Below are 60948 nucleotides of genomic sequence, written 5' to 3'. Positions count from 1 at the left end.
ACAAAGAGCATGAATGTTTTAATGACCTACAATGGACTCCAATACTTCACTTATAATTATCTAGAAAGTCAGAAAGAAGTATAATTTAAGTAGCATCCCTGCCTAAACCTTTTAATATACTGATCTTTATTTTTTAATTCATTAGGCTGCCTCTGGTCTCGGCTGGGACTCGCGGGCTCTAGCGTACTTTGGGCTCAGTAGTTGTGGAGCAGGCTTAGTTGCCTTGAGGCATGAGGGTCCTTAGTCCCCCAACCAGGGATCAAACCTGCGTCCCCTGCATTGGAAGGTGGATTCTTAACCAGGACAACCAGAGAAGTTCCTATTGACTTTTGAATACAATTCCAGAGAAAACCTGAATTATTAAAGTATATCAGAATCCCTATTATTAAAGCAAAACTTCTACCAATGATGTGATAGGTGTTTTTATTTACATATACCAACACACAAAAGATGAAATAGCCTTGCATCCTGCTTGCCACTTGCTTCCCGTTGTATATCTCAAGGTCCTCTCAGGAGTTAATGTTCAAACCATGAGAGGAATCCTGGGAGGAAAGCAGGCCCACTGCAGAAGCGGCTGTACATTCCTCCCAACACAGGAAGGGTACCTGAGGCTGCGCCTCCACAGTGGGGCTGGTTGAGGTGAGAAGTGGAATACTGTGAGGGTTTCTCCATGGAATCTATGACTGCGGTTGTCTAAGTTGAGTCTCAGAGGTATTAAACTGTCAGGTCTGAAGGCAGAAGTCCTCAGGATCGTTTACAGAAAGTTTCTTCTTCTACCAATAGGTGACCCAGAGGCAAAGTCTTAACTGAGATTTTGTTTTAAAAGCCTTCTCTTTCCACTCTGGCCTGATGCCATCAACAGCTTTCTTTTTCTGAATTCCTTTAAAAAAAAAAAAAAGTGCACATCTTTGTTGCTGCATCATATTCTGAATAGTGCCATTTCTTTTATTATTGTTCTCAACTATTACTTAACCTTATGATATACTTTTAACTTCTCATCTATTTATGAATTCTCTTAACTAGACTGTGAACTCAAGGGTACTTAACTTGATCTCTTCCTCCATAGAACTTTCTCAATTGCCTCAATTCTCAGTAACCATCCCTTTTGTTGTTTGCAATATAAATTTGACCCTAACTCGCATTGCCCTGTCTATGGAGGTAATTGTATACTATTTTATGTGTAAGTGTTCTCTTCCCAAATGGAGCAAAAAAAAAAACACAAAAAACAAAAACCCTTCAGGATGGAGGCTATGTATTTTGCTTCTTTGTAAAAGTGGTAACAAACCTGATGTCCAACAGACATTTGTAAAATTCTTATCAGATTATCCATGCTAAAAATTGGCACAACTGACTTCTTGAGTCCTGAGGGAAAGTTTTCATACTCTTGCTGCCAAGATTATGTAAAGCCTATAGCCTGCCAAGTATACGTAGAGGATGGAAATGATTTTCTTTAAGCCAGAAAACTAGTCTTGGTTCAGCTCTCATGAGTGCTTTAAAATCAACCTTCAATACCATAAGAACAGGAGGGTTCCCACCTCATTAGTGCCCTTGATATTCCCTAATATCCATTCATCCATAAGTTTTCCTCACAAAACATAAACCAAACTTTCAGAGCCCCTAAAACAAACAAAACTTTCTTCCTCTTCCTTGCAAAATAGTTCATTCATTAAAAGCCATAACCAGTGCTTAGAAACTTTCAAAAAAAGAAAAATCAGCAATCCAAACCGTTTCAACTTAACTGAATTGAAGGAGAGCTGATTTCATGGCCGTCCCGCTGGGGAGCAGTCCCTCTCTCTGAGTTTGCCTGTTAACAGAAACAGGAAAGACTGGTAGATGGCCTGAGTTTTTGCACTGGGTTGGTTTGGCCTCATAGCTCTGACTACAGTCATTCCAGCTGATCCTTTAACAGGATATAAGGTACCAAAAGAGTCACTACAGTAGTCCAGAGACTAGTAAGATTTACGTTTACATCTCCCAAGGTTTTTAAAGACTTGTTTGCACAAAGCTGGATTATGGCATTTTACCTCGGCTTTCACCACAGGTATTATGAAGAAGAAATAGTGTTCTAAGATTTTTAATTAGTTGCTTTAGTTTTCATTTTTTTAAATGACTCAGATTGCTATCCTCTTTTAAGTCTCACTCTATTACTCTTGCTACATACTGAATTCTTCTATTGAAGACTATCACTTAATCCTTACAGCAGAAACCTAGAAACTGGAGTTGCTTTCCACTTCTTTAATTCTCCATAAGGCATCACTATTATCATATCATACATGAATATGTATGTATATATATATGTGTGTGTCTGTGTGTCTGTATATATAATATTTGTTTTAAAAAGTAGAAATGTTCTTCTCATTCATCTTTGTTTGATACAAAGTAGGTGCCCAAGTAGGTATTAATAGTTAGAAATTAAATAAAAGGCCACAAAAACTTCCCAAGGAAGATCATTAAAGAGAAAAATCCTTTTTTCTTCTTATTACAGCTGGCCTTTGATGCATGCCAGGTAAGAAAAAAAGGAATACTGCAGGGTGATGGGAAGACTGGACCTTTCCCATTTTTTGGGTTGTAGCTGAACTTCTATTGGCGGTTCTAGTAAAATATATAACTCTCTGTTTGTTCTAGGCAAGTCCTTCTTTCGGGTTTCCTTCAGACACTGCCTTTACTCTCCCATGAGAAAATGAGGATTCAGAGATTTCGAATAGCAAGATTCTGGTTGGGTTGCAGTCTCTTGAAATCATGAGCTGGCTATGTAGAGGGAAAGTTATGGGAGACTGGCAGGAGAGGGTGAGAGAAAAAGAGAAATGTATCTTCTTCTTTGGGAGCACAGGAAGAAAGCAAGCTTTTCAAAGTCGTTGCCGGTATCTCATGAAGGCCCAGGCTGCTACCATGGTGAGGGCAAACACTGGCACCAGCACCATAGTTATGGGAATACCACTTGGCTCCCCTTCACCTTGAGGTCCTATGGGCCCATTCTGCACCTGTAACTGGAAGGGAAAGAAAAATGTTAACTCTAGTGACAATGTGTGTTTACCACAACTGCAGTGTCCAAGCTGACACATGACCTGGGTCAGCAGTCCCTGTATCACTCAGAGCTGTAAGCCCTAAGCACTACCAAACAGAAGGTGTCCTCTCTCTATCCTGAGTTGATACATCAATGCCACTGATTCTTTGGAAACAAAGTAAGTCTGATGGAAAGGCATTTAACCTTGCTGTGCTACTGACCTAAAGGGACCCAAGGGTAAGTCAGATAACCTCTTTCTATTTCTGCACTGTCTCCACTAAACTATATGTATACCATACCAGGAAAATGAAGATATGAAATGAAGCCTACTGATCCTATAGGAAGCCTGGAAATTACTGGGCAAGGGCAGAGGTGTCCATCTTTCTAGAAATGTTTATCGAGAAAGATTTATCAGTAGTCAGCGTGTAATAAGAGCAGATCCGAGTTAATGGGACAGGCGCAATGCCATTACTTAGAAATACTTTTCAATTCCTGAAAGGTACCTACTCCTTCTGAAGTTGGGGTCCTGTCCTTCATCCCCAATTCTGTAATACTAGGCAAAGATAAAGGTGAAACATATGGAATGGAGGTAAAAGATTCAAAGGTAAATAAGTTAAAAAATTTCAGATCCTAACAGTTATAATTTTCCATTGCCGAAACATTCCCTTTTGAGGCTGGTAATTTTTCTTCATTTCAGTCAATTTTGAAAAAGGTAGCCTTTCTTAACATCAAATTTTTTTAAAAACCATTAAAAAAAATTGAAGTATAGTTAATTTATAATGCTGTGTTAGTTTCAGCAAAGTGATTCAGTATATACATAAATATATTCTTTTTCAGATTCTTTTCCATCATAGGTTACCACAAGATACTGAATAGAGCTCCCTGGGTTATACAGAAGGTTCTTATTATTTATTTTATATATAATAGTGTATATATGTTAATCTGAAACTCCTAATTTATCTCTTCCCCTGCCTCCACTATCCCTTTTGGTAACCCTAAATTTTTTTCTATGTTTGTGAGTCTATTTCTGTTTCACAAATAAGTTCATTTGCATCATTTTTTTTAAACTTCACATATGAGTGATATGATACAGTATTTGTTTTTCTCTGATTTATTTCACTTAATATGATAATCTCTAGGTCTATTCATGTTGCTGCAAATGGCAATATTTTATTTTTTATGGCTAAGTAATATTCCACTACCACATTCAAACACACCCCATATCTTCTTTATCTAGTCATCTGTCACTGGACACTTAGGTTGCTTCTATGTCTTAGCTATCATCAACAGCACTGCTATGAATGTTGGGGGCGTGTATCTTTTCGAATTAGATTAACATTAACTGGTAATAGATAACTTAGTAACTGTGAAGCCGTCTTGTTTTAGTTAATCTCATTAGTCCATGAAACTCTGACCCCTCAATCTGAAAGACAAGACTGAAAAAACTACCTTTTCTATCTTCTATCCCCCCTATAGCTTTCATCCATTTCCTGATGAGATGTCCTGAGAGAACATGCTCAATAGAAAGACATGGCTTTTATAGGCCAGTCCTTGACCAGAACAATCTGTTTTGTTTGGAGTTATTTATGGATGTTTCCTTAAAAAATGAACTCACATGCCTTCAAAATTAACTCTAATCATATTAGAGTGTATGCCTACATTTGCTTGCCTTTATCTGTTGCAGATCAATACTTTCTCCCATGCTTTAGAAACACAGAAGGGACAAGGCAGAAGCAGCTGAATACTAGTATGTCTCCTACTGACCTGGTTTTCTAATCCATCACGCCCAGATTCTGCTTGCAACCCTGGCTGTTTTCTCAGGTATCTTTCACGCCTTAGGCCCTTTCCACTTCTTTCACTATCTCCTGTTGAATTCTTCAGTCTCTGAAGCCTCACTCAGGAGTTGGGTGAGGCAAAGACAGCATCAATTTAAGAACGAGCAACTTTAAAGACACAATGACCCTGTGTTATAAGTGCATTCCAAAGTCCTTCATGCTACAGGATTATGTCCACTCAGGGTTTTCTTCTTATCATGCAAATGATAAAATACTAGGAACTTAGAGGAGGATATAGGGATAGTTAGCTGTCTTGATCAAATTCTGAATCTCATTTCTTTTCTCCTGGAGCTCCCCTTTGAGCACTAGGGCTTTGGGCTTTGGTCAAGAGGATCCCCAAGTTGATAAGAAAAGCATTTATGATGATGGTAGGGAAAAGCTCATAGTGTATATCAAAAAACCCACCACGTCTGTCACTTAAGAGTGTCATAAATAAAAATGTTCAAGGAAAGACATATGTTTCCTCTCCTACTAAGAAATAAAATTGGCCCAGTTATATTTTCCCTGATTTATTTTAATTTGCTTGTCAAGCTTTATCTTTAGGGCACATTACCTTGAAGCTACCGGGTTGCAAATGTAGTTAAGAATTTCCTTTAGTGATTACAAGTCTCAGAAGACCCTTGCCTATGTACAGATAATCTCTTCAACAGAATGAGAGGGAAAGGAAAAAAGCCAAACACACTACTGAAGATTACACCACATAATTAATTCACAACAATGTCACAAAAACCTGGTGACGGCAAATGACACCTACCCTGTGCTGCACTCTCAGGGACACAGCATAGCCCGCGTTACGGAAGAGGTCCACAGCGTCCTGGTGCAGCAGGTTCTTTAGGTCTTGGCCGTTGACCTGCCAAAAACAGCAAGGAAAAGTAGTGAAAGATACAGGATGTGAACTCTCATAAGTCAAAAGATTTACTTACATGCGACCACAGATTTAAAAACAGAGACAATTCCAAGGGCTAGGAGAAGGGGTAAAGTTACTTAGAACTCAGAATAACTTTTTCATCTTCAAAGCTACCGGTCTTCCAGGTTACCACTCTATACCCTTTATATTTTTAATCCCTGGCATGGCCGGGCCAGCTTCAGCTCTAGAAATGTAACTCTAGGAAGCTCTCCCACAATTTAGTTTGATGTGGTATAAATCAACTAGCCTCTTCTATTGTTTTTGTTCTATTCTGAACAATTTCCACTGATTCCTTGGATATTCCTATCCTCCTCAAATTTACTAAAAACCATGTTTCTGTGATGATACAAACTTCTAAAAATGTTTTGGTGAAGCTGAGTCCTACCACCTAAAGGTAAGAGATGCAAAGGACTCTGCTATCAACACTTCTCAGTGTCAGGAGTGACACTGGCCACGAGCGATATCTAGTCTATGCTGTACTCAAGGGATACAGCATAGCCCACTTTATGTAAAATCTCCATAGCTTTTATACCTGGCAATGGCAGCAATCTATTTGGTAGGTTCTGTTCTACATGCTTTCATACATTATCTCATTGAGTAATCACAATCCTATGAGGTAGACGTTATTTTTATCTTGTTTTCATCGATTAAAAAAAAAAACTGAAGCTTAGCAAGGTTAGGTAATTTACCCAAAGTCATAGTAACTGTAGAAGCTAGGGCTAAGGGGTTTTATATCCTGGAAGGAACACTAAGGTGCTCTTGCCTCTTCCTGCTCGTTCTGCTCTGTTACTCCTCTGCCCTGACCCACCAACTCTTCTTTCCTCTGCTGAAGCTCAAGTCATTTACTTATTCAACCTTCTCATCTTCCTTGTCACCGTTTCTCTTCTCCAAGAGGTTCATAACTATCCCTCCAGTCTTTTCCCTGTCAATATTCTTACTGAATAACTCCATCATCACTCTGGCCTTATTAACTGTCTACCTTTCCAAACTGAAGGATTCCAGCTCTATTCCATTCTAGTCACCAACTGGCATAAGCCTTCCACTTCAACATTAGGCATGCTTCTGCTCCAATATCTCAAACTTAAAAAAAAAAAAAAGATAAAAAATCTATTTTCTCCGTATTTCCTATACCTCTGAAAATCTCCTCTGCATTCTCATCAATGCCTTTTACACATCTAGGAGTTCCTACTATTTCAAAAAGGCATTTGGAAAACTACTGGAATCCCTTATCACCATGATCTTCTACCATCTTTCCAGTCCTGGGCAACACACCGCATTTCCTTTCCTTGTCATCAGTGAGCTCAATATTCTGAGAGAAAGATACACAGTCACATTTTCCACCACAGACCCATGCGAGCTGGCTTCTGCTGTACCTTTACAACCCTTCTCATCGGGTGAACTCCCGAATACACATGCAGTGGGTAGCTGTTCCCAAGACCTTTCCTACCATCAAACTCCAATTCCATCTCTTTTCTTAGCAGATCCCTGTCTTATCTTTCTTGAGAATACTGAGAACTTACGACAAACATTCTCTCCATTTTCCTTCCTTTCCCCTTAAGGTTTCTTAATATCCTCTTAGTGCTGCTTTCTCCTTTTTTTTTTTTTTTTTAAAGAATTTATTTATTTTTGGCTGTGCTGGGTCTTCACTGCTGCGTGGGCTCTCTCTAGTTGCAGTGTGAGGGCTTCTCATGGCAGTGGCTTCTCTTGTTGTGGAGCACAGGCTCTAGGGTGTGAGGGCTTCAGAGGTTGTGGTGCATGGGCTTCCCCATTGGCTCAGCAGTAAAGAATCCGCCTGCAGTACAGGAGACGCACAAGATGCAGATTCAATTCCTGGGTCAGGAAGATCCCCCAGAGGAGGAAATGGCAACCCACTCCAGTATTTTTGCCTGAAAAAGCCCATGTACAGAAGAGGCTGGCTGGCTACAATGCCTGGGGTTGCAGAGAGTTGGACACAACTGGAGCTACTGAGCAGCAGAGCACGGGCTCAGTAGTTTTGGCTCCTGGGCTCCAGAGCACAGGGTCAATAGTTGTGATGCGTGGGCTTAGTTGTTTCAACACATGTGGGATCTTCCTGGACCAGGGATCAAAGCCGTGTCTCCTGCACTGGCAGGTGGATTAAATACCACTGGGACACAAAAGGAGGCCCTGTTCTCGGTTTGTTTTTCTAGGTCTTTCTTCTTACATTCCTCTCTTGTTCTCTCCTCCTGTGGTTTGATGACCATCTTTAGTGTTGTGCTTGGATTGCTTTTTCTTTTTTTCTCTTGTGTGTGAGAAAGAGTGTGTGTGTGTCTGTATTTATTGTAGTTTTAGAGTTTGCTGTTCCCATGAAGTTTTGATACAGTTCTGTATCAAAACTATATATGTAAAAGGTTGTTTTAAGTTTCTGGTATCTTCCCTGCTTTGAGAAGTTCCTTTAGCATTTGTTGCTGGGAAGGCAAGTGTAATCTTGGTCCTCACGTGAGTTTCCTTTTGCCAACAGGGAAGAAAGACATTGGGTGACATCAGACAAAAGAAGAGCACAGGCCAATGATACCTTTCAACCCTCTTAGTTTTCTAAAGGTATTCTAAGAGGTCAATTATTCTAATTGCTTAAAAAAAAAAAAAAAAAAGCCTTTTAGAAATGCAAAGGGAATTTCATTTTTAAAGAATCATTTCTCATCCTTTGCCTAAGTATGTGAGAGGTAAAACAGCTCCATAAAACTGATTCTTTCTCTCTTGAAAAGTATACATCTCTCTACTCTAAAGCTGAATTTGCTTTCTAATATTTACCTCCTCTAAGTGTTTTTACAGATTCCAGCTCATACAGACTAACTTCCAAGTGCTGTAGATTTTAATCCTAAATATATGTGGAATCCACTCTATTGTCATCCTATTAGGTTGGTGCAAAAGTAACTGTGATTCTATACAGTGGAAATTTGCCATTTGATATTGGGATATATTCTTAAAGAAATGTGGCTATGCTCTACATCATTTAAAGTGCATTTCCTGCTTTATGTTTTTTTAATAGTGACTTATTACTTACTGTTTATTTTATATTTATTTTAGACTACAGAAATGATTGATGTTAGACAAACAGAAAATTCAAAAAAATTTTTTATTTGAGTTCAAAATGGGTCATAAAGCAGTGGATACAACTTGCAACATCAGCAACACATTTGGCCCAGGAACTGCTGATGAACGTACAGCGCAGTGGTGGTTCGAGAAGTTTTGCAAAGGAGACGAGAGCTTGAAGATGAGGAGTGCAGTGGCTGGCCATCGGAAGTTGAGAACCAACTGAAAGCAATCATAGAAGCTGATCCTCTTACGACGACACAAGAAGTTGTCCTAGAACTCAACATCGACCATTCAAGGTCATTCAGCATTTGAAGCATGTTGGAAAGATGAAAAAGCTTGATAAGTGGGTGCCTCATGAGCTGACCAAAAAACAACAAAAAAAATGTCATTTTTGAAGTGTTGTCTTCTCTTGTGTACGCAACAAAACAAACCATTTCTCGGACTGTGACATGTGACGAAAAGTGGATTTTATATGACAACTGGCGATGACCAGCTCAGTGGTTGAACTGAGAAGCTCCAAAGTACTTCCCAAAGCCAAACTTGCATGAAAAAAAGGTCATGGTCACTGTTTGGTGGTCTGAGGCCGGTCTGATCCTGGTGAAACCATTACATCTGAGAAGTATGTTCAGCAAACTGATGCGATGCACTGAAAACTGCAATGCCTGCCTCTGGCATCGGTCAACAGAATAGGCCCAATTCTTCTCCATGACAATGTCCAACTGCTCATCGCATAACCAATGCTGGAAAAGTTGAACGAACTGGACTACGAAGTTTTGCCTCATGGGCCATATTCATCTAACCTCTTGCCAACTGACTACACTTCAAGTAGTCAGGTGCCTGCAATTTTTTGCAGGCAAAACGCCTCCACAACCAGCAGAGGCAGAAAATGCTTTCCAAGAGTTCATCGAATCCCAAAGTATAGATCTTTACCCTACAGGAATAAAAAAACTTATTTCTCATTGGCAAAAATGTGTTGACTGTAATAGTTCCTATTTTGATTAATAAAGGCGTGTTTGACCCTACTTATAATGATTTAAAATTCATGGTTTGAAACTGCAGTTACTTTTGTACCAACCTAATAATATAAACCAAAGGTTCGCAAGGTATGGTCTCAGGACCAGCAGCATTAACTTGGGAATTTGTTAAAAGTGCAATTTATTAGGCCCTATTCTAGTAATCGGGTGATTCTGAAGTTTAAGTTAGCTTTAACCTAAATTGCTTGAAGCTTTCTTCACACCCAGTCTACTTACCCTACTTAATCCAGTCTATGCATCCAGACTCCATCAATGATTTTCCATTTACTGGAGTAGTGATTTTCCAAAGACATGTTTGTTGACCCATTACAAAAGATAGTGAAGTCAACCCAGTGGGTCAAGATTAGAATTTAATTTTAAATACGAGAAATAATTTTAAATAAGTGAAATTAGAAAACACAACATATCAAAATGCATCACATACAGAAGAGATAGGTATTATTTTGTTTAACTTTGCTTATGTGTGTGTGCATGCATTTCCCATTACAGGTCATAATCTGAAATGTTTGAAAAACACTTGCCTATAGCTGTGCTTCTCAAAATTTATCCACAGGCTGTTTCCTGAGACTCTGCATTTGTAATAAACTCCCAGGTGATGGGCAGATGGTCCTTGGACCTCAATTTTACTACCAAGAGCTATTTAACTGAGAAATCTTAGAATACTGCTAAACTTGTTACTTCAGTTTCCTTAACTCATGGTATTGTAAGTTGTATTAAACTTGAGATATGATAGATTTGCAACATGCTAGAAAATTTTGTTAACTGAATGATCAGTGTTAAGATTGTGGTATTCCAGTTAACTGATGGGGAGTCATATGATTTTTTGCTTTGACTATGGCTGACTGCAAGGAGATCCAAGCAGTCCATTCTGAAGGAGATCAGCCCTGGGATTTCTTTGGAAGGAATGATGCTAAAGCTGAAACTCCAGTACTTTGGCCACCTCATGCGAAGAGTTGACTCATTGGAAAAGACTCTGATGCTGGGAGGGATTGGGGGCAGGAGGAGAAGTGGACGACAGAGGATGAGATGGCTGGATGGTATCACTGACTCGATGGACGTGAGTCTGAGTGAACTCCGGGAGTTGGTGATGGACAGGGAGGCCTGGCGTGCTGCGATTCATGGGGTTGCAAAGAGTCGGACACGACTGAGTGACTGATCTGATCTGATCTGATCATCAGTATTTAAAAATGAGTTTGCCATTTCCTGCCTTAGAAAAGGAGTAAACTGAGTTAAAATAAGTCTTCTTGGATGATTAATAATTTTGGACGGCATTAAGATAATCTAACATTTAGGATAATGTAAGAGTTACTGGAGTGCTAACTATAGGATAATATAAATGCAGATGTGTAAGATACAGAGAAAGAATGGATTCAATTTAGTAAGCACTGATCTCAGATTATACTCTGGATAATTTAATTCTTCCCCCAAATCTTGAAATGAATTACAATTTGGGGGGAGGGATCCCCTTTTTTCATTAAAGGAAAAAAAAAATCTAGTTCGAATTAATAAAGTCAAACAAAAAAAGTCAGTTATGTTATAATTCATTCCTAATATTCTGCATTTGCAATAAGCTCCTAGGTGACAGAGCTTCATTCACAGAGCAGCTAGCTTACTAGATGCTTCCTCTGTGCCAGCTACAGGTGTACATGGTGCTAACAGAGATGAGAAAACAAGGACTTTTCCTTAGAGGTACTCTGTCTAAAGGATCCTGCATATTTCAATGTCTCTGTAACTGACTGGATGAGAGTTTCTAGTTTCCAACTGATCTCCTAAGTGAAAAGTGAAAGTGTTAGTTGCCCATTCATGTCTGACTCTTTGTGACCACATGGCAGTAGCCTGCCAGGCTCCTCTGTCCATGGGATTTCCCAGGCAAGAATACTGGAGTGGGTAGCCATTCCCTTCTCCAGGGGATCTTCCTGACTCAGGGATCAAACTCGTCTCCTGCATTGCAGGCAGATTCTTTTACCATCTGAGCCACCAGGGAAGCTTTAAACTAATAGTCAATAATTACTCACATGAAATCTAGGTCACTTAACGATACTTCTATTAGTTACCAAAAATGAATATATACTAAAGAAAGGACATATTCTTAGTCTGATTACCTAGCACCAGATATAGTCGGAGCAAATTTTACAACATGGAAAAATAACCATGTGAGGAAAATATGGAAGTCCTTAAAGAACAAATGGGAATACAGGCCAATAAATAATTTAGCATCATTTTATAGAGACTCCAAAGTTAATTATAAATGAGCACTTAAGTACATCAAAGAGATAAAGCAAGCTCAAGAACAGGTGGAACCATTTAATGGTTAACGCTTAACAAGTACACTTAAGGATACAGAGGGAACAGGATGGTGAGGCAATGTTTCTTAAGAAACGGGATCTAGAATTTAAATTTTGCAGCACACTCTTAGAAGGGGAACTGGAGACAAAGAATGTAGCCCTAGATAGAACAGAGAACATGCTGGCCTTTTCTTCTTGTATGAGCTCCGTCTTTTCTTTGGTCTTCTCTATTTCTCTCAGTATCTGTCTTATGATGAAGGCAAAGAATAAGAGGGGCCCTGTGGTGAGGGTGACTGCATTCCCTGAGGTATGGTGCAGTACGGAAGAGGGTTGTTGCTGTGGTTAGTCGCTGAGTCGTGTCTGACTCTTTGTGACCCCATGGACTGTAGCCCACCAGGCTCCTCTGTCCATGGGATTTCCCAGGCAAGAATACTGGAGTGGGTTGACATTTTCTTCTCCAGGGGACCTTCTCGACTCAGGGACTGAACCCATATCTCCTGCATTGGCAGGAAGATTCTTTACCACTGAGCCACCAGGGAAGCCCAAACAATAGTGAGATACCATGGGTGCTCAGTTGCTAAGTCATGTCCCAATTCTTTGTGACCCCATGCACTATAGCCCACCAGGCTCCTCTATCCATGGAATTTTCCAGGTAAGAATATTGTCTTATATTTTTGCCTTTTGTTTGCCTGGCATTTTCTCTTCCCTTCTTTTACATACCTCTTCCTTATCTGGCCAGAACATAAACTTGAATCATTCTTTGGAATATGTCTTATATATAGTTGCAATGTTTTATATCTTACAAGAGATCTTTATAATAAATTTTTTATATTTTGATAAAGTCAAGTTCTCTGCTATAAATTTTAAAGACAATTGAGCTGAGGTTTTTAGACATCTACTTTTCTCTTCATTGACATTTATCTCCTACCATATCTTTTAAAAACACTTGAGTGGCCTTCCAGTAATTTCTTTTCTCTCTGAGGTGATGGTTCACGTACGAAAGGCTCCTTTATCTTGGCTTAGGTCTAATAAATTCTCTCACATTGAGGTGTATGTCCTTTTGTTCTGTCATTTTACCCTTAATAGAAAAGACTAATTTCAGTTTTTATGTAAAACCATACATAAACCCTACTAATTCACCATGCAACTTTCTCTTTAGGATGAAGAACCCCAGCTCCCCATTTATCTTTTAGGAGACAATATAGTATATGGGTTAAGAGTAGAGGTTCCAAATTTGCAGACCAAGTCCTCTGCCATCTACTAGTTATATGACCTTGGGCAAGCTGTTTGACCTCACTAAGCTTCCTTAGCTGCAAAATACACATAACAATTATATCCACCTCGTAGGGTTGCTATAATATTAAATAAGTTTAAAGTTCTCAGTATACTGCTTGGCATAGAATGCTCAAAACCTTTAAACTATTCTCATTTTTCAATGATTTATCTTTAACCAAAGCCTTTTGAATAATGACTCTCTTCTTAACCCTACTTTTTTCAAGTCCCTCTTCACCATGAAGCCTAGTTCCCAGTATTTTGAAGAGAATGCAGTTATGTGTCAAAACATTACACTGCATAGTCTCCAACCACATGCTACACTTGAATCTTAACAACCAATTCTCAAGTTTTCCTAAACACATCACTCAAGTTGACGTCATGTTTTTAGAATGTCTTTTTCCTAGGAGCAATAAGAAATAAACTGCTCCTAAACTTAGGTAGATTATTATCTTTACCTCACAGATTAATAAACAGGGCCTAGGAGACAGTAAAGAGGCAAAACCATCAGTGAGAAGGATTAAAATGGGGTATTACCATCCATGATGCTATTATTTATATTCTAGATCAGCCAACCTTTCCGGGTGTTCTTAAATTTCTTAACTTGTTAATTTGTTAAATATATATGTTAAACACTGAGCTAGAATATAAATGGTTAAAAAAAGATGTCGTCTGAGCCCCTGACGAACTTCCAGAAAATAATAAAATCAATGGTTACCATGTAGTCAATGCCCTCTTAGAGACATTAGCAGGGTGAAGTGGGAGCACAGTGGACAGATAACCAAATTAGACTGCATTCCAAATTTCCTCTAAATAATGAGTTTAAAAAGGGTCTTTGAGTCTAAAAGGACACAATTTCTACCTTCCTCTTTTATCTCCAATTTTGGAGTAAAAGAAGACTCACTTTAGTGTGTTTAATCAACAAAAGGAAGTAAAGAACAACAAAAAATGTGAGTTTTAAGTCCCTTTCCCACACACCAATCCCTCACATTCTGGATTTAATTTGCCTTCTCCATTGCGTGAGGTACTATCCTCCATGCTCTATGGCAGGGCTGTTAAAGATAACTGATCGAGGTCCCTCTTACCAAACTCTGCAATCTGGATACAGTAAGTCCCCTACATACGAACGTTTAAAGATGCAAGCATGTGTTCGAATGTCCAGTCACGAAAGGCCTGATGAAACTGCAGCTTGCCCTCCATCTCCGATAGCTGAGCATCCTTCAGCTCTATCATCTCCCACCTCTTCTCCTCCTCCAATAACTCTGCTTGCCTGTTCACTCACTGTCAGCCCCTGTATGCCAGCTGCTGTACTCCTCTACTTTTCAAGGTACTGGACTACAAGATTTAAAATGTTTCATTTTCTGTTTTTAATGCATTACTTGTGTGAAAAGTATTATAAACCTATTATAGTACAGTACTATGTAGCCAATTGTGTTAGCTGGGTACCGAGGCTCACTTTGTTGGACTTACGAACAAATCAGCCTTATGAACTTGCTCTCAGACTGGAACACGTTCGTCTGTGAGGAAATTACTGTATTTCCAGATCCAAAAAGGCAGGCAGGAATCTTCCCAAGGAAGGGGTTGGGGTTAGGCACTAGTGTCTAAGGAGCCAGGGACAGTGAAGGAGGCGGAAGCCAGTTCTCACCGAAAGGATCTTATCACCCTCCTGGAGCCGCCCATCCAGGGCCGCAGCCCCATTCTCTTTGATGCGGCTGACGAAGATGCCACTGTCGTTGGAGACATACTGCTGATCTGTCCCACCGACGATGTTGAAGCCCAGCCCTAAGAAAATCATGGAGGAGTTGTAAAGGAGATAGGGGTGAAGAAGGCGGAAGGAGGTTAAAGAAGATAAGGAGAAAGAGAAAGGAAAGGCCTTGTGGCAGGGGTAGGGGTTAGGGAGTGGTGGTGGTGGGTAAGCAGGGTGGGGAAGTCCAGACTGTGATGTAGCTGGTGGCTAGTAATGGGCAAGGTCAGTGATCAGTATCACTAACAGAGGTCAAGAGTACCCAGAGTTACTCAATCAGACCAGGCAGGGCTAAAAATACAAACACAGTGATCAACATGGTTAGTTGAATACAAAAAGAATAAAAAAAATTTTTTCCAAGTCATTAGCACTGTGACGGCTCACAGTAAGTGGTTAATAAATATCACCTGTCATTATAATGACATGAAAGGCTCCGAGAAGCCCTGCAGGAAAGCACCCTGCTCAACTTTAGCTCAGCCTCTCCCCAGCCTAGCTGCCTGCAGAGCCACTGTGGAGCTCGCAAGATGCATCGTTGCACAGAATGTATTTGTCTTCATCAGTTTACACTGCTTCCTGAAAGCCAGACAGCCTCAGCCCCCTGACCCCACCCCTGAGAGCAGAATCAGGGCAGGAACCCAGGCCTCTTGGCTCTGAGCTCTAAGCTCTTTCTTGCCTTTATGATACCTCTCTACCCCCAAAGCACTTCTCCCAACCAATAAACAAAAGAATTAGGAGCCATTCTCCCAGGCTCCCAAGACTAAGTATTTCACATTTGGATTCTTCAGCACTTAGTGGTCAGCTTTTCGGACCACAGGCAACTAAGGCAATTCTAAGATGTGCTGCTCATATTTGATTTAGATTCTGCTCGTAGCATTTGGAGGATCCAAAATACTGACTTTCCTGCTTAGTAGAAGCAATGCTTTTAACTAGTTGGCAAATGAACTGTTCCTTATTGAGAGGGAGATTCTTAAACAAACCTTCCCCTGTATATTTCTCCCAGCCTTCAGAAGAGTTTGTGTATGGTGGTGCTTTGGAAGAAATGGCCTTGGGAGTTCATTTATTTTGTTTTATTTTGAATTGAGGTGGTGGCAGGGAAAGGTAACTGATAACAGTTCATGACAGGACTAAACCACCAAATTCATTCTTCTTTCCTTTTATGCCTCAAGTGCAAACAACTACATTCTTGGGTATAGTGACTATCACTGTGTGTTAGTCTTTATTCACTGTGTGTGTGTGTGTGTGTGTTAAGTTGCTTCAGTCGTGTCTGACTCTTCACGACCTTATGGACTGTAGCCCACCAGGCTCCTCTGTCCATGGGATTCTCCAGGCAAGAACACTGGAGTGGGTTGCCGTGCCCTCCTCCAGAGGATCGTCCCAGAACCTGGGTCTTATTTACTATAGATAACTAATAACCTATTGATTAGCAACTACCCATTTCCTGTTCTTCTTAGCCCCTGGCAACCACCATTCTACTCTTCACGTCAGTGCGTGATTATTTTAAACAGGTATAAGGTTTCAGTTTTGCAAGATGGAAGTTCTGGAAATCTGATGTACAACACTGTGCCTACAGATAACAACAGCCGTATTAGATATTTAAGAAACTGTGGAGAGTAGACCTCATTTAAGTGTTCTTACCACAATAAAATAAAATTGAATTTAAAAAAATTAAAAAAAAATGGCTACCAAGGTACTATTTCCAAGGACCAATAAATACGTTGTGGAAAGGGCTTCATTTACAAAACTACTGTTATATGGTTTCTATCTATGCAATAGAGAAAAGCCACTTTTTATCTATGCAATGAAAAGAAAAGAAAGAAAATAGGGCCTTCTTTACATCTGGTGCTGTAGAATTCAAAGACACAGTGCAAAGAGAAAAGAGACAGGAAACACATATATCAGGAAACACATAAAACAGATATGAAAAACATTATCTGGCAGCACAACTGGAAAAATACAGCCATAATCACTAGTCTACTACTGGTTTCAACAGAACACAGACACTTGAAGGGATGAGATGAAAGCCTAAGTGAACCTCATCGTATTAACATACGCACTAGCAAATCAATCTATGATTTAAGGAAACACATGGCCAAAGAAAGCAGCAGCAGGAGATGTCTAATTGAAATAGCCTACCTCCTGTACAGAGTATCTGCAGCTAGAGAATGAAAAGGATACATAATACAAAGAACTTCTGCTGGAAGATGACTACTTCAACTTCTTTAAAGGGTAGATTATAAAAATTTTAAGTTACTAAATGGTTTCTCTCAGAAAACTCTTAATTTTTATCATAGTGGGTAGATGGTACTGGAAACGGGATGGGAGGTAGTTCAGATCAGATGGAAAGGTAGGTGGAGCTTGATTACAAAAGGCTTTGAAATACCCTTAAGACCGTGACAGGTTTCAGCAAGGTGCGCTGAGGCCAATCAGCCTCTCTCAGTACTGGGAGAAACAATTTGGAGAAAAATTTTCAATGAAATCCAATATCCTCACCAAACAATAGAGTTGCCTCTGGGAATCTTGGGAATAGGAATTATATGTTATGTAGCTGAATGCAACATAGTAATTAGAAAGAAAAAGGACACTGCTGCTGGGTATTTAAAACTACAGAATAGTGATTAAAAAAGAAGAGTGGAAAAAAAAATCTTCCCAAAATTTTCTATATACAAACAAGTATAGTCTACTCCTTCCCCCACCACAATATATAAGCATATTTATAATGCTACACTTATTGCTACATCAATTGTAAATGAACCACACCACTTAATATGACAACTTTTAGACTAACAAGAAGTCTCCTTCTTCAGCTACAACATTTACAAACTGAAGTGAAGTGAAGTGAAGTCACTCAGTTGTGTCCCACTCTTTGCGACCCCATGGACTGTAGCCTACTACGCTCCTCTGTCCATGGGATTTTCCAGGCAAGAGTACTGGAGTGGGTTGCCATTTCCTTCTCCAGAGGATCTTCCTGACCCAGGGATCGAACCCAGGTCTCCCACACTGTAGGCAGATGCTTTACCATCTGAGCCACCAGGGAGGTCCTTACAAACTGAACTTACCTTTAACTTGAACCGTCGCTGCAATAAACAAGAGTCTCTGAAGCACTGAGGAGCAATATTACCAATTCAAGCCCAGGCCCCATGGATATCTACATAATCCTCAATCAACTTATTCATTATTGATCATTTACTATATGTTAGGCATTGCATTATATTCTGAGGAAGACATAAAGCTAAACTGGACAGTCTCTGCTTGAACAACAAATAGAAATATATCCTTTTTCCTGTCCCTCTTAGAGTCTGCAAAAGTAAATTAAAGTCAGATGACCTGGCCACAAATTCAACTCCATAACTTACCCAATATGTGTACTAAAACAAGTCAGTGTACCTTTGATCCTCAGCTGCTTCTTCTGTAACCTAAGGATTATAAATTCTGTCCTCCCTAACTCAAAAAGTAGGGTCCAATAACATAAAGTCTGAAATAATCCTTTATAAACTATATAGTGGTTGCTACATGGAGTAGCTCCTTTAACAGCAGTTGCCAATAAAACAGTAGTGCCTGCTACACCCCCAAAGTAGACAATCTGATGGAGAAAGGATGAATGAACATAAAGTACAAATGTGAAAAATCCTGAAATAAAGGAAGACAGATTAAAATGTCCATCCGTCTATTAATAGGATAAGACTGGACTGTGGGACTCAATAAACTTTTATCCTTATGGAAATTAAGGCTGTCTATTACCTGTGACCCAGACATCTCCCTCATTGAGTAATTTCTAGCAATGGCAGTACTGAAAATATTCAATAATCAGGCCAGTACATGCATCAATTCAGATGTCAGCTGGAAACAATCAGAATGGGAAGGCCTATCCTAGTATACAACCGATGATTATTGGCTCCGTCTAGGGAAAATCTTCCATAAAGTGGACCACACATCTTGGTTTGCCAGGGAATCCTGATAAACACATACTGTCCCCAGTGCAATTAAAATAGTCCCTTTCAATTTCAAAAGCATGTCAATTTGGACCAATGTGATCATTTTGTCAAGGGTAATGTTAGAATATATTAATTGCTGCATGTTTTGTAGTAGTGAGGACCTGACGGCAATTTAGGTGTTCATCCTTTGGGGAACAGGTAACTAAAAAAAATTAAAACACAGATGCAATGAATACTCATACACAAAGTAACCATTTTAAAATATAATGTTGATATTAATAGTATGTGTATATGCATGCTCAGTCACATCCGATTCTCTTGTGACCCCATGGACTGCAGCCCGCCAGGCTCCTCCATCCATGGGATTTCCCAGGCAAGAATACTGGAGTGGGTTGCCATTTCCCTCTCCAATAGTATAAAATCTTCTTAAAAACATGTCTATGTGGAACAGTGTTACCTATTTACAAAAATGTATACATATTTAAGACACATTATCTGTGAGGGAGGGATAGAAGATAAAGCTTAGGAATGAAAACCAAAAGGGACTTTGAACCTACTGATGAGGACAATTTATTATGGAGCTGAAGTTGCTGTCATTCAGTTGTTTAGTCGTGTCTGACTCTTTGCAAACCCAGGGAAGCACGCCAGGCTTCCCTGTCCTTTACCATCTCCTTGAGCTTGCTCAAACTCATGTCCATTGAGTCAGTGATGCCATCCAATCATAATGTTCAGGGTCTTTTCTAATGACTCGTCTCTTCACATCAGGTAGCCAAAATACTGGAGCTTCAGCTTCAGCATCAGTCCTTCCAATGAATATTCAGGACTGATTTCCTTTAGGATTGACTGGCTTCATCTCTCTGCAGTCCAAAGGACTCTCAAGAGTCTTCTCCAACACCACACTTCAAAAGCATCAATTCTTTGGTGCTCAGCCTTCTTTATGGTCCAACTCTCACACCCATACATGACTAATGGAAAAACCACCGCTTTGACTATACAGACCTTTGTTGGCAAATGTCTCTGGTTTTTAATCTGCTCTCTAGGTTGTCAAGCTTTTCTTCCAAGGAGCAAGCATCTTTTAATTTCATGGCTGCAGTCACCATCTGCAGTGATTTGGGAGCCCAAGAAAATGAAAATAAAATAAAATTAATAAAAACAACAAATAAGATTGTTTCCCCATCTATTTTGCCTTGAAGTGATGGCACCAGATGCCATGAGCTTAGTTTTCTGAATGTTGAGCTGTAGGCCAGCTTTTTTACTCTCCTCTTTCAATCTAGAGGATCCTCAGTTCCTCTTCACTTTCTGCCATAAGGGTGGAGTCATTTGCGTATCTGAGTTTACTGAAATTTCTCCCTGCAATCTTAATTCCAGCTTGTGCTTCATCCAGCCCGGCATTTTGCATGATGTACTCTGCATATAAGTTAAATAAACAGGGTGACAATAAATATAGCCCTGACATACTCCATTCCCAATTTGGAACCAGTCTGTTGTTCCATGTCTGGTTCTAACTGTTGCTTCTTGACCTGCATACAGATTTCCCAGGAGGCAGGTAAGGTGGGCCTGGTATTCCCATGTCTTGAAGAATTTCCCACAGTTTGTGATCCACACAGTCAAAGGCTTTGGTTTAGTCAATGAAGCAGAAATAGATGTTTCTCTGGAATTCCCTTGCTTTTTCTATGACCCAACGGATGTTGACAATTTGATCTCTGGTTCCTCTGCCTTTTTTAAATCCAGCTTGAACATCTGGAAGTTCTCGGTTCATGTACTGTTGAAGCCTGGCTTGGAGAATTTTGAGCATTACTTTGCTAGCGTGTGAGATGAGTCTAATTGTGCGGTAGTTTGAACATTCTTTGGCATTGCCTTTCTTTAGGATTGGAATAAAAGTTGACCTTTTTGAGTCCTGTTGCCACTGCTGAGTTTTCCAAATTTGCTGGTATGTTGAGTACAGCACTTTCACAGCATCATCTTTTAGGATTTGAAATAGCTCAACTGGAATTCCATGACCTCCACTAGCTTTGTTTGTAATGTTCCTTCCTAAGGCCAACTTGACTTTGCAGTCCAGGATGTCTGGCTCTAGGTGAGTGATCACACCATCATGGTTATCTGGGTTTTGAAGATCTTTTTTAGTATAGTTCTTCTGTGTATTCTTGCCACCTCTTCTTAATATCTTCTGCTTCTGTTAGGTCCATACCACTTCTGTCCTTTATTGTGCCCATCTCTGCATGAAATGTTCCCTTGGTATGTCTAATTTTCTTGAAGAGATCTCTAGTCTTTCCCACGGAGCTCAAGGGTATTAATTAATTCAGTACTGGCATCTACTATCCAAAAGCAGTTGAAGGGAGAGGGAGAAAGAAAAAGGCAGGGACTCAACAGACTTTTTAAAAAGTGAATAAATGAAGACATACTCCATAGTGAACCCTGGTTATAATGAGCCAATAAATTTTTAAAATGTCATCAAGATTAAAATGGATTGCTTGGTCTCTAATTTGGAGGAGAAGTTTAAGCACAAAAATGTACAGATGGCATAAGAATGACACCATCATATGACTGGGAGAGAAAGAAAGTGTGTCTCGTTTAAGAGCTTTGTAAAATGAAACAAGAAATGCCTTCCTGGGGCCTCTTCCTGTCTACAGGCTTGGATCTTGAGCTTGTTTACAAATAAGACCAGCAACTAATAGTTATTAAGTGTTTACCAGGTATAATGCCATGCACTCTACATACATTATCCCATTTAATCTCCCCAATAAACACATGAAGAGGTTATCACACTTTACAGATGAACTTAAAAGTGTAAGGCATGAAGAGATTAAGTGACTTTTTAAAAGGTAACATAGCTAATTCTTTGTAAAGCTCTGACACTAAGTTAGGATGTTTGATTGCTAAGTGTAAGTTTTAAACCATTTTGCTATGCTGTATCTTTGTAGAAAATATGAACAACTGCATTAGAAAAAAAGTTTGCATAAATCAACTTGTTTTGGGGGCTGGCTTGAATAAGCAATGTTGGGATAATGACTGTAGAACAGTCCTTCCCCCTATCTACCTGAAAGTTTTTCTATCCCAAGATAATCTCAATAATTTTCCCTAGATACCAGTCAAGCTCTATTGGTCACACAACCCACTATTCATTTAATCATTTCATGGCAAAATATATGTAGCATAAAATCAAGCTCTAACGGAAAAACAACTTACTGTTTGTTTAAAGGTAAAATATATGCAACACAATATTTAACACTGTAACCATTTTAAAGAGTACAACTCCGTGACATTAAGTACATTCACAATGTTGTGCAACCATCACCATTGTCCATGTCTGCAACTTTTTCATCACATCAAAGAGAAGTCTCCATCCATTAAAAATAATGTCTCTCTCTCCCCTTCCCCTGGTAACAACCTCTATTATACATTCTCTCACTGTGAGTTTGCCTATTCTATATACCCCATATAAGTGGAACTAGACAAATTTGTTCATTGTGTCTTGCTTATTCCACAAAATATGTCTTCCAAATTCATTCATGTTGTATGATATATCAGAATTTCATTCCTTTTAAAGGATGACTAATGTTCCATTGCATGTACATACCACACTTTGTTTAGTCAACTGTCAATGGACACTTGGTTGTTTCCATATTTTTGCTACTGTGAAGAATGCTACTATGAACACTAGTATACAAGTGTCTGAGTTTCTGCTTTCAATTCTTTGGGGTATATATCTGGAACTGAATTGCTGGATCACATGGTAATTCTATGTTCAACAATTTGAGGAACTGCCCAACTGTTTTCTATCACAGATGTACCACATTTTACATTCCAAAAAGCATTGCCTATGGGTTCCAATTTATCCACATCTTCATCAATGCTTATCATCTTCATTTTGGGGGGGGTTTAGGACAATTAGTTATTCTGATTAATGTGAAGTGGTATCTCACTGTGATTTTGATTTTGATTTCCCAAAGGCTAGTGATGTTAAACATCTTTTCATGAGTTAATTGCCCACTTATGTATCTTCGTTCAAGAACTGTCTCAAGGCCTTATTTTTGAATGAGGTTGTTTTAAGCGGCCTTTATGTATACTGGTATTAATTCAGTATCAGATACATGCTTTGCAAATATCTTCTCCCATTCTGTGGGTTATCTTTTACTCTTTTTATAGTCTCTTTTGAGTCGTAAAATTATTAATTTTGGTAAAACCTAATTAATTTTTTTCTTCTCTGCCTGTGTATCTGGTGTCACATTAACAATATCATCAGTGAATCCAATGTCATAAAAAATTTTCCCTATCTTTTCTTCTTAGCTTAGCTTAGCTTAGCTTAGAGTTTAGTCTTAGCTCTCATATTCAAGTAGTTGATGCATTTTTAGTTAATTTTGGTATAAAATGTAAGGCAAGGATCTAAATTCATTCTTTTGCATGTGGATATCCAGTTTTCCCAACATAATTTGTTGAAAACCTGTCTTTCCCCTCACTGAATAGTGGTGGTGTCCTTTCAAAAATCATTTGACCATATATGAGGAGGCTCATTTCTGGGTTCTCTATTCTTCCCCACAGCTCTATACATCTGCTCTTATGTTAGCACCACAGTGTTCTGAATATTGTAATTTTCAGTAAGTTTTGAAATCAGGAAGTTGTGAGTCCCTTAACACTGTTCTTGTTTTCAAGATTGCTTTGGCTACTAGGGGGTCCTCTGAGATTTTATATGAGTATTAGGATCGGATTTTTGTATTTCTGTAAAAAGGCAGATGAGATTTTGATAAATACTGAGTCTGCAGATCACTTTGGATAGCACTGTCACTTTAGCAATAGTAACTCTTCTATCCATGAACATGGAGTATCTTTCCACTTATTTATGCCTTTAATTTCTTTCAGTCAAATTCTGTAGTCTTCAATGTACAAGTTATTGTCTCATTAGTTATTTCTAAGTATTTTATTATTTTTAATGCTATTATAAATGGAAATGTTTACTTAATATCCCTTTCAAATTGCTCATGTAAGGAAACTCAACTAATTTTGTGTTGATTTTGTATCTTGCAACTTTGCCAAGTTTGCTATTAATTCAGGGATTTTTTTGGTGGAATCTTTAGAATTTTTTACACATAAGACTGTACCATTTGTGAACAGAGACAATTTACTTCTTCCTTTCCAATTTATATGCCTTTCTTTTTCTTGCCTAACTGTTCTTGATAGAATTTCCAACACCATCTTGAACAGAAGTGGTGAACCGAAGCATACTGTCTTGTTCTGGATCTTAGAAGAAAAGTTTCTTATACCAAGTATGACGTATCCATATATGGATTCTTCATATATGACCTTTATCATGTTGAGGAAGTTTCCTTCTATTCCTCCTTTGCTGAGTGGTTTTAACATGGAAAGGTGTTTAACATGGAAAGGAAATTTTCTCAAATTCTTTTTCTATATGTTGGGATGATAATGTGGGCTCTTTTTTGTTCATTCTATTAATATATTGTATATCAACTGATTTTCTTATATTGAACCATCTTTGCATTCTTGGAATAAACTGCACTTTGTCATGGTATGCTATGCTATGCTAAGTCACTTCAGTTTTGTCCAACTCTGTGCGACCCCATAGACAGCAGCCCACCAGGCTCCCCCATCCCTGGGATTCTCCAGGCAAGAACACTGGAGTGGGTTGCCATTTCCTTCTCCAATGCATGAAAGTGAAAAGTGAAAGTGAAGTCGCTCATTCGTGTCCGACTCTTAGCAACCCCATGGACTGCAGCCTACCAGGCTCCTCCGTCCATGGGATTTTCCAGGCAAGAGTATGGGAGTGGGGTGCCATTGCCTTCTCCGTTGTCATGGTATATAATCCTCTTAAATGGCTGCTGAATTAAAACCTTGTAGCTCTGTAATCACCATAGCTTCCTAAAGGAAAATTCTGAGTTACTACCACAAGGTGTAAGGCCCAAACAGAATCTAGCAGCTTCATTGGCTGGATCAAACGGGGATCAGAGTTTGGGGAGGGTGAGGCTGCTGGAAATTAGTTCTGGAAGGGCAAAATTCTGGAAAGGAGGAAGCTAGACCAAAAAAAAGAGAGTACAAGACAGACTGCCAGGTATTCTGTCTACTGAGAGGCCATGTATACATTAAGTGAAACTCCACGAGGGTAGACAAATAAAAACTAGTAACAGGCTAAGCAATTCTCAAAAGTTAACACAAGGTAAAGAGCCCTTTAACCAACCAGAATCAAAATCCTCAGTGATATACTAGGAAATTCAGTGGCAACCCACTTAGAACATTTGGAGGGTTCAACTATCCCTGAAGTGAATGCTACTTTAGATTCACCCTAGAAAAGTTTATAAACAGTCCTAAAGAGGTAAAACTGATCTGCAAGTTACTTAACTGCTTACCAAAACAAATTCAACAATGTAATACTAGAAATGTTAATGCAACAAAACAAAATGCAGACACTGAGCAGTGTAACCAGTCACAACATCCAAAATCTAATTAAAAACTTTTAACATGCTGAGAAGAAAACAAGGGTCCATATAGTCAAAGCTATGGTTTTTCCAGTAGTCATATATGGATGTGAGAGTTGGAGCATAAAGAACGCCGAGCACTGAAGAACTGATGCTTTCGAACCATGGTGCTAGAGAAGAGTCTTGAGAGTCCTTTGGACAGCAAGGAGATCAAATCAGTCAATACAAGGAAATCAACCCTGAATACTCATTGGAAGTACTGATGTGGAAGCTGAAACTCCGATACTTTTGGCCACTTGATGCAAAGAGCTGACTCCCTGGAAAAGACCCTGATGCTGGGAAAGACTGAGGGCAAGAGAAGAAGTGGGCAACAGAGGATGAGATGGTTGAATGGCTTCATCAACTCAACGGACATTAGTTTGAGCAAACTCCGGAAGATAGTGAAGGACAGGGAAGCCTGGAGTGCTGCAGTCCATGGGGTTGCAAAGAGTCAGACTTGACTGAGTGACTGAACAACAAGGAAAGAAGAAAACATGACCTAGAATCAAGAAAAAAATTGGTCAAGAGAAAGAGAATCAGAAATATGAAACTAGCAGACAACGATGTTTAAAAGGCTATTACAACTACGTGAAAATAAAGGAAGTCAAACATAATGAGAAAACGGAAGTTTTTTCCTCAAATACTGAAGTTGCCTTCATTTTGAGCTGATTTTTTTGTGTGGCATAAAACAGTAGTCCAGTTCCATTCTTTAGCATTCAGTTTTTTCCAATATCATTATTGAAGATATAAATGATACATTTATCATTCCTCCACTGTATAGTCTTAGCTCCTCCGTCACAGATTAATCGATCATATGCATATGGGTTTACTCTCTGGACTCTATCTTGTTCTATTGATCTGTGTGTTAAAATGGAAGCTCTTTTAGGAAAACGAAACTAATAAGTTTAAAAACTACATGTCTGAAAGGAAAAATACACTAGATGTGAATGACAACAGATTTGATACAACAGGAGAAAAGTGTAGGGAAACCACAGTAACACGTGGGATAATACATATGTAACTACAGTTCCAGAAGGAGAAGAAAAAAGGGAGATAGAAAAAAATGTCTGAAGAAAACAACTGGCTCAAACTGGATGAAAATATAAATGAATCTGAGAAGTTCAAACTCCAATCAGGATAAATACAAAAGAAAACAAACACACAAACACTAATACATATCATAGTCACATTGCTCAAAACCAGGTATAAAGAGAAAATTTTAAAAGCGGTCAGAGGGAAAAAGGACATAGTAAGTATAAAGACATCACAGACTCAACAGACTAGTTTGAGCAAGCTCCGGGAGATGATGGACAGGGAAGCCTGGCGTGCTGCAGTCCACGGGGTCGTAAAAAGGAGGACATGACTGAGCAACAACAAAGTACAGAGGAGTAAAGATAAGAACGACAATAGACTTCTCCTTAGAAACGATGCAAGCCACAAGTCAATGAAGCATCATCTTAAAATGCTAAAAGAAAAATACAAATTAACTTATAATTCTATGTCTAGTGAATACAGCCTTCAAAAGTAAGGCAAAATAAACACTTTTTCAGAAAAACAAAAGCTGTCAGAATGTGACATAAGCAGATTTATACTACGATAAATATTAAAGAAGTCTGTCAGGCAAAAACGTAAATATGGAACAGAAGCTTGGATATGAAGGAATGAACACCACTGGAAATCATAAATTTATGGGTAAATGCACCTTAAAATTAAAAGGATGAACACAGATATACTAAGCAGCTGGACTGGTCCCCTGAATGTAATAAAAAGTAAACTTTAGAATAAGGAAAATTACAAGGGATAATAAGGGACATTTCCTAATTTTAAAAAAAGGAGTCAATTCATGAGAAGACATTAAAACACTAGATATGGATGCACCAATAACAGAACTTGAATATCAATGAAACAGAAACTGAAATGAGAAAAAGGCAAGTCAAAAAAGATTTGCAGGATTTTCCTGGTGGTACAGAGGATAAGAAACCTCCTGCCAGTGTCTGGTCAGGGAAGATTCTGGTCAGGGATTTTCCTGGTCAGGAAGATCTGGTCAGACCAGATCAGTCCCTGGTCTGGGAAGATTCACATGCCATGGAGCAACTAAGCCCATGCACCACAATGACTAAGCCCACAATCTAGAGCCCAGGAGCTGCTGCTACTGAAGCAACTGCTGACCCCACATGCTGGAAGTACTGAAGCCCAATTGTGTAGAGCCTGTACTCTGCAACAGGAGAAGCCACTGCAATGAGAAATACAGGCACCACAACTGAAGAGCAGCCCCTACTCACTGCAACTAGAGAAAGCCCACGCACAGCAACGAAGACCTGGTGCAGCCATAAACAAATAGAACTTTTTCAAAAAGGACATGTAGATTTCAACATTTCTCCCTCAGTAATTGACAGAACAAATAAACAGAAAAGTCAGTAAAAATATGGAATCTTTGAATAACACTAAGAACGAACTTAACCTAATTTACATTTACAGAACAACATACTCAGCAACTGTAAAATCAACATCCTTTTGTAGCACACAGGAAATGTTCCCAAAGATTGATGGTAGGTCAATAAAGTAAGTCCAATAAATTTCAAAAGATAGAACTGAATTAGAAATCAATAAAAATAACTATATTAGTCTTCTTGGGCTGACATAACAAAATACCACAGACCGAGTGACTTAAAAGAAATTCTATTCTGGAAGCTTAGGAAGTCTAAGATCAAGGTACCAGCAAGACAGATTTCATTCTAAGGCCTCTTCTCTTAACTTGTAGGTGGCCACCACCTTGCTCTTGCTCCTATGACATCTTTGTGTATGCACAAGGACAGAGTGAGCTCTCTGGGTCACTTTCTCTAAGGACACTAATTCTATAAGATCAGGGCCCCATTATTATAACTTCATTTAATCTTAATTACTTCAAATAAAAGCACCTGTCTCCAAATACAGTCACATTAGAGCTTAGGGTTTCAGTATATGAATTTTGGAGGGACACAAACATTGTCCTCAACAATAAAGATATCCTTAAAAAAAAAAATCCCTAAATGTTTGGAAAGCAAATAACCTATGAGTTAAAAGATGAAATTATAAGGAAAAATAGAAAACATCTTAGCTGAATGACACAATGTAAAAAAATTTTACATTGTGGTACACAAAATTATTAATAAAAACTAAATAAATAAAGCTCTACCATGTCTTGGACCAGAAGTCTTAGTACTTATAAGATGCAATTGTCTATAAATCAAAATAGATTCTAATTTACTTTTTTTATTGAAGTACAGTTCATTTACAATATTGTGCTAATTTCTGCTATAAAGTGACTCAGTGACATATATATATATATATATATATATCAGAGAAGGCAATGGCACCCCACTCCAGTACTCTTGCCTAGAAAATCCCATGGACAGAGGAGCCTGGTAGGCTGCAGTCCATGGGGTCGCTAAGTCGAAGATTGAGCGACTTCACTTTCACTTTTCACTTTCATACATTGGAGAAGGAAATGGCAACCCACTCCAGTGTTCTTGCCTGGAGAATCCCAGGGAAGGTGGAGCCTGATGGGCTGTCGTCTTTGGGGTCGCACAGAGTTGGACACGACTGAAGCGACTTAGCAGTAGCAGCAGCAGCATATATATATATATATACTTTCATATTCTTTTCCATTAAGGTTTATCACAGGATATTGAATACAGTTCCCTGTGCTACAGAGTAATACTTTGCTGTTTATCAATTCTATAGTTAATAGTTTGCATCTGCTAATCCCAACTCATAATCTACCCCTCCGCCACCCGACCTCCCCCTTGGCAACCGCAAGTCTGTTCTCCATGTCTGGGAGCTTGTTTCCATTTCATAGAACACTTTATTTGTGTTAAATTTTAGTTTCCACATATAAAGTGATATCATATGGCATCTGTCCATCTCCTTCTGACTTCACCTAGTACAAAAATTTCTAGGTCCATCTATGTTGCTGCAGATAACGTCATTTCATAAAATAGTAAAATTCTCATGTAATCCCAATTAAAATCCCACCAGATATTTTTATAGAAATTGGCAAGCTGGTTCTAAAATTTACATGGAAATTTATACTCTGGGTTGTTTTTTTTAATTTACATTGTTAAACTTCTATTTTATAATGGTCAAAACATTTTTGAAAAGCAACAAACAAAACTGGAAGGCACACTTTATTTCAAGGCTTACCTCACAGAACTAAACATAAAAGGTAATCTGTAATATTTTATTAGAAAACATAGAAGAAAATGTTCTTTACCTTGGGGTAGTTAAGATTTCTTAGACATTATACAAATAGTACCAACCATAGAGGAAAAAAGAAAAAAAACCCGACAAACTGTTCTTCTTAAAACTTAAAGCCTTCCACTCTTCAGAACACAAACCCCACTTCCCAAAACGAAAAGGCAAGTCAAACCAAAAGAAAATATCTGCAGCACATAAACATGACAAAGGACTTATGTCCAGAATATATAAGAACTCTTACAATCTGATGAGAAGAAAACAAACAATACAATAAAAATGGGTAAATGACTTGAGTACTTTCCAGAATATATATGAAAGGGCAATAAATATATAAAAATATGCTCCATCATCATTTGCATCCAGGAGATGCAAATAAAAACCATTCCACAACCCCTGTAATGACTAAGATAAAAAGGAAAGATAATATCAAATATTGGCAAGGATGTGAGATAACTGGAACTGTCATACATACCTGGTAGAAGTATAAAATAACACACATATTTTGAAAAACAGTTTGGCAATTTCTTTTAAATCTAAACACACACCCTTAAAACCAGCAAACCCACTCTCAATTATTAGGTATTTAATCAAGACAAATTAAAATACATGTTTACACAAAGAGTCACATGTGAATACTCATAGCAGATTTATTTTTAATAACCAAAACCCCAGAAACAACATAAATGCAAATTAACAAGTGAATGGATAATCATACTATGGTATATCGTGGCATACTTACACAATGAAATGTGTGTGTGCTGTGCTCAGTTGCTCAGTGGTGTCCAACTCTGCGACCCCATGGACTGCATGCAGCCTACCAGGCTCCTCTGTCCATGGGATTTTCCAGGCAAGAGTCCTGGAGTGGGGTGCCATCGCCTTCTCCAAGCTCCTACCCTAGTAAAGTCTATTTTCTACACAGCAGCAGCAATGACAGGCACCATTAAATTAATTAAATTAATTATTTTTGGCAAACTGCTTAGAGAAGTACCTGATACAGAATCAACATCATTTGTAAAACAAAACAAAATAAAATCCCCATTTAATTCTCACAAAGATTCTGAGTGGGTACTATTAATACCCTCATTTTCAAGAAATCAAGGTATAGCGAAATAAGGTAACTTGCCCAAGCGCACGTAGCTAGCAATGCAGGCAAAAATGTTCTTAGTCACTATGCTCAGCTACCCACTGCAATTATATTAAAATTCAGTTCTCTTTTGTATCCACAGTGCTGTGCACAGAAACCTGCCCTATGGTCACTGCTCAATATATGTGTAGACTGAAAGAAAGATCCGAATAAGTGACTCAAGAGATTAATAATGAGGCATCTTTTCACTCAAAACTATTATATTCTCTGGAGACTCTCTGGTCCAAAGATGAAATATGTGACTTTTTATTTGTTACTTCTCCCAAAACAGAGTAACAAGTGTGCATGACAAACAAGGAGAGAATAAGGGAAAATTTTACATCTCAAAGGAACAGAAAGATGGTATAGCAACAAAAAAATGTACTGTGCTCAACTCAGTCCCTCTCCATCCTGGTGCCCTCTCTGATAGAAGCAACAAAGAATATGGCCTATGTGAATGAAAAAAAATATTGCCTACAACATCAGTAAACAAAGGTTGCTGCAGCCATCAAGCCATCACATTACAGCCGCCCCCGACGGTGAACCTTGAGCAAACTCAGGACTGAAACAGGATGCCTGTCATCAAGCAGTCAGCCACTGCTTGGCCATCTCCAATGAGGTATCCTGAGGAGGTTCAGAGCAAGATACAGGATGCTGGCCCTATAGAGCTCAGGTGCATATCAAAGGAATGACTTCAATGAGCCCAGACTTTTGCATCTTCCCATATACAGAAGGAAAAGACCTGGTGGCTCAGACGGGTGGTGGGTTGGGGGCGGGGGGTGCGGACCCCGCCTGCAAAGAAGACCTGGGTTTGAGCCACAAAGAAAAGCTCTAAATTCATTAATTTGAGATGTCTGGTTTTCTTTACTTAACAGTAATCTTTTGATGTTCTGACTACCTGGTCTTTGTTGCAAAAACTCCTGTATATCCTGGCTCCTCCCTTACCTCTTTGGAGCAGACTGAGAGCTACCTGAGAGGCTTTGCCCTGGCCTTAAGTTCTCAGTTCTATCTGCCAAATAAAACATAACTTTCAATGTCTAGGTTGTGCTTTTGTTTTTTTAGTCAATACCTACCAAAGATGTTTTAGGCAGTACCTGTCAGGATGTACATCAGGGCCTCTTTTCACTGCTCCTACACTTCTCTTTCAAATATATAGGTAAGCATTTGATCTACCTATTCCAGATCCTTCCATAATTTGGCTTCTCCAAGCTGGCTTGCCTGTGGACTTGATGGTTTACTGCAACCAGATTACAACTAATTATACTAATCACTGGTTTAATTTGTTCTCTTTGTTTCCTAATTGTTTGTGCTTTAAGTCTGTCTGCTGCACTTGACTTTGTTAATGTTACTGGTTGTGTTATTTACATCCTGACTATTTTGTAAGATTGTTGTCTCCTGCAGTTACTCCAGGCCTCCAACAAAACTAATGATATCTTGAGAGTTAAACATATATAACTCTACATAGAATAATGATAATAGTGCAACTCTAGATATGGGAAGAAGCAACAAGGAAAAACATTTCTTGGATCATAATAAATTAGTAAGACAGGGGATCCAGAGAATTTTAAAGTATCAACAGGGCCTAATCCAGAAATTAGCACCTTGAGTGGCATAGCAACAGAATCTTTGCCTGATCTAGGAATGAGCCTTCCTAGGGAGGTTCATGGGACAAAAATTAGTCATGAAATGTTTCTTCCAAATGTTGGTCCAATTTAGGACCAAGGGGAGAGATTGTGGATGAAAAAGGTGCCTGCCACTTTGGTACACAAAGGATGTTGCAGCCATCAAGCCATCATATTACAGCTGCTCGACAGTGAGCCCTGAGGGAACTCAGGATGGAGACAAACAGGCTGACCCACTGGCAAGCCATCAGCCACTGCAGCCACCCTCAATGGTGCACCCCGAGAGGACTCAGAATGGGAAAGAACAAGCTTTGGCCCTACATACCTAAGGTGTGTATCAAAGGAATGATTTCAATGAACCCCGACTCACATCTTCCCATACACAGAAAAGCCTTCAATTCCCTAACTTGAGATACCTACTTTTCTTTCATTAACAGTAATCTTTGGATGTTCTGACTACCTGGCCTTTGCTGCAAAAACCCCTATAATATTCTGGCTCCTCCTTTACCTCTTTGGAGCACTCCCTCAGAGCTCTTTGAGTAGCTGTCTTGTGGGCCTGAAGTCCCCAGGAAGACTGCCAGATAAAACATAATCCTCAATGTTTAGATTATGCATTTTTTTTCAGTCACCAGCATCTTTATTCTCTCACTCCCCGATAAGCCCTTGTGCAAGAACTGAATGCATTTGCCTGGTCTCTACTAGATCATGTCTCTTACTTAAGTGGCACAGTTAAGAACTGGATGTAGGTCTGTGTGACTGTAAAGAATCCACCTGTGATGCAGAAGATGCAGGAGATACCATGGGTTCGATCCCTGGGTCGGGAAGGTCCCCTGGAGGAGAGCATGGCAACCCACTCCAGTATTCTTGCCTTGGAGAATCCCATGGACAGAGGAGCCTGGCAGGCTACAGTCCACAGGTTCGCACAGTCAGACACAACTGAAGCGACTATGTGACTTAAGCACAATTGAAGCATGCTGTGTGACTTAAGAATCCAGGCTCTGAACCACTCTAGAAAGATCACAGAGTCCTGTGAGAGCATAGGGAGAAAAAAAAAATAGTGTTTATTTCTATATTTGCTTTCTTACTTATCTCTCCTCCCTCAACTTCAGTCTGAGCTCTTCTGATTCAAAGGATATATATTTCATTTCCTGTTTTCCTAATGCCTTGCCTGGCACATGCCACAGAGTAGTCAGCAGATGTTCATGAAATGACTAGGCAAATTGATGAATATCAAAAAATATAATAGAATGTTGTTACATAAAGATAACTAGTAACATGATCTATTTCAGCTTTCAAAAAGTCATAAACAAGGTTCTCCACTGAACACAATTTAAGAGAGAAGAATGAATTTGGTCATAATACAATGTAATGGGTAGGAAACTGACTTAAGATTCCAGAAACAAGGAGATGGAATATGTGGAAAAACACATAGAGTGAGAAAAATATATGCTATAAAAACTGTATCTCTAAAGACTGCTTCAAGGATCAACCTTAATAAGAATTTTTTAAAAACAGATGTAGGAAAAAAAAGTTGATAGATGCTCAACTATAGAAACATTTTGTAAAGCCATGTGACTAGGCAGCACAGCAGCCTAGTAAATGCAGCTGCTATACTAGGAGGCAGTATACGGAACACTGGGATCAACAGATCTGGGTTAAATTCTGGGCTTTTGAAACTTACTGACTTTAGAACTTGGGCAAATGCTTAACCTCTCTGAGAGACAATTCCTCATCTAATAATCACCACTCATGGTGGTTTTGAAGAAAAAAAATGTATATACGTATGTGTGTGTGTATGAAATAACTAGCATACTGCCAGAAAGATGATACGGATTAATACTGTTTCATTGCATTACCCTCTGCAACTCCCTTAAAGAAAATAGAAAAATTGAAATTCTGTTCCCTTTTTAAAGATGGTAATCAGAAGCAACTTGTTGAAACTTATTGAGAACTCAGTCCTGAACAAGAGATCCTAATACCCAACATGAAGTAAAAAAATCTAGATTAAATTCATTGTCATACTTCTTAGAGTAACTGAGTCTTTCCAACATTAAGAACTCAATTTGATAAAGGAAAAAGCAGGAGGCTTTGAGACTATAATCAAGCTGGATTTCCACAGAAAGAAAAGAGTGTTCAGTAAAGGACAAAAAGTGAACTCTTCAAATCTTTAAAGGCATTTGAAATTTCAACTGGTTCTTTAGACCACTTACTGTTGGTTAAAAATGGCAGGACTCATGAAACAACACGTGGGATGGGCCAAAGAATCATGACCTCTTGGAGGAGGACGAAACTTTCAGTCATCCAACCTGAGGCTCTCCTTACAAGGCTCAGGAAGAAGGCATAGGATAGATGCCAAGCTACGTATCAAGCTTCTTTTTGCCTCACCAGATACTCACTTCATTGTCATAATTTTTCCAAGATTTTTTTTCCTGTGTAGTAAGCAAGACCAGACAGAACAGGTTCATTTGCCTTGCAAAATGGGCCCAAACACTGGAATTATCCAAGACCCTTGTCCCTGACAGAATACTCACACACAAAAACAAAAGTATATACATGCTTGCAATTACTTGATTAAATTATCAGGTCCCTGCAAAGGAAGCTGTACTGAAACAAAGAGTGAGGATACCGCCTACACACAGAAATGCATATTTGGAACTAGAGGCTTTTCCTAGTTTGCTATTTTGGGACTACCCAAAAAGAGAAAAGACCGCTACTTTGGGACTACCCAAATTACTGGAAGCTTCTAGGCGTGATAACTGACTTATTCCCTATATATCTTAATGATGACACAGTGAGGAAAAGTGGAGTCAGACTGTGAGACTTCTTGGGAACACCACATAGCAGGTAACTAGCTATGGCAGGTTGAAACCTTGTTAAATGAACCAACCAAACTTCAAAAGTCTGTGGCTCTACTCATCTAAATTTCTTAAAGTTTATAAACTTTTATGGGTAAAACATGAAAATGCTTAGAAAAAATTAAAAGTCACTAGGTGAATAAATGCATTCATTTTGAATAAAAGCACAAACAAAACAGAAATTAAACAACTCTGAGGTGAGATATATTAGCTAAAAAAATTATTATTAATCATTCCTTTGATGCTGTTCCTAATTCCAATAATTCAGAAAAATGGTTATACTAGGAATTTCAGGTCTTCAAGATCAATAGGATCAGAAAAATTTTCAGTGAATGGTCAGCTGAACATCAGCAACACTGTTATGTAACTACCAAAAAAGGTGAAGTGATATTACACTAAACTTTAAAAATATTTAGTGGCTGAAATAAGCAAGAGAATATCAGAGTGCTGCTCTGCTCCAGTCAGGTGATTCTGATAATACTGCAGATACTACATTGATGAAACCATGTCAAAATAGGTTAAATTCTTAAGCAGGAAACAAGAATCAAACCTCAAATCAAAACACAAGAGAACTAATGTAACAACTAGGGATATGTAGGCTTAGAAAGAAGAGACAAAACAGGAATACAACCAGCTGCCTTTAAATACTTGCAACTACCATTGTTTCAATTGGCCCTAGGAGAACAAGTACCAATGGATGAAAAGTACTGAAAAACAGATTTTGGTTTAACAATAATTTTCTATGTTAGTCTCAAAAGTCAATAACCATTAACAGGAAGAGAAGGAGAAATTTAAGTAAGAGAAGTATACCTAAGAGATTTGGGCATACTGAATGAGCCTTTGACAAAAGTTTAGGACTCCTATGAAGCATGACATTTAACCATGCAGATTGGCAATAAATTACACTCTCATTAAGCTGATTTCCAATTTTTTATAACAAGAAAAAAGACAAAGATGATTCTGGGCCATATTTTATGAAAAAATAATCTATAAGTTGTAGTCAAGCTACTAAAAAATTTCAGATGAGAAAAGATGGACTGATTTAGGTAGTAGTGTTGGCAACAGACAGGTGTGCATGGCTTACAAAAACATCTCAGATAGAGTGCCTGGTACTTGATGAGCTGTTGGAGACTTGAAATAACAGTATTTAGCAAGACTTACTGTGTTAATCTATTCATTTATTTCCTAACAATAAAAACAAGAGTATGAACACATAGTGTTTACCACACACTGTTCTAAATATTTTACAGATTAACTGATTTCATCCTCATACCCCTTAGAAATGTACTCTATTATGTACACTTTATAAATGACAAATTAAAGCTTATATCAGTAAAGTTAGCTAACGAGTATCAAAGAACTAGTAAGAGGTTAAATAAACCCAAAGCTTAAGCTCTTAAAGCAGTAGACAGCTATAAAGGAAAGGCAACAAAAGCCAACGTGGGCAGCGGTGTTAAGAGCCTAGTGGAGTCAAGAGCATCAGGAGATGAGAGGACTATAGGTGAAAATGAAGGTTTGGTAGTATCAGAATCACATGACAGGTTTGTTGGGAGGAAAAGAGGAAAAAGCCCAAACAATTGCACTGAATCCAAATTCGGAGAGATGGGTTCTAGGAATTAACTTTAAAAAAAAAGAAAAAAGAAAAACCAAAAAAAGTTGGATAATTTTGAGGCGAAACCAGCTTTGGGAACATTTGTAGTGGATCTCTAAGGTCTCTTTCTGCTTCAACATTCCAGTTAACCCTCTGAATGAATTTTCCAGAAATGAAAGGCGGGAGGGAGGAATACCAGCACCGAGAAAACGGATATGCAATTACAGTCCACACCATTTATGCTCCCATTTTCACTAAACGGTCTCTCAGAAATAGGGACAGAGCTGACAAATGAGGGGCGTGGTGTTCACCAGTGCTGGCTAAAAAAGCAGGCTTCCCCACCGCCCCCACCCCACCCCCCAGGATTTTCCAGTACCATTAGCAGAAAGAAACCCCTCCTGACTATAAAAACAGGTGGTCACGACAGGGAAGCCTGGCGTGCTGCAGTCCACGGGGTCGCAAAGAGTCGGACACGACGGAGCGACTCAACCAACAACCGACTGCAAAATTAGGTGGACGCCTCAGATCCTCTCAGGCTAACGCCGGATGCCAAGACAAGTCATCCGTTTGCTCACAAATGCTTCAGGAAACCTCTTGGTTGGGGGCCGTCTTCTCCGGGGCGAAAAGAATCCGGCTCCGCAGAAGAGGTGTTCGCTCTGCAATTTACAGCCTCAAGAACTCTCCTCTCAAGCGATGATTACTTCTGCACATACCTGACGGTCCTCTGGTGAGATTGATCTCTTCTTCGGTAAGCAAGTAATCCACTCTTCCGTTCATATTTTACGCTGTGGCTTCCCGACCGGGGTCAGCGAGGATCGGCGCAGGTGAAGGTGAGAAGCCCTGCCGGCAGCGCCACAACACCGCACTTTCGGTTTCAGCAGCCGCGAACCGGAAAAGGAAGCCGGGCGAGGGGCGAGCTCCAGGAATGCCGGGAGTTGTGGTTCTGGCTGCCGCCCGGCACGAGCTCTCACCCAGTCCTCAAATCAAACTGTGAGGTGAGCAAGGAGCGCGTTTCTGTCCTGATTTTACCATTCCAGACGGATTCGGGCGGGGCGGGCTGGATAGGAAAGGTTAAGAGACATAAAATAGTTGCTCAGTTCAGTTCAGTCGCTCAGTCGGGTCCGACTCTTTGCGACCCTACGGACCGCAGCCCGCCAGGCCTCCCTGTCCATCACCGACTACCGGGAGTTTACTCAGATTCATGTCCATCGAGTTGGTGATGCCATCCAATCATCTCATCCTCTGTCATCTCTTTCTCCTCCCGCCTTCAATCTTTCCCAGCATCAGGGTCTTTTCAAATGAGTTAGCTCTTTGAATCAGGTGGCCAAAGTATTGGAATTTCAGCTTCAAAATCAGTCCTTCCAATGAATATTCAGGACTGATTTCTTTTAGGATGGACTAGTTGGATCTCCTTGCAGTCCAAGGGACTCTCAAGAGTCTTCTCCAACACCACAGTTCAAAAGTATCAGTTCTTCGGCACTCAGCTTTCTTTATAGTCCAACTCTCACATCCATACATGACCACTGGAAAAACCATAGCCTTGATTAGACGGACCTTTGTTGGCAAAGTAATATCTCTGCTTTTTAATATGCTGTCTAGGTTGGTCATAACTTTTCTTCCAAGGAGCAAGCATCTTTTAATTTCACAGCTGCAGTAACCATCTACAGTGATTTTGGAGCCTGAGAAAATAAAGTCTCTCACTGTTTCCATTGTTTCTCCATCTATTTGCCATGAAGTGATGGGACCAGACACCATGATCTTGGTTTTTGAATGATGAATTTTAAGCCAGCTTTTTCATTCTCCTCTTTCACTTTCATCAAGAGGCTCTTTAGTTCCTCTTCGCTTTCTGCCGTAAAGGTGGTGTCATCTGCATATCTGAGGTTATTGACATTTCTCCCGGCAATCTTGATTCCAGCTTGTGCTTCTTCCAGCCTGGCATTTTGCATGATGTACTCTGCATATAAGTTAAATAAGCAGGGTGACAATATACAGCCTTGACATACCCCTTTCCCAATTTGGAACCAGTCTGTTGTTCCATGTCTGGTTCTAACTGTTGCTTCTTGACCTGCATACAGATTTCTCAGGAGGCAGGTAAGGTGGTCTGGTATTCCCATCTCTTGAAGAATTTTCCACAGTTTGTTGTGATCCACACAATCAAAGGCTTTGGCATAGTCAATAAAGCAGAAGTAGATGTTTTTCTGGAATTCTCTTGCTTTTTCTGTGATCCAATGAATGTTAATAATTTGATCTCTGGTTCTTCTGCCTTTTCTAAATCCAGCTTGAACATCTGAAAGTTCATGCTTCACGTACTGTTGAAGCCTGGCTTGGAGAATTTTGAGCATTACTTTGCTAGGATGTGAAATGAGTGCAGTTGTGCAGTAGTTTGAACATTCTTTGACATTGCCTTTCTTTGGGATTGGAATGAAAACTGAACTTTTCCAGTCCTGTGGCCACTGCTGAGTTTTCCAAATTTGCTGGCATATTGAGTGCAGCACTTTCACAGCCTCATCTTTTAGGATTTGAAATAGCTCAGCTGGAATTTCATCACCTCCATTAGCTTTGTTTATAGTGATGCTTCCTAAGGCCCACTTGACCTTGCAGTCCAGGATGTCTAGCTCTAGGTGAGTGATCACACCATGTTGGTTATCTGGGTCATTGAGATCTTTTTTTGTATAGTTCACAGAATACACAGAAGTGTATTTTTGCCACCTCATCTTAGTTTAGGTTCATACCGTTTCTGTCCTTTATTATGCCCATCTTTCCATGAAATGTTCCCTTGGTATTTCTAATATTCTTGAAGAGATCTCTAGTCTTGCCCATTCTACCTGATAAGAGGCTCATTTAGCCTTTTAAAGACTTGCATACATGTAAGAGAGACAGAAGAAAGATTTTAATTACAAGTTTGTTCAAGAAAATTCTCTATGGAAGGCGAGAGGGGTAAAGGTCTCTCCCTGTTGGAAAGAGGGAAAATTCGGTCTTTTTTTTTCTTTTGCTGCTGCTGCTAAGTCGCTTCAGTCGTGTCCGACTCTGTGCGACCCCATAGACGGCAGCCCACCAGGCTCCCCCGTCCCTGGGATTCTCCAGGCAAGAACACTGGAGTGGGTTGCCATTTCCTTCTCCAATGCATGAAAGTGAAAAGTGGAAGTGAAGTCACGCAGTCATGTACGACTCTTCGTGACCCCATGGACTGCAGCCTACCAGGCTCCTCCGTCCATGGGATTTTCCAAGCAAGAGTACTGGAGTGGGGTGCCATTGCCTTCTCTGACAATAAGACCAGTAAACAGAGTAGTTTCAGGTTTGATTATTAATCTGAATTGGAATGCATTAATTGGAATTGCACTTTTCATTCTTTCACCAATCCCAGTGGCTTAACTCCAGGTTGTTTCTCAAAGTAGAAGCTACTGTGTTTATCAAACAAAACAAGAAATAGGCAGATTCAGCAGGAAGGCCTTTTATTTGCCAATCTTGAGAAAAGTTAATATGGAGTAGTGGAAAGAACACAGGAGGTGATGTTAGAAGACCTGGTCTCAAGTTTCAGCTCCATCTTCTTCCAGTTGTCTGGCTTTGATCAGATAACTTAATATCTCCCAGTTATGTTTTCCCTGCCTTAAAAAGGGCAAGATAACAGATCTTTAAAATGTTTTTGAAAAGAGTAAATGAGATGAAAATTTTAAAAAATGACTTCTCAACTTCAAACTCAGATTCATGCCATCCTCAACTTGTGGCCCTGCTTAACACATGTTAGTTGAATGAGTAAAGTGATCATAATGAAAAAAAAGTATGATAAGTGAAAAAAAAAGGTAAGTAGATGACATTGGACTGCCAAGAGAGAAGAGATCAAATTGAAATTGGAAAAGAAAATCAAGAAAGTCATCAATGAAGAAATTTTGAGGAAAAGTTTCTTATAGACTGCATGGTGGTAGGGGAGATCACTATTCTGTGCTTGGGAAGATTGCTCTTTTCACCTGAGCACTCAGCTTCAAAAGACATACAAGGAACTATACAATAAAAAGGGTCACCAAATAAATTGAATAAGTACTGATGGTAAAGAATCTGCCTGCGATGCAGGAGACCTGGGTTTGATCCCTGGGTTGGGAAGATCCTCTGGAGAAGGGAATGGCAAAGCACTCCAGTATTCTTGCTTGAGAATTCCATGGAAAGAGAAGCCAGGTGGGCTACAGTCCTTGGGGTCCCAAAGAGTTGGACACGACTGAGAGACTGTCACTTCATTTCACTGGCAATAAGTGGAGGGACAGATAAAGCATTTAAATTCCCTTTGTACATTAATGTAAATATAGTTTTTAAGAATGAGGAAACTTTATAATTTAGCTACAGAGTGACCAACTCAAGAACATATGCTAGTTCCTCATAGGGGTTGGACTGGCTAAGGACGACCAGCTGAAGATTCATGGATTTTAAGTGCTTTTGGCTCACTGAAGCTAAAGTGAGAATTTCCTTGCAATGAGTAGAATTTCCTTTCTGTCCCTTGTCACGGTTTAAAAACCTCACAACTTGTATTAATATAACCATTTGGGGTCTACTTTTAACTTGGACTAGTTTAATTTTGGAGTGGGAAATGGCAACCCACTCCAGTATTCTTGCCTGAAAAATTCCATGGACAGAGGAGCCAGAGAGCTTCAGACAGCTTTGCACAACTGAAGCGTCTTAGTACACACACATGCGTAGCCTTCAAAGAGCTCACTGTAGTATTTCCCTGGTTGTCCCATGGTTGGGCATCCGCCTTTCAAATCAGGGGACATCAATGTATGATCCCTGGTTGGGGAACTAGGATCCCACAGGCCGAGAAGCAACTTGGCCCATGCACTGGAACTACTGAGCACATGTGCTCTATCTAGAGCCCAGGCACCGCAACTAGAGAAAGCCTGAGGGCCGGAATGAAGACCCAGTTCAGTTGGGGGAAAGAAAAAAACACAACTCACAGTGAAATGGGGAGAAATAACAGGAGTTCTCATGGATTGTGTAATTGCGCTGGGGCTTCACATGTGTTCAGAGGTATGTCAGTGTAATTCTTTCACTCAATAAACTGAAAAGAGCCATGCTGTCTAAAAAAAAAAAGAAGAAGAAGAAGAATGAGGAAACTTTAATATGTAGGAAGGCAGAAAATAGAGGAAATGGGAGTTTCCACTAAGAGAAAACAATTAAGAAAATCTGTGGAATCAGGGGAGTCATGTTTCCGAATGCAAGTCCGTGTGCCTAATGCACAGTGAGGCCAAACAATATGTCCCACCTAAGAATTATTTTTCTGCTCTGAATTAACGTGTTATCTAAAGCTAAACAAATTTTACATGTAGATGTACAGCTAATGGAATGTTGATTTTACATGTGTAGACTAGCAGTCAAGATTTTACTTTTTTGCTATGTTATTATTTCTTTGTCCCAGCACTACATATTTATAAGATATTCCTTTACTTTGTGCCTTTTTAAAAAATGTATTTACTCATTTATTTATTGGGCAAATTTGGTGTTGACCTCTGTATGTTTTTTTTCTGGACTATTATTTAAAATTTTGTCTGTTAGCCTTACACATGCTTGTGTGCATGCTAAGTCGCTTCAGTCGTGTCCGACTCTTTTCGACCCTATGGACTGTAGCCCAACAGGCTCCTCTGTCCATGGCATTCTCCAGGCAACAATAGGAGATCTTCTCAACCCAGGGATCAAACCCACATCTCTTCTGTGTCCTCCATTGGCAGACAGGTTCTTTACGGCTCAAGCCACCTGGGAAGCCCTGTCCTTGCACACATACCTTAATTAGGATCTTGGGTAAATCTTGGCCCTTTAAACTTCCAACATAAACTTGAGAATCATCTCAGGTTTTACAAAATGGCTGTTGAAACTTTGATTGGGTTGCATTAAATTTTTACACCAAGATGGAGCAAGATTGTATCTTTATGATTCTGAATTCTCTAACCCATGACATGGATTATCATTACATTTATTTTCAGTCACTTTAACCTCAGAAAATATTTTTTTTTCCTGTGAAATAGTCTTGAATACCTTTATTCAATGTAAAAATTGGATACTTTTAAGCTATTATGAATTGTTTCTGAAACTTTCCAGTTTTTTATCCTGGTATATAGAAATACAATTGATCTTTGTTGACCTTACAAACTTGTTAAACTGATTTGTCAATTCTAATAACTCAATTGTGAAGGCTTTTGGATTTTTCATACAAACGATCACATTCAAATAATGACATTTAAATTTTTCTTTCCAATCTTTAACCAATTGTTTTCATTTTCTTGCCTTACTGGATTGGCTAGGACTTCTGGTAACGTTGTTGAATAGAAATGGTAAGAGTAAGAATTCTGTGGAAATCCTTGATCTGATCTTACAGGGAATGATTTCAACATTTCACCATTAAGCCTGACATTTTTGGGGTAGGATTTCTATAATCTTGAATCAAAATAAAAAATTTCCCCTCCATTTTTAGTACTATCGTTGCAGGAAGGGGGACCCCTTCCAGGGCCCGAAACTGGGCTCTTGTCTAACACTCAGAAATGAATTGTCCGAGGAAACACATGTGCTGACAAAGCAAGAGATTTTATTGGGAAAGGGCACCCAGGTGGAGAGCAGTAGGGTAAGGGAACCCAGGAGAACTGCTCTGCTGCGTGGATCGCAGTCTCAGGTTTTATGGTGATGGGATTAATTTCCGGGTGGTCTTTGGCCAATCATTCTAATTCAGAGTCTTCCCTGATGGCGCACACATTGCTCAGCCAAGATGGATGCTAGCAAGAGGGATTCTGGGAAGTGGACGGACACGCGGTGTCTCCTTTCGACCTTTCCCGAACTCTTCTGATTAGTGGTGGCTTATTAGTTCTGTATTCCTTATCAGGATCTCCTGTCATAAAACAACTCATGCAAATTGTTACTATGGTGCCTGGCCGGGGTGGGCGGTTTCAATCAGTGTGCTTCCCCTAACACTATTAGTATGTGAGGCGACCTAAAAAATTTCTCCTGATTGCTTTCATGTTTATTTTCCTTTTCACTGCTTTTGGCAAATTTTCCATGATGTGTATTTATGTTATTGTTGTTATTATTATTATCATTACTACTACCACCACAGCTACGTCTATTCTGTGTGTAGCTTGTAGCATTTTTTGAGTTTGCAGCTTATCTTTCATGAGATTTGGCAAATTCTCACCATTGTTTTGTTCAAATGTTGCTTTTGTTCCATACATTTTTTATTTGTGTTCTAGAACTTTAGTTGTATGTAAGTTAGATTTTCTCACAGCATCCTCTTTTTATCTGGGCTTCCCTCCTGGCTCAGTGGGTAAAGAATCTGCCTGCAATGCAGGTTCGATTCCTGGGTCAGGAAGATCCTCTGGAGAAGGAAATGGCAACCCACTCCAGTATTCTCATCTGGAGAATCCCATGGTCAGAAGAGTCTGGCAAGCTATAGTCCATGGGATCGCAAGAGTCAGACACAGCTTAGCAACTAAACCACCACCTCTTTATATTTAACCCTCTCATCACTGTCTCTTTATTTAACCCTCTCATCACTGTCTTAATCCTTTCATGTCTCCATGTTTTATTCTGGATTTTTTTTTAAGAACTTTCTTTCAGTTTAGTAATTCTCTATTCAGTTGTGTTTCATTTCTTACTGATTTTATCTACTGAATCTTAAACTGCTACTGCTAAGTCGCGTGAGTCGTGTCCGACTCTGTGCGACCCCATGGACAGCAGCCCACCAGGCTCCTCCGTCCCTGGGATTCTCCAGGCAAGAATACTGGAGTGGGTTGCCATTTCCTTCTCCAATGCATGAAAGTGAAAAGTGAAAGTGAAGTCGCTCAGTCGCGTCTGACTCCTAGTGACCCCATGGACTGCAGCCTACCAGGCTCCTCCATCCATGGGATTTTCCAGGCAAGAGTACTGGAGTGGGGTGCCATTGCCTTCTCAGTCTTAAACACTTGTCATTATATTTTTCATATTAGAATTCTGTTTGGTTCTTTTTCAAACTTACTATGTCTTTTGTAGCTTCCAGTTCTTTGCCAAAACTTAAAATCTTGTCTTTTATCTTAAATCTATTAAGCATAGTTTTCTAAGTCTGTGCCTAATATAATAATTAGCTAGCTCTAATAGCTGGAGTCCCCACAGATCTAATATTTGTTCTTTCTGCTGGTTCTTGTTTATGTTACCTTATCTCTTTGTGTTCCTAGCTATTTAAAAATGTTTATTGAATACTGTATTTGCAGAATCAGAATTAATTTCTGGCCCAAGATGACATTTTCATTATCTAGAGAGCATTTCGCTTTTTTTCCTTCTGCCAGTGCCCAAAGGCAATAGCAATCCAAAATACTTTGATCCAAATTCAGGGATTGAAATAATTAGATCTTTAAAAAACAGTGAGATATAATTACATGCCATAAAATTCACCTGTTTAAAGCGTACTTACAGTTCAAGAGTTTTAGTATACTTGTAGAGTTCTGCAACTTTCACCATAATCTAATTATAGAACAGTTTTATCCAAACAACTTTATGCCATAAAGAAATCCTGTTCCAAGTAGTACTCACTCCTCATTCCCTTCCCAACTCTAGAGAACTGCTAATCTACTTTTGGTTTCCAGGCTTTGCTTTTTCTAGACTTTTCATAAAAAGAATAGCACAGTATGTGGTCTTTGTGACTAGATTCCTTCAGTTAGCATATTTTCAAGCTTCATTGTGTGGTAGCATGTGTCAATACTTTATTCTTTTTTATTGTTAATAGTATTCCATCAAATGGATATACCATTTTTGTTTATTTATTTATCAGTTAATGGCGTTTGGACCATTTCCACTTTGGTTATTATAAATATTGCTGCTGTGCATATGTATGTACTAGGTTTTGTGTGGATGTTTTAATTTCTCTTGGGTATATGAATTGCTGAGTCATATGGCAACTCTATGTTTAATATTTTAAGGAATTTGCAACTGGTTTACGAAGTGAATGGATTCTGGGCTGAAGTTCCTATAAGTGTCAGTCAGCTGCACTTTTAAAAGCAGAAATTGATTTAGTCCATTTGTATTTGGCTGCTATAACCAAATACCATACACTGGGTGGCTTATTTATAACAGTAATTTATTTCTTACAGTTCTGAGCTGAGAAGTCCAAGACCATAGTGCCGACAGATTCAGTGTCTGGTAAGAGCCCAGTTCCTGGCTCACAGAGTTTTCTAGCTATAACCTCATGTGGCAAGAAGGAACAAGAGGGCTCTCTTGAGCTTCCCGTACAAAGGCAGTAATTCCATTTGTGAGGGCTCCACTTTCATGACTAATCAACTCCCAAAACCACCTCCAAAATCCATCTCAATAGGGATTAGGTTTCAAGATGAATTTGGAGGAGTTACAAACATTGAGCTCATGGCAGAAATACTCTCAAGGAAAAACAACACTAAATGCCGTGCTCAACTCTGAATTCCTTTCTTCTCTCTGTTCTCAGCCTGATAATTATTCTCTATCTTGTTACATATTTTATGCCTTAAAGTAGATTTCTTACTATATATTCTATCTAGACGGTCTAGTTTTCTCAGAGTTTGATCTGAATTACCTAGTCTATCACTATTGGTAGTAGAAGTCCTTTAGTTATTTCTCTAGTTGTCAGTTCTTCCCAACTCTACTGTGAATTCTTTGACAAAAAGGGCTGTGTGTCTTGTTCATTTCTGCAGTACCAGATCCTATCACCTAGTACGTATTTTATAAATGTTATGCAAGTCTTAAGTTCTTGCTTTCAAGTATGGAATGGATGCTGAGTAATTAAAGCTGCTCACAAAATCTGGGAAAGCCAGAGAGCCAACCACAGTAACAATGAAGCTAGAGCAAACTTAGGTCCACAAATGGTCTAAGGCAGACCAGGCCATTGTTGCTGACGGGCCCATGCACTGCACTTGTATTACTGATACCAATAAAGCTACATTCTAGAGCCGCTCCTGGGGAAGTAGGGCTATTGCTACTGCTAAACAGAAGACCAACAGGAAAAGGGATGGCAGTAGGGAAGAGCAGGGGAAGCTGAGGAAGAGAGTGCAGTAATGGACATGGTAAATTCTGGAGAAACCTGATCTTGTGAAAGAATTGATAACAGAATTTAGTCTTTTTCCACTCTTTCAAAAATGTCATCCTCCTCCAAGCCATTTAAATTCCACCACTGTTCAAAAGGATTTCTTCAGTAGCTGCTATGTGGTCCACGTGTCCCAACAGCTTCTATGTAAATGACTTTCAAGTAGAACAAGAAACTTGTTAATAAAAAGGATTATATTTCTCATCCACTTACATAGATAAAATTTTTTATAGTAAGAATGCTTCTGAAGAAGCATGGTACTCCTCCAGGAATATCATCTGGTTCTCAGTCATCCTGTCCACAAGTATATCAGATCCAAAACCAAGGAGTAACTCTGTAGAAGACTGGGATAATCTGTCTGTGCCACAAAAGACTTTGTTTTTAAATACACTTTGCTATTAATATATACCAAAAGATTTCTATGCAACAGGAAATGAAGGACTATCCAGAATCCAAGTGACTACTTCATCTCATTTCTTATATATAGGGTCCCTAGAAGGAAATGGCAACCCACTCCAGTATTCTTGCCTGGAGAATCCCATGGACAGAGGAGCCTGGTGGGCTACAGTCCACCGGGTCGCAAAGAGTCGGACACAACTGAGCGAGTTCACTTCACTAAGCAGTCTGTTATCTTTCCACTTTAAAGTCTTCCTCTATTTGATAAGAGTAAGTACTTGGATGGGATGAAGGTACTCCATATTGGCCAGAACTAGAAGTCCTCTATCCATACATTTTTAAAGGGATGGGTATTAGCCTAATATGTAGATAGATCATAAGTTATAAACATCAGTGCTTTTTTTTACATACAGGTTATCTCTCTTTCTTTTCTTCAAAATTACAGATAATATCATAAAGAACATCTATTACTTTGCAGAGGTCCAAATTTTAGGTCAAAAGGGATATTCATATAAATTTTGATAAGTTTATTGAATTCCCATTAAGTTAATTCATAACTTAATTATATGAATGAGCATCTGTTTTTGTACATTTTCACTAACTTCGTTCTCTTCCGTTCAGTTCAGTTGCTCAGTTTTTTCCAACTCTTTGCGATCACATGATCTGCAGCATGACAGGCATCCCTGTCCAACACCAACTCCTGGAGCTTGCTCAAACTCATGTCCGTTGAGTCAGTGATACCATCCAACCATCTCATCCTCTGTCATCCCCTTCTTCTCTTGCCTTAAATCTTTCCCGGCATCAGGGTCTTTTCTAGTGACTCAGCTTTTCGCATCAGGTGACCAAAGTACTGAAGCTTCAGCATCATCATCAGTTCTTACAATGATTACTCAGGATTGATTTCCTTTAGGATTGACTCGTTTTGATCTCCTTGCAGTCCAAGCTACTTCCAAGAGTCTTCTCCAACACCACACTTTAAAAGCTTCAGTGCTTCGGTGCTCAGCTTTATTTATGGTCCAACTCTCATATCCATACATGACTACTGGAAAAACCATAGCTTTGACAATACCAACCTTTGTTGGCAAAGTAATGTCTCTGCTTTTTAATATGCTCTCTAGGTCAGTCATAGATTTTCTTCCAAGGAGCAAGCATCTTTTAATTTCACAGTTTCAGTCACCATCTGCAGTGATTTTGCAGCCCAAGAAAATATAGTCTGTCACTGTTTCCATTCTTTCCCCATCTATTTGCCATGAAGTGATGGGACCTGATGCCATGATCTTAGTTTCCTGAATGTTAAGTTTTAAGCCAGCTTTTCACTCATCTCTTTCACTTTCATCTAGAGGCTCCTGAATTCCTCTTCACTTTCTCCTCTAAGGGTGGTGTCATCTTCATATCTGAGGTTGTTGATATTTCTCCCAGCAATCTTGATTCCAGCTTGTGCTTCATGCAGCCTGGCATTTCACATGATGTACTCTGCATATAAGTTAAATAAGCAAGGTGACAATATACAGCCTTGAAGTAATTCTTTCTCAATTTGGAACCAGTCCGTTGTTCCATGTCCTGTTCTACCTGTCGCCTCTTGACCTGCATACAGATTTCTCAGGAGGCAGGTATGGTGGTAAGGTATTCCCATCTCTTGAAGAATTTTCCATAGTTTGTTGTGATCTACACAGTCAAAGGCTTTAGCGTAGTCAACAAAGCAGAAGTAGATGTTTTTCTGGAATTCTCTTGCTTTTTCTATGATCCAGCGGATGTTGGCATTTTGATCTCTGGTTCCTCTGCCGTTTCTAAATCCAGCTTGAACATCTGGACATTCTCGGTTCATGTACTTTTAAAGCCTAGCTTGGAGAATTTTGAGCATTAGTTTGGTAGCATGTGAGATGACTGAAATTGTGTGATAGTTTGAACATTCTTTGGCATTGCCTTTCTTTGGGATTGGAATGAAAACTGATCTTTTCCAGTCCTGTGGCCACTGCTGAGTTTTCCAAATTTGCTGACATATTGAGTGCAGCACTTTCATAGCATCATCTTTTAGGATTTGAAATAACTCAGCTGGCATTCTATCACCTCCACTAGCTTTGTTTGTAGTGATCCTTCCTAAGGCCCATGTGACTTTGCACTCCAGGATGTCTGATTCTAGGTGAATGATCACACCATTGTGGTTATCTGGGTTATTAAGATCTTTTTTGTATAGTTCTTCTGTGTAATCTTGCCACCTCTTCTTAATATCTTCTGCTTCTGTTAGGTCCATACCGTTTCTGTCCTTTATTGTGCCTATCTTTGCATGAAATGTTCCCTTGGTATCTAATTTTCTTGAAGAGATCTCTAGTTTTTCCCATTGTATTATTTTCCTCTATTTCTTGGCATTGATCACTGAGGAAGGCTTTCTTAAGTCTCCCTGATATTCTTTGGAACTCTGCATTCAGATGGGTATATCTTTCCTGTTCTCCTTTGCCTTTCACTTCTCTTCTTTTCTCAGCTATTTGTAAGGCCTCCTCAGACAACCATTTTACCTTTATGCATTTCTTTTTCTGGAGGATGGTTTTGATCACTGCCTCCTGTACAGTGTTACGAACCTCCATCCATAGTTCTTCAGGCACTCTGTCTGCCACCAGACCATTAAGGTTTGGTTTAAATCAAATCCCTACGATTATATTCGGAGAAGGCAATGGCACCTTACTCCAGTACTCTTGCCTGGAAAATCCCATGGATGGAGGAGCCTGGTAGGCTGCAGTCCATGAGGTCGCTAGGAGTCGGACACGACTGAGCGACTTCACTTTGACGTTTCACTTTCATGCATTGGAGAAGGAAATGGCAACCCACTCCAGTGTTCTTGCCTGGAGAATCCCAGGGACAGGGGAGCCTGGTAGGCTGCCATCTCTGGGGTCGCACAGAGTTGGACACGACTGAAGCGACTTAGCAGCAGTAGCAGCAGCAATGATTATACAGTGGAAGTGACTTCCCTGTTGATCCAGTGGTGAAGACTCCACATTCTCAATGCAGGGAGCTGGGGTTTGATCCCTGGTCTAGGAACTAGATCCCAGATGCCACAACTAAGAATTTGCATGCCACACTAAAGACCTGGCACAGCAAAAACAAAAAACAAAAAACAGAGAGATCTCACTGATTCATGTTTCTTTGGATGCTATTAAGGTTGAAAAAATTTTTAATGTTAAGTGGTAACTTGCAGTTGTCAGCAAATTTGAAAAACTCAGCAGTGGCTACAGGACTAGAAAAGGTCATTTTTCATTCCAGTCCCAAAGGAAGGCAATGCCAAAGAATGCTGAAACTACTGCACAATTGCACTCATCTCACACGCTAGTAAACTAATGCTCAAAATTCTCCAAGCCAGGCTTCAGCAATACGTGAACCGTGAACTTCCAGATGTTTAAGCTGCTTTTAGAAAAGGCAGAGAAACCAGAGATCAAATTACCAACATCCGCTGGATCATCGAAAAAGCAAGAGAGTTCCAGAAAAACATCTACTTCTCCTTTATTGACTATGTCAAAGTCTTTGATTGTGTGTATCACAATAAACTGGAAAATTCTGAAAGAGATGGGAATACCAGACCACCTGACCTGCCTCTTGAGAAATTTGTATGCAGGTCAAGAAGCAACAGTTAGAACTGGACATGGAACAACAGACTGGTTCCAAATAGGACAAGGAGTACGTCAAGGCTGTATATTGTCCCCCTGCTTATTTAACTTATATGCAGAGTACATCATGAGAAACACTGGGCTGGATGAAGCACAAGCTGGAGTCAAGATTACCAGGAGAAATATCAATAACCTCAGATATGCAGATGACACCACCCTTATGGCAGAAAGTGAAGAAGAACTAAAGAGCCTCTTGATGAAAGTGAAAGAGGAGAGTGAAAAAGTTGGCTTAAAGCTCAACATTCAGAAAACTAAGATCATGGCATCCGGTCCCATCACTTCATGGGAAATAGATGGGGAAACAGTGGAAACAGTGGCTGACTACTTTTCTGGGCTCCAAAATCACTGCGGATGGTGATTGCAGCCATGAAATTAAAAGACACTTACTCCTTGGAAGGAGAGTTATGACCAACCTAGACAGCGTATTAAAAAGCAGAGACATTACTTTGCCAACAAAGGTCTGTCTAGTCAAGGCTATGGTGTTTTCCAGTAGTCATGTATGGATGTGAGAGTTGGACTATAAAGAAAGCTGAGCATCGAAGAATTGATGCTTTTGAACTGTGGTATTGGAGAAGACTCTTGAGAGTCCCTTGGACTGCAAGGAGATCCAACCAGTCCGTCGTAAAGGAGATCAGTCCTGGGTGTTCACTGGAGGGACTGATGCTGAAGCTGATACTTCAATACTTTGGCCACCTGATGTGAAGAGCTGACTCATTTGAAAAGACCCTGATGCTGGGAAAGATTGAGGGCAGGAGGAGAAGGAGATGACAGAGGATGAGATGGATGGATGGCATCACCGACTCGATGGACATGAGTTTGGGTGAACTCCGGGAGTTGGTGATGGACAGGGAGGCCTGGCGTGCTGTGGTTCATGGGGTTGCAAAGAATTGGGCACGACTGAGTGACTGAACTGAACTATAGATGGTTCTACAAGTATGATATTAAATACTTAATATCAGTAAGTATTTCAGTGAATCGATGAATATCAATTGTGTGTCATTTACCATTCAAACATATTTAAGAGGCCTTGTTTTTTTTGTTGTTGTTGTTACATAATTAGCCCATTTATTATAGGCTAGCAACATTATCAAATGGTGGTGCTTCAGCTGGTCCTTCAGTTCCATCAGTCTTCTGATGGCAGACTTTACTGTGACACCAGAAGTGGTGTGCATGTCCAGGCCCCACCAGCTACAGTTTTCATGCAGGAACCACAGTTCCAAATGCCCACAGCTCATCTCTTCATCTTGGTGTTGCCACAGAAGGGGTAGGTATACTTGGCGTGCTGGCTGATTTCAATTTTCTTCACCTTTTTCCTGAGGGAGGCACCTTAACAGGTCCTGTATTTGCCCACAATTCCGACCTTGGTGTGTTTTGCCATGTTAATGCAACCTAGATCCGAGCCCAAGAGCTGAGAGGCCTTACTTCTTAATGGAAGATTATAATGATGATGATGATGATTTGTGAGATATTTCTACCTTTTCCCTATCCTATTGGTGGTGTGCTCAGAATTGGTGGTATGCTCAGACTTGTCCAAAATAATAAAAATATTCTTGTGGAAAAATAATTCCTCTTCTCACCCACTTCCCCTGCTGCCCAGAGATGTGCACATTCTTATAACTGGAAACTGTGAATATGTTATCTTATGCAGCAAAAAGGAATTAAGAGATGGAATTTAGGTAGTAAACAGCTGTTCTTCAAATAGGAAAATTATCCTTGATGATCTAGTGGCCCTAGTGTAGTCACTTGGGTCTTTAAAAGTGGAAAGGGGAGGCAGAAGAAAAGGTCAGAGTGATGCAACAAGATGTGAGAAGGGCTTAACTTCCATGATTGGCTTTGCAGGTAGAGGAAGTGGCCAAAAGCCTATGAAAGTGAGTGGCCTCCAGAAGCCAGGGAAGGCAAGGAGAGAGAGTCTCTCTTAGGGCTTGCAGAAAGGAATACAACCCTGACAACACCCTGATTTTAGCCCAGTGAGACCCACATCAGACTCAGACCTCCAGAACTGTGAAAAAAAAAAAAAATTAAGCCACTAAGTTTGTGGTAATTTGTTACCCCAACAATAGAAAGCCAATGTCGATGGTAAAGTAGTGCACAGATATTACCAAAAGGTATAGAAATGGGACACAGGGTTTGGGAAGCACTATATGATGCAAGATGCTGAGGGATCCACGTGTGTCTAGAGTTATATGTAATTACCCGTGGAAAGCAGGGTTACCTTGGAGGTGGACAGAGTTAGGAGCAGCACTCTTTGACTGAAAGCGCCTAGTAATCCAACTACATTATAGCAAACTGAAGTTAACTAGAGTATGAGGCACCTTCTTTCTCTGGCCCTGGGCTGCATTAAGAGAATACCCACCCCATTCATTCCAACGTCTTTGTGTTACATTCAAAATTGCACTTGGTTACCTACTAATATAAGTTCAAGCATGCAGTACGAATGTTCCTTCAATAGCAGAAGGCAACATAAAGATAGCAATAAAAAATAAACAATAAAAGTTATTAGTTGACATTCAGGAAAAAGGGCACTAGAGTACTGGCAAATCTGCTTCAGAATTCTAGGAAAAACCCAGTAAACCAAGATCCATGTAGCATCTAAATTTTAGGGACGATACCTCATTCTCTATTTTTTGATTAGCAATAAAACCTGAGAAGCCAAACCATTCTCTTCTTTATAAAAGTCCACGTACTAAGGTGAGGAACTGCGTAGACCTGCCATTGTGCCTGCAGTAGTTACCTGATCTAAGAATATGTTTTTGTGTACAGCAGTCATGTGTGCTATTACCAAATACTGAGGAGAGGAGAAGGAAGTGACACTCACAGGGGGAAAACCTTGATTCTTGAGAAAGAACAGAAAAAAAGTTGAGACTAATTTACTAATATTGTTGTTCTTTGGGGGAAAAAAACTATTTCTCTTTGTGTATATACATAAACACACACACACACACACACACACACACACATATATATCTGACAGCTAATATTTTCCAATGACATCTCCCAACCCACATTTCCTTACGCTAGGTGATCTTGCCATTTTGCCATTAAGAGATGGAGTCTTGTGACAGCAGCAGCATGGCAGAACGACACAGTGTCTCCCCTCATTATACACCCAGTAGAACATCCACAACTCGACAGAGGTGCATCTACCAAACGTACGAGGATGCCAAGGAGCTCCACATACCCGTACATCTAAAGGTGGGTGGACTGGAACAGACAGAGGAGGCGGGGCCAGGGGAATAGTGGAGCTGGTACCCACAACCCCGGCTCTCCAGAGAGTGCAGCAATAGCAGGGCAGGTGGTGTGTACAACTCGAGCCTCCAGGCTGCAGTTACGTGTGCACCTGTGGCCACAGGTAACTGGGCAGCAGTGGCAGTGGGGCCTGGGACACTGACCTTCCAGCCACTGAGGTACGCATGATGCCTGAGCCTTTCCTCCAATCCCACAGCAGCAGAGCCTATGAAGCTTAAAACACTGAACACAGCAGAGGCTCCCATGCATCCTGGCTCTCATCTCTCCAGGCCTCCAGCCTCCCTCTCTCCCAGCAGCAGCAGAACCCAACACTCAGGAGATTCTACACATGGCAGAAGAGCCCAGCATCCTGGTGCCCCAGGCAGAAACTCCAGTGATACTGGCAATACCAAGGCACCACTGCCTCTAGAGGCACAAGAAGCCATAACAAGGCCTCAGGGTGACGCCTGACAGAGGAAGTGAAGGGTATAAATTGGCAACACTCAATTCTAGCCAGAGGCAGCTCAAGCAAGAGAAACCAAAACCTTGTGCTATATAGGGCCACCTACTAGAAAACAGACTTTATTTTCTTGGGCTCCAAAATCACTGCAGATGGTGACTGCAGCCATGAAATTAAAAGACGTTTGCTCCTTGGAAGAAAAGCTATGACCAACCTAGACAGCATATTAAAAAGCAGAGACGTTACTTTGCCAACAAAGGTCCATATAGTTAAAGCTATGGTTTTTTCCAGTAGTCATGTATGGATGTGAGAGTTGGACCATAAAAAAAGCTGAGTGCCGAAGAATTGATGCCTTGAACTGTAGTCTTGAAGAAGACTCTTCAGAGTCCCTTACACTGTGAAGAGATCAGACCAGTCAACCCTAAATGAAATCAGTCCTGAATATTCATTGGATGGACTTATGCTAAAACTCCAATACTTTGACCACCTGATGTGAAGAACTGACTCATTGGAAAGACCCCAATGCTGGGAAGGATTGAAGGCAGGAGGAGAAGGGGATGACAGAGGATGAGATGGTTGGATGGCATCACCAACTTGATGGACATGAGTTTGAGCAAGCTTTGAGAGATGGTGAAGGACAGTGAAGCCTGGAGTGTTGCAGTCCATGGGGTCACAGAGAGTCAGACGTGGCTGAGTGGCTGAACTGATGCTAGAGGAAATCTTGCCCTAAAAATTGAGGGGCTCTTGTTGCATATGTGTGTGTGTGTGCTAGGTCGCTTCAGTCATGTCCAACTCTTTGCAACCCTATGGACTGTGGCCCACCAGGCTCCTCTGTCCATGGGATTCTCCAGGCAAGAATACTGGAGTGGTTTGTCATTTCTTCTTCTAGGGGATCTTCCCAAGTCCATGGGGTCACAAAGAGTCAGACAGGACTAAGGGATGAACAACAACAACAGCAACGGGAAAACAGAATAAAAGCCTTTAATTTCTAATGAATCATTAGAATCAAGTAGAAGGGTATTTGTTACTTGAAATGTATCAGTAGATGAACAACTTATCAAACACTACAAATACCCACAGTAACACTGTTCCACAGAAAGAAAATGATAGTTTTCCAAAAACCAAACTTAAAATCATGGAATACTGCAATCTAACTGATTGTTGTTTTTAGTTGCTAAGTCATGGCCAACTCTTTTGTGATGCCATGGACTGTAGCCCAACAGGCTCCTTTCTGCATGGGATTTCCCAAGTAAGAATACTGGAGCATGTTACTATTTCCTTCTCCAGGGGATCTTCACAATCCAGGGATTAAACCTGTCTCCTGCATTGGAAGGTGGATTCTTTAATAATGAACCACCAATCTAATTGATAAAGAATTCAAAATAGCTGTCACAAAAAAACTCAACAAGGTACAAGAAAACTCAGAAACCCAGTTCAATCAGCTTAGCAATAAAATTAATGAACAGAATACTTTAACAAGGATATTGAAACTCTAAAAAAGAACCAAACATAAATTTGGCAGCTGAAGAACCCAGTATATAAAATGAAGAATACATTAGTAATCACTGGAAACAGAGCAGATCATATGGAAGAGCATCTATTTGTCACTTCCACTGTATAATCACAAGGGATTTGATTTAGGTCATACCTGAATGGCCAACTGGTTTTCTGTATTTCTTCAATTTAAGCCTAAGTTTTGCAATAAGGAGTTCATGATCTGAGCCACAGTCAGCTCTTTGTCTTGTTTTTGCTAACTGTATAGAGCTTCTCCATCTTTGGCTGCAAAGAATATAATCAATCTGAGTTTGGTGTTAACCATCTGGTGATGTCCATGTATAGAGTCACCTCTTGTGTTGTTGGAAGAGGGTGTTTTCTATAACCAGTGTGTTCTCTTGGCAAAACTCTGTTAGCCTTTTCCCTGCTTCATTTTGTAGTCCAAGGCCAAACTTGCCTGTTATTCCAGGTAACTGTTGATTTCCTACTTTTACATTCCAATCCTGTGGGGAGCTGTCCGTGAGAACGGGGTCCTTTGTCCGAAGGACACAGCTCTGGGAGCTGCCTCAGTCTTTGAGGGTTTGTTTGCAAACATAGCTCTCTGTCCTGCCACCCCAGAGATTAGGTGCTTATTTACTGTAGGCACCTGGAGTTTTGTGCAAACTTCTCACGCACAGAGAAATGTTATCTGGTGTAAGAAATAATAACAGGGTGCCATTCCCATGCTCTCAAGATTTCTTGTGACTGTTTGTAAGATGTATAGGTCAACAAAGAAAATGTTAACTGTCTTGTCTTTCTCACGCTCTTCTGTATAAATATGAGATGTTGAATAAAGTTGGTGTCAGACTGCATCCCTTCGTGGAGACGTGTCTGAACCTCTCGACCCCATCTTTGTTGTAGATTTCTCTTGCTTTAGTTTCTTTTCTCAGCCCCGCTGTGCACGTTCTCGGGACCTGATCGACTTTGCCGGCTAGCACCAGCAGGTGGCGCCCGAACAGGGACTCGGGAATCGGAGCGCGACGTCGGCTGCTGCCCGCAAAGATTGAGGTAAGAAACAAGGAATTCCTAATTAATTAAAGTAAAGGGCAGGGAGTCTTATTGTCGAGAGTAATAAATCATGGGACAAGGCAATAGCCGCCAGTTATTTGTACATATGTTGAAAACTATGTTAAAAGGTAGGGGAATTCATGTAAATAAGTTACAGCTAGAGAAGTTTTTACTTTTTATAGAAGAGGTTTGTCCCTGGTTTCCAGAGGAAAGAACAGTTAGTCTGGAAACTTGGAAAAAAGTAGGAAAACAATTGCAGACATATTACTCCTTACATGGTCCCAATCGTGTTCCTGTGGATGCTTTTTCTTTGTGGACTCTCATAAGAGACTGTCTGGATCCTGAACATGAGGGGCATAAAATTCAAACGGCTCTCAGGGATTCCACAGAACCCAAAGTTGCAGAGCCTTCTGCCCCTCTGCCTGAGCCGCTTTATGCTGTGCCTGAGGGAACAGCTTGTAAGGCTGGAGGGAGTGATGATGTGTTAAGCTCTGATGAACAGGAAGAGTTAAATGAACAAGCAGCTCAGTACCATAGAGAGGATGTGCCTTGGGAGATGATGGTTAACATGCAGCCCCCCACGGGAAAAGGGGAATTAAAGCATTCAGGGCTTTCTAAAGAACAGCTGGAGAATTTAATTCAGAAAATTGTTATAACAGTAAAAAAGGAGGCACAGGGAGACTCCCACTCCAGCCAGCCTGTGCCTCCAGCATGTCCTCCCTCGGTTCTTGCTGGACTCGATCCACCTCCGCCTTTTGTAGAACCGCGAGAGCTTATATCTATCCCTGCTTCTTGCCCGGTGAAAACATAAAAATTAAAAGTGAGATATTATTATCTCCTCTTCAACAAGCAATTAAGCCTGCTAATGAAGAAAGAGAACATATTCCCGGGTTTTCAGGAATCTATCCAGTATTTGAAAATGCTCAACAGCAGAGGTATTATGAACCGCTGCCCTTTAAACAACTTAAAGAGTTAAAAATGGCTTGTGCACAATACGGCCCGACTGCGCTGTTTACTCAGGCTATTATAGAGACTTTAGGAAATCAAAATCTGCCACCTAATGATTGGAAACAGGTTGCTCGAGGTTGTTTATCTGGAGATTATTTACTATGGAAATCTGAGTTTGCTGAGCAGTGTGGGATCACGGCGACAGAGACTGAATACCACTTATGAAATGATGGTGGGAGAGAGAGATTATCGAGACACTAATAGTCAACTTAATTATTTGCCTGGAGCCTACCCTCAGATTAGTGCTGCAGCTCTGCGAGCATGGAAAAAACTTCCAAATTCTGATAAAAAGACTGAAGATTTATCTAAAATTCGCCAGGGGCCAGATGAACCATATCAGGATTTTGTTGCCTGCCTGCTTGAGACAATTGGTAAAGTGATAGGGAATGAGCAGGCGGGGATGGTGTTGGCTAAACAGCTTGCTTATGAGAATGCCAATTCGCCTTGTCAAGCTGCCTTGAGACCTTACAGAAAAAAGGGAGGCTTATCCGATTATATACGGATTTGTGCCGATATCGGCCCTTCGTATGTTCAAGACATAACTTTGGCCGCGACATTACAAGAAAAGACAGTCAAAGAAGTACTGTATCAGCAACAAAAGCAGGATAAAACTAGTGGTCGGCCTCGAGTCCCTGGCTCTGGCTGCTTCTCTTGTGGCCAAATGGGCCATCAGGCCGCCCACTGCCTGCAGAAACAAGCCCAGAGACCTGCTCAAGCCCCTAACATTTGTCCTAGGGGTAAAAAAGGCAAACACTGGACAAAGGATTGCCATTCTAAAACTGACTTACAGGGAAAGCCACTTCCTCCGGTCTCTGGAAACTGGGTGAGGGGCCAGCCCCAGGCCCCGAAACAATGTTACGAGGCGATGCAAAATCTGACCACATTGGAGAGGCTTCAGGGCCAAAACGCAAAACTGTTGCCGAGTTGTTCAGAACAACTGCAGGGAGTACAGGATTGGACCTCAGTTCCTCCACCTACACGGTATTAACTCCAAAAATGGGCATGCAGGCTTTGCCAACTGAAATTTTTGGCCCTCTTCCGAAGAACACTATGGGCCTCCTATTGGGGAAAAACAGTACTACAATAAAAGATTTATTAGTAGCCCCTGGAGTCATAGACTCTGATTATATGGGTAAAATAAAAATTATGGCCCATTTGCCACAGGGCATAACAGTAATACAATCTGGTCAACGTGTTGCTCAATTAGTTCTACTTCCTACAATTCCAGTTGGAAAAGCCATTAAGCAAGAACGAAGATCCCAAGGTTTCGGGTCTTCAGACACTTATTGGATTCAGGCCATTGATAAACAGCGCCCTGAACTTCTACTGTATATTCAAGAAAAGCCCTTTAAAGATATTTTGGATACTGGTGCAGATGTTTCAGTCATATCTCGAAAACATTGGCCTGATGAATGGCCTAAACAGGTTGTAATTTCTACTTTGCAAGGCATTGGGCAATCACACAACTCAGAACAGAGTTCAACCTTTTTAAAATGGAGGGACGAAGAAGGACATGAAGGACACTTTCAACCTTATGTTTTGCCAGGACTGCCAGTTAATCTATGGGGGAGAGATGTTATGATGAATATGGGGGTATATCTTTATAGTCCAGATAAAAAGATTAGTAATCAATTGTTAGACCAAGGCCTTTTACCCCATTAGGGGTTGGAGATAAATTCACAAGGGCCTTTACAACCCCTGATCCCTACAGTTAAAAATGATAAAAAAGGTATAAGATGTTTTTAGGAGGGGTCATTGATCGTCCTACAATCCATGCTGATCCGATAAAATGAAAGTCTGACGATCCAGTATGGGTTGATCAGTGGCCCCTATCAGTAAAAAAGATCACGGCCGCTAATCAGCTTGTACAGGAACAGCTTGCTCTCGGCCATATTACCCCCTCAAATTCACCTTAGAATTCACCTATTTTTGTCATTAAAAAAAAAAAACAAAACAGGTAAATAGAGGCTATTACAAGATTTACGAAAAGTTAATAAAACAATGGAATTGATGGGCCCCCTTCAGCCGGGGTTGCCTACCCCCATGGCCATTGCAAAAAATACTTACAAAATTATTATTGACTTAAAAGATTGCTTTTATACTATTCCCCTTGCCACTAATGACTGTCAAAGATTTGCTTTTAGTGTCCCTTCTACAAATTATAAAAAACCTATGAAAAGATATCAGTGGCAAGTTTTACCTCAGGGAATGGCTAATAGTCCTACTCTCTGTCAAAAATTTGTTGCTCAAGCTTTAAAAACCACTAGGCCCTTGTACTCCCAAGTATATATTATTCATTATATAGATGACATTCTTTTGGCTTATCAAGATGAGGAGTTGCTATTAACAACATTTGCTTATATACAAAATACATTACAGGATTATGGTTTGATTATCACAGCAGAAAAGGTGCAACGCTTCCCCCCCTATTCTTATTTGGGTTTTTTTCTGGAAAATGAATGGTTTCGAGCTCAAAAGATAGAGATTTGTAAAGATAACCTGGCTACCTTAAATGATTTTCAAAAACTGTTAAGAGATATTAATTGGATAAGACCTTACTTGAAGCTAACTACAGGAGAAATAAAGCCTCTTTTTGATATTCTAAAAGGTGACCCTGATCCAACTTCCCCCCGAACTCTGACTCTGGAGGGAA

The 60948-nt window shown here is 39.9% G+C and overlaps 1 protein-coding gene and 1 pseudogene across 2 annotated transcripts; both read right to left on the bottom strand.

The window, feature by feature from the left end:
• Positions 1–406: 406 nt before the first annotated feature.
• Positions 407–37869, bottom strand: LOC102393802 (synaptojanin 2 binding protein). Of its 2 annotated transcripts, XM_006056132.4 has the most exons (4): positions 37672–37859; positions 15037–15173; positions 5594–5689; positions 407–2987 (listed from the first exon to the last, which is right to left on the bottom strand). In XM_006056132.4, the coding sequence occupies exons 1-4, from the start codon at positions 37733–37735 to the stop codon at positions 2847–2849; spliced, it is 438 nt and encodes a 145-aa protein (XP_006056194.1). In that variant the 5' UTR covers positions 37736–37859; the 3' UTR covers positions 407–2846. The 2 variants fall into 2 exon arrangements, with proteins under 2 accessions (XP_006056194.1, XP_044780733.1); XM_044924798.2 differs by lacking the exons at positions 407–2987; positions 5594–5689 and adding an exon at positions 7626–9159 and having other exon boundaries at positions 37672–37869.
• A 14199-nt stretch (positions 37870–52068) lies between these two features.
• On the bottom strand, positions 52069–52439 carry LOC112587951 (annotated as a pseudogene).
• Positions 52440–60948: the final 8509 nt, after the last annotated feature.

The sequence above is a fragment of the Bubalus bubalis genome, chromosome 11 (assembly GCF_019923935.1).
Source record: "Bubalus bubalis isolate 160015118507 breed Murrah chromosome 11, NDDB_SH_1, whole genome shotgun sequence".
NCBI classification, from domain to species: Eukaryota; Metazoa; Chordata; class Mammalia; order Artiodactyla; family Bovidae; genus Bubalus; species Bubalus bubalis.
This window is presented reverse-complemented; position numbering and strand designations above follow the sequence as displayed.

Excerpts from the sequence above, each read along its gene's own strand:
- LOC102393802 (XM_044924798.2), bottom strand. The coding sequence starts at position 37,735 with ATGAACGGAAGAGTGGATTACTTGCTTACCGAAGAAGAGATCAATCTC. Across the intron at positions 15,174-37,671 it reads TCTCACCAGAGGACCGTCAG|GGCTGGGCTTCAACATCGTC; the intron begins GTATGTGCAGAA and ends TGATTTTCTTAG. Across the intron at positions 9,160-15,036 it reads AGGGTGATAAGATCCTTTCG|CTCATGAGGCACCCACTTAT; the intron begins GTGAGAACTGGC and ends TTTTTTGGTCAG.